Source organism: Bacillus rossius, chromosome 1 (genome assembly GCF_032445375.1).
Source record: "Bacillus rossius redtenbacheri isolate Brsri chromosome 1, Brsri_v3, whole genome shotgun sequence".
Classification (NCBI taxonomy): Eukaryota; Metazoa; Arthropoda; class Insecta; order Phasmatodea; family Bacillidae; genus Bacillus; species Bacillus rossius.
In genome coordinates this window covers 56167241-56239329 of record NC_086330.1, presented here as the reverse complement: position 1 = coordinate 56239329, position 72089 = coordinate 56167241, and the positions used below count along the sequence as shown (strand labels likewise).

Sequence of the window (72089 nt, the reverse complement as noted above, 5' to 3'; positions counted from 1 at the left end):
CAGTTCCAGCAAAATAGTTAGGATGGTCTATGAGCAGCGCTCAATGTACCAAACTTTGCGAGATGTTTTCACGTCAGCGTATACATTATGGTGTCGCCAGACTGCTATGCTTACCCCTGCAGCGCCTAGAAATCTCTACCCGGCACCCCCTCCCCTAATCATTATCCCTCGCTCTGTTAGTCGATGCGTTTTTATTTTCTCTTACTCAGTCTGTTTTCGGCTACCGTGAAACATTACCGAAGATTGTGGGAACTGGGCAGTGTTCTTCATCTAGAGTTTTAGAACTGATGTTGATAGTGAGTGCTGTATCAGAATGTCTAAACGTAAGCATGGTTTTAATTTACTGAACTACTTCTCCAAACGACCAAAGCCAGGAATTAGTTATGATGCTGAACATGAAGGTAAGTGGCTTGCAGGGAATTGATAGATTTCTCATTTGTGTGTCAGCTACTTTACTGTATTTCAAGTAATTGTCCATTTTTTTATGTTGCTCTTCCGAGAAAAGTGCCTGTAAACACAAACAGGAGAGCATATACCCTGTTTTTTTTCTCAAGAAGCCGGGAAGTATTAGGATTAAGCACCCCTACCACTACAATGGAGAGGGCGGACGTCTTTCTCGGAAGAGAATGGTCAAAACACGGACAACTTACATGAAACACAGTAAACCTGCAGTTCATTATGATGGGTAGATCCGTGGCAGGAATGCAGGTTGGGCAGAGGCACTTGTGATATCATGTGGCTCTAGTCGCCAGAGAGCATACATTACTGTGCAATACAAAAACATTAATTCTCATTTCTAGACGAATAATTCCTACCACAGTGCAGGCACGACCCAATGATTGCGTGCATGTCTTCACAAGTATCTCGCGATGATTAAACAACTGTTGCCTTGCGCACATTTTCCAGGAAATGGTCTGTCAGTACAGAACCCAGTCCCCAACTCACCCGTGCCCAAGAGCGTCGCCAGCCGATAACCTTGGGGGGGGGGGAGGGGGGGGGCAAGTTGATATATGGAGCCATGCTTTATCAGTAGATTATAGCAGCGCAGACGGAATACTTGGAATGGAATAAGTGAAATCTTTCAAGTTTCGACGTACGAGACTTGCTTGATCGTTCAAACCAATAATATTGCCTTGTCGTGAATAATAGTTTTTTAGTAGCTAGTGTTTTTTAATAATGTACCACGAACATTTCCTTTAGCATGTCTGCAATATGTATCATCAACTGTATTTGACAGAACTGATGCAGCATTGTTAAATACGAGGCTTTCGTTTCCTGGAAGGACAGACGGAACATTAGAACAAGTCTATTTTCATAATTCCTTCAAATGCAGTGACACAGTTTTTTTTACTGATGCTGTGTATTAATTATTTACTTTGCTATGTATTATACTAGATTAGATTTAGACCAAAAAAGAGTATTCCTGAAAATTAGAGACTTCCAAAATTACTATAACCAGTAAAAGATTTATAATATATTACCTTTAAAGTGCGTAATGTGCGAACTTTAACACATAGTGTAAAAAATTGTAGTTACTTCATTTCGATAAATATTTTTCCTTTCCTTTGGCATCGGGCCTTCAGTAGTAAAGATTGGTGATCGCTGATCAGTGTTATTGTAGTATTACATTCATTTGTAGTCTGCTACCGTGAATTACTTTTTTTTTACTAATTAGTTTGTGTTATATAAAAACTAATAATTGTTTGTGCGCTACGTTTATCTCAATTATTGCATAATTTTTGACTGTATTTATGCAGTTTTAACTAGACATATGTGTGAATTTTATACCCTTTGTTTTTACTCGTAGAGTGAACTTAATTTGTGTGTGTGAATGCAGTAAAAAGCAAACCATCATTGTCAGTGATTTAAGTTGCACAGAATGTATATTTTAATACATGCTATGATTCTCATGGTATTAAAATAATACTGATTTTGAGCGGACGAGACCCTGGGTTTGATAAAGGTATCTTTGTTTGATTCTTGTCTAAAACAAAATTTAGTACCGTACTAAAAATCTTTTTTCTACCAGCAGTATATTCAATAATAAGATACAAAAACTTCTTAAATAGCACAAATTTTCACCTATAAATCCAAATTTTCCCAGTGTTCCTTCATAAAAAAAAAACTTAAAACACCCCCCGAAAAAAATTCCTGGGTGCGCCTCTGCTTAGGGCTCAACCACACTATGACGCGTGGCGTCGTTCGTCTTATTCTTTTAGACTTTTCCGTTCGGCTCGTTCAGTTCGCAGTTACGTCCAAACAGCTTTGTGGCGTGGACGAGCCGAGAGGTTGAAAGAGATTTCCTTCAAGAAATAGCTCTGTAAAATTGAAAAGAATTTTTTTGGAGGGGGGGGGAGGGGGGCATTTGACGACACCTGTCGGTGCTCCCTGGGCTCCCACAGACAGTTACGCCTCGTCGCGGCTTCTCCCGGAGTGTGTGCGGGTCTGCGCGGCGCGTGTGCAGTGCAACGTCTGCTTCCTCCTTATCGATTACAAATTAAACTGCAATTTCCGTTAACATGCCATGATCTATATTTACCTTGTTCTTATAAGCAGTGTCCCTTGAACCCCACAACGATATCCGGGCGCGGTACATTCCAAAGAACTTCAAAATCGTTACTCCACCCCATTATTAAATACAAAAAAAAAATCACTTGAAACGGAGCACTAAGCGATGTTCACGCAAGGACTGAGAGAATAAAACTGAGGATGTTGCCGCAACAAAACTCTACAGGATTCAACACGTCCAAAGGAAACAGCCCCATTCGATATCGACTTTCCACTCCGACCCCTCTCCAATTCATTCGGGTTGGATTCGTCTCTCGATTCGGCTTTCAACTTACAAGCGAATCTCGTACTTCACGTCCGGACTGAGGCGACTTTCTTTTCGACTCAAGTCGAACGGCTCGATTCTCTTTCGTTTCGTCTTAGCGTGGATGCGCCTTGAGGTTTTACGTGCGGTCCGCTCAGCCTAGGCACACTCGCCCACTGATGACGTCACAGAGTGAACTAGCTGTCCACCTGTCCCGGCTCGAAGGGGGGAAGGCGAAATGTATCGTGGAAGAAAGTGTTCACTCGTTGCAGTCCCTCCAATTCTTTCAGGAAGCCATTTTGATTTTGAAGTGTCAACAATATTCTGAGTTTGTAACTAGATCTATTTTGCTGTACAGAAGTAAATATTATTTAATAAATTATTAAAGAACTCTATTAAATTTTTATTTAATGACATGAATGAACTGTCTTCAAGGGCTTTAAGTTATAAAATTCCGATATTGATTTAGTACTTACTCTGCATTAAAGTTTTATATGAACGATTGACAAGGAAATGCATAGTGTTAATATATTTTAGAGAACTGAGAAACATTTAAATACTGGTCAAGTATCAGATAATAGCAAAAATATTTCATTTGCACATGTTGTACGCAAGGCCACATTCAAGAGCGAATGTCTCTTTTCAGACATAGATATTGTTACGAACGCGAGAGGCCAGACCGCGATTCCAGGTTCGGAGCTGGCTGGCGGCCCCGCACGGCCACTGACGTCATGCACCGGGTCACGTGCGATCCACTGACGTACGGCATGCCACGCACGCCTAGCCGGATTAAAAAGGTCGTCGCTACCCCCTTCCCCCCCCCCTCAGCTCTTCGTGCATGGTCCTCGGCGCTGTTATCTATCGCTGAGCGGCCTTGCGAATTCTTCGGGCCGCCGCGTGAAGTGACGTGAGCAAGCGACGCTATTCTTGATGCTTCGGGCGTCGGGTCGGCTCGGGATTAGGCGACTTGATACGGATGCTCTCGTTGGTTCGATAAGGGCACCACAGTACAGTACTTAAATAGCGACGCTTGTCTCCGCGAGAGACGATGAGTGCCACGTGAGTGCCGCGAGTGCGGCTAGAGTTCAGTGATGGGTGCCGCGTGAATTCCAAGAATTCTGAGAGTTCCGCGAGCGAAGGAAAGTGCGACATTGGCGAAGTGGCGCGACGCGGAGTTCGACTAGATCGCGAGAGTGCGGCGACTGAGTGGTGAAAGACTGTGTTTGTGTGCGGACAGGCACGAGGTAAGGTGCGAACCACTGTTGAGCCTAACTCCAGTGAGGAGTGCGAACTGCGGAACTTGACAGACATTGAGTAACTTGAGACTAAACATTTTTAAGTGCCAGTGATTTGTAATCGGAAAATTTTAAGTACAATTATTTATTATTAATGTAAATATTAGTAATAAATAATTGGGCTATCCCTTACGAACCCAATTCTTAATGATCGCAGGCTTTCACAGCCATTGACAGAAGTATCTTGGCCTCAAGGTTGTAGCTGCGTTCTTGGCGAATAATTCACCGAGGACGCTGCTACAACCCAGAAGCCAAGCTACTTCGAACCCAGTTCGTTCCACATTATAAATCGTAACAATATATATGAATATATACATATATGTATAGGGTCTTCATTCATTGAAAGCGAGGTTACGAAAGCCTAAGATGTATATGGTTTTGTTTAGAAAGCCATGGCCTAATTTGTTTTGTTATATTTTTCAAATATATATTTTTTCAATGAACTGCAAACCTTGAGAGAAATTTTGACTTTTAAATGTTTTAGAAAAAATTATTTAGTTTAAATAGAATGAAAATAATCCTAGTTAAAATGATACCAATGTTCACTTTTGAGAAAAATAAAGTTCCCCATTATAACCCTACAATAATACTAAAAATTTTTAGTGAAAAAAAGACCGTATGGGGTTTTTCCTACTCGAGATTGGACCATAGCTATAACACTCTCAACGGACACAGTGTGTGGTGCATCATTAATAGTTCCGATCATTTCTGTCTGGGCTGATCGCATCGTGGATGAGCGGACATGGCTTATGAGGGAGGAGCCTAGCGAAATTTTGAACCAGCAAAATTGTTTACCCAATCAACCTATGTAATCCTTCGCTATTTTTCACCACAAATTTTACGAGGGGTGGGTCTGCTAGTTACAAATTATCATGAGATCTTCGATCTTCGTACATTTTACGTATACCAACTTTACTTACTTTGATCAATATCTTACGAGAATAATATTGACACAGCAGTTTACGTCTCAAAAACCTTATTAAGTATTCCACAAAAAAAAAATTTCTTTTATCCTGTTTGCGATAGAACACAGGACTTGTTAGTTGAATACTGACATAGTTTGTACGAAGATCCCGTTAGCAGGAACGAAGAACCCTTTTTTACGTGCGGTGATTTATTCTTTGAAAAGTATGATAATTTGCACATAAATGTCAGTATCCCAAAATTAAATTTCCTTCTAGTGATGCACACATAAAAGTGTAAGAAAACAGTCTGCACTGCGTGCACTATGCCTTAGGCCATGGGCTTATACACCCGTGAGCAGGAGTGACTTCCCCACCTCCCCCCCCGGTAACACAATGCCCCTCTCTGAGGAGGCAGCTCGTGCTTGAAACATCGTAACTGTGAAATAAGAAACGTTATCCCGCAGGCCCCACGAGGGAATGCTACAGATTTTCACCCATGCAAGGTTTATCATTGCATTTGAAACTTCTACATGCAATACGCGTGTCTTAGGCATTTGCAACGGGAAATAACTTTGGTTCTTTAGGCTTTAAATCTCAATAAAACAACATTAAGTCGCAATACGTAATTTTGGAAGGCATGAATTTTGTACGCAAAAAGAGTGTGACACCTGGAATTATTTAGTTGAAGCAGAGGAGATATTAAAAGATTAGGTTGAATAACTTTGTAACACCACACATTATACTTGGAATTAGAGTAGGTATAGTACGAAAAGTTTTTGTTGTTTCTCAAAATATCATTCCCAAAACTATCTTATGTGTAGTTTTTATATATTCCCTACCTCATTTGACATTTTGGCCAATTTTATTAACAAACCATTTTTTGATTCTAAGCAGACGATTTATGGTATTAGAACCCATTTATACGAGCGAGATAGTTGTTGTGGCAAAAAATATTCGGTATTAATCGTCAGAGGTAAGTTTGCTGCTGTTCCGGCAGAGGAGATCTCTCAAAGTAAATGAGACATTCTTCGGAATGTCAGTTATTTCCATTTTTTTTTTCTTTACCACTTTGAAATACAGGACAACCACGCAACCAAATTTCACTCTATCTTCTCACAATTCGTAAGAGCTCGCCCCGTCACTTGGTATTGACCAGAGTTAGTAATACACTGCAATTTCAACCCGTAGGTGTCGAGTAAAATTGTTTCAAAAAATGCGTAGGTTAACCACTATAAACAGTTAATTTTTCCTTTATAAATTATTGTATCTCAATTCTTTGCATTTTGAGGATAGGAATATTTTAAATAATAATATTATAAAGAGAGAGTTTGTTTGCTTGTTTGATCGCAGTAAACTCTAAAACCACTGGACCAATTTCAAGAATTCCTTCACTTTTATAAAGCTACATATTCCAGATGGACATAGGCTTGATTTTATTTTTAAAAATTTTTTTTAAAAATCAAAATCAAAATATTTAAAAATAAAAGTAAAAAATACACCATATACCTATATATGTATATATTGAAATAAATAAAGTTACACCAAATAGATATGGAAATGCGGATATTAATTGAGTGTGTATTAAACTAATTTTCATTACCTTTTTTATTTGTACTATCTTTTCATGGAGGTAATTATGGTTTCGTACGATAAAACAATGTTTGCTACATAAACCAGAGCTCTGAAAGCTTACGCTGAGTACAACTTGTATTAATTTACAAGTTTAGATCAAATGTCTTCAGAACAATATGTTTTTTTTTTTAAGATTTATATTGTAAAATACTCTAATAATAAACTAAATTTAAAAATTAAAATTATTGACAGCAACTAAACATTTGTTTGTAAATATATATCTCTATATGGTATTGACGTTAATGCTGGATTTTTTTTATACAGATTCTGGAAAAAAAATTGCACAAACACCAGAATGTGACTCGCCTTGTAAAGTGAACTCGTTCAGGCGCTCGTCGCTCGTTCCCGTTGCCGCGCGCTGCTGCCGGGCTACTCGCTCCGCATGCCACTCGGCCCTGTCGTCGGCCCGGGAGCAGACGTCTCCAAGTCGCACCTCAAGGGCGTAACGGACCTCGCAGCGAGTCCACAGCTCCCAGATGACGGCGACTTCTCGGTCATCGCCCTCCTTCTCGTCCTGAGCTTCTAGAAAGAAGTGTTTCACTCCCGGAAGCAAGATGGAGCGGCAAACAGTCGCTCTTCGAACTCGTTGGTCTCGCTTAAACCAATCACGTGCGAATGTACCTGGTTGCCTCACTTGCTCCTCCGGCGAGCAACACGTGCTGTTGATGTGCAGTCGAGTCTTGTCATGTCAGAGAGATGTTCCATAAAGTTGGCATGGCCGCCGACAACGTCCTCGCCCCAACCTCCGCCTCGTCACCCCAGCCCGTATAGCAACGTACTCAGAAATCGCCTCACCTCCACTCGCCGACTCGTTCAGCGATTAAACATCGCCGGCACTCGTCATACGAGTGTTCCTTCCGAGAGCGTCTCGCTAACTGAGGAGCGAAGCGTCCCACCAATGCAGCACGACCAGAGTCCGGTTCCGGGCTTCCGCGGGCTGGGTGGCGATGGCGTGACGTCACCGCAGCAGCTTCTCTGGGGGTCGGGCCGGTTCCCCGCTTCTTCGGGGCGAGGGGTTCGTGCACCCTTCCTCGTGAACGACCGTGGGCTTCCAGACTATCCTCGCACGAGCTGCTCGACTTCCTGGCAACATGGCGGTCAAATGGTCTCGAGTCGGTGGAGCTGCGATGGAGGTAGGTATGCTTCCCAGGGATGATCCAAGCACCGTGGTGTATGCCTGGTGGCGGACCCCCCAGGGATACAGACATGATAAAGTTCAGAAATAGTAGGTACAAAAATATATAAGACTAGCTGACTCGGCGAACTTCGAACCGCCTTAGCGTAGCAATGATGCACTACTTTATTTTGTATAGCTGACCTATCTTAGGTATGAGTACCTATTCAATTTGAACTGGAATCTATAATATCCTCCATATAAAAATGAATCCATAATTCCCTGGTATCACTATAACTGAAAAGGACCTTACTAATCACTTTGATTTGCTCGTATATTTCTTTGACTTGCCGTATTTCGAGTTCTGCGGCCTAAGCTTGTACGTCTGGTTGGTGGCATTGTTAAAAACGAAAATCCAACTGAAAATAAAAAGCTCTCATACATTTTCTGTATAACCATGTATACCAAATTATAGTATTGTGTAGTCACCAAAAAGTTCTAAAAATCAATATGAAGCTGTGAACTTACCATGATTAACAAACACTTATTAGCAAACAAAAATCTTCTTAGTCTTTAAAACAATTATATGTCAAACGACATAAAGTTACATTAAAAAAGTTCCAAATGAAAATTCAACTGTAAATTAAAGAAAACGGTTGTATTCTTCTTTATAAGCAAGTATATCACACAAAAACAAAAATAGAAAATGTTTACATAATGTATTGATTTGTTTTTTCTATTTTTAAACTGCAACACAGTAATAACGAATTATGGCATGACAATGGCCTAGGCAGAATGTACACAGCCAGAATAGCCTGCGCCAGCAGCTCTGTACCGAATGTACCGGTACAATATGTAGTAAAACGTTAATGTTGATAAATATTTCCTAAACGATACAGTTTCTTTACATCCTCTTTGAAGATATTTGCAGCAAACATTCTGTCAATTCTATGTCAAACGTCATAAGGTTACTTTAAAAATATTTATATTGTACAAAGTGTTGGGTTAGTTTGGAAATAATTTTATATATGGTGGTTCAGTATTCTTAAATTTTCTAATTTTCCGTGAAATTTTTTCTTTCATAAGAACCTTCTCGTGACAATAACAAACACAACAAAAAAAGAATTAGTGAAATCGGTTCAGTCATTTACGCGTGATGGCGTGACCAAGGGAAATAGGAATTCATTATTCTTAAATTTTCTAATTTTCCGCACAATTTTCTTAATTTTTTCTTTCATAAGAACCTTCTCCTGACCATAGCAAACACAACAAAAAAAAAATTAGTGAAATCGGTCCAGCCGTTCACGCGTGATGCCGTGACCAAGGAAAACGGGTTTCATTTTTATATATATAGACTAGAAATTATTGAAATAAATTAGTCTCAGTAAAATTGAACATGTCATTTATTTATCTCATCTTGTACACCTCGAGAAGCTATCCGTACTCTTTTCTGTAATTTATGTTGTACTTGTTTGGAAATTAGCAATAAATTTAATATCGGCTTTTTATTACGTATGATTCTTCAAAAAGAGTTGTTTCTGTGGTGAACATATTTATTTATCCAAGCGTGTTGCCAGTATATTGTAAAAGGGGCAGCGAAAATTATCGTGTTAGGAAAGTTCAAAGGACTTGCAGCTATTTCTCGCTAATAATATAACATTTCCGAGTGTTTCGTGTTGAAGAGCACGTTGATACCGTGACTCGGCCGAGAGCAAATGAAGGACTAATTGCCTCGACTTCTCCGTGATTCTCTGTCCCCCCCCCCCCCAATCCAGTCCGCCTCTCCCTCCGGTAAATAAATAAGAGGGAGGGCGGGGTAATTTGGCCCGGGCTGAGTAAGGGTTGCCGCGCGCCCTTTGCTCTGGGCCGGTGTGTATTACAAGGGCCGCGACGCTTCTGCGGCCGGAACCTCCCACTCCACGCCTTTGAGTTAGCGCCAATTTTCCTCAGCGTACCATCCCGTGAAACATTTCCAAACCCCTCCCCCCCTTCTCTAGGCAACCCCCTCTCCAACCTCACAAACCAATCCACCACAGCGCTGTTTATAACTCGCTAAACCTCCACCCCTTCCCTCCAACACTGCCCCCCTCCACCCGCAGGCGAGTACCAAATTACCTTTTGATTCACGTCGGGGCTAAGGCACACCCTCCCCTCTCTCGAAACACAACCACCCCTCTGCCCCCTGCACACTACCCCCTCGGCAGATCACCATAATGTCCAATTGACTTCCATCTCGGTTTCAATCCCGCGCGAACCACCCCTCCTCCCCTAACCGCAGAAACCGCTCCGTCGTCGGTTTTCAATTTAAACCCCGGGTAAACGCGAGCGGCGCAAGGGATGACGTGTTTCCCTTCCCCCAGAGGGCTTGCTTAATTCAGGGAACCGGAGCGCGAGGGGCCGCTAGTCGCCAACAGCTTCGGGCACAAGCTGGAAGTTAGGACCCGCGTTCGCGACGCGCGAGGATTCGCTCGCGGGGACGAAAGCACGGATGAGTATTCTCACACATCCACAGAGAGAGCGAGACCACGGAAGTGTTGCACACATAGCACTTCACCAGAAACAAAACAAAAAAAACACATCTCACCGGGATCTGAACATTTTTGTTAGCAAAAACCCGGCAATCGTAAAAATAAAACTAGTCAGTTTTGGTAATTACGTAACAAAATAATCTAATATCATTTTGCAGGTGTGACAATTTTCAAACAGAAGTGAAGTTTTTTTTTTCTATGAACCATAAACAAATTGGAACTAACTTATAGTTGTTTAATATGTATACGAATTTTTACCGCTTTGTTCATTCTTATACTCCTTATGCGGACTTGTCATGGAATGAAAGAAACATTAAGGTAAGGAAAAGAAACGAGTTTTGCAGTTACATGATGAACAAAAATCGAAATCGCAAAAATAGAAAAATTAAAGACAGAATGGGAAGAATAATCATTTGCGTAGAAGATAACATAGAATAATTTAAATTATTTTAATGTTGCAGGCTCCTTCGTTCTTCAATATTCATTGCCCAATACTACCTGCAAAAATTAATGAAAATCTTTCAGTATGTATAATAACCAGCAATCTGCAGATTTCGTAGCCATATAACCTGAGGTCATAAAGATTCAAATCGTTAGAGCATTATTTATAAAACAATTATCACGTTCTCTTGGTATAAACATTTAAAACTATATTCACACAAAATGTTAATCTATTATTTAATAAGATTTGAAGCATTAACCGCAGAGCTAAATTGGTAAATGTGGTAATCATGACAGTGATTTATAATATAAGTTTTAAGAGGCCTTTTTATATAGTAAAATTATTTCCACGGGTAACCATACTAGCAAAAGAAAAAGTAATTTTTTCTTAGCAAAAAATATGAATTAATTTTAATTTTGAGTATTTTTAAGCGCATTTGTAAGTATTTTAGCGTGGCGACTTAAATATGACGCATTAAATTCCCTACTTGTACTCACTTATCTAATCATCGGAGTGTTATAACAGACATCTATAATTATATCAATCTTATTTCATTCAATCTGTCAATAATTTTATCTAAAAGTGCCTGTTTTCAACCACTTTCAGCTTTTATTGCCTCATGAACCTCTAAATTGTTTATGTGAGTATGGCGTGGTATAATTCGTATTTATTTAAATTAAAAAATATGTATGTGTCTATATGGTAATAATACAGAACAAAAATCTACTAAATTTAAATTTATCATTAAGTTAATACCTGTACCTCAACCGGTGCTACCCACTGCACCGTTTGGAGGGTCCTTCAAACATAACTGACAAACACATTACGAAGCTACAATGGCAAATTTATAATATTTTGACTGACTCATATTTGTTTGATAGGATTTTAAGTTGCAAAGTGCGCATCGCAAAGCACAACTTACACAGAAAACAGCCTTCAGACACTCTACTTTTATAAATATGAAATAATAGCATGTAGTGAAAGAGTTGCCTAACTGCTGAAGATTCCTACAGGTTGTGCTTGCCTGTTCTTGCTGCCGACATATTTGCAGCGACAACTTGTTACTTCTTTCTTGTTTGTATGTATCGTGTCCACCGCTAAAGCCCTTGGCTTTTTCTGGGAATTTTATAAATATACTAGCGACCCGCCCCGACTTCGCACAGGTGCAATGCTGACATATAAAGACAGAATGTCTTTATATACCGGCCCCCCGGCCGGTACCACCGCAACCGCTGTGTCCCTGCATTTTAAATCTGTAATATCTTCGAAAATATTCATTTACATGCTGTAAAGGGCCAAATTGATCTATATTAAATACATAATGTATTTAAGGTACTTAATTGGATAATGATTAAGGCTGTATTGTTTAAAATAGCTTCGTAAATAAGTCATTATTTCTCGTAAAAAGTAAAGGATAAAAAATGGCAATTGTGGGTTATCCCTAAGATATAGACATATACCAACGCGGACATTTTTGTAGACCTTTTTAAGGTTTACAATACTGTAGTATGTAGTGATATGTGAGCAAAAATAAATAACTCTATTATGGAATGTTGAAAGAAGCGGATGGACGTTAATCACTATTAGGTACCTTTATTTTCACGCCATAAATAATGGGGTCTCATTAAGGTGTCAGCTGACAGCTGAAATACTGCACACAATATTTTTTTTACTTGCGCTAAGAGACGATGTGTCATTCGACACACATAATGTGTCGCCCTTATAGCACTGCAACGACACATAAACTGCAGGTACGCATGTTAGCTTTCCCCAGACTGCACTCTTAACGATCGTTTTAACAGAAGAAGATAATGTTTATTTTAATTATCACTTGTCACGACCTTGATCTACTTCCACGGTCAAGTCCGACAAAAATTCCCCACACGCACGCTAACAAGAGGGTCAATCACACAGCTGCCCGAAACAAGCTGTCTACACTCGCTTCCTTGAAGCCTGAGTCCCCACCCCCTTGAGCATGGAATGTGAGATTACAGACATTTATCCAACATGTTATCTTCATCAAATCGTATAGAAAAGTATCTAATGGGTAGTGATTATCAAAAGAAAACAAACCAGTTAAACTTTAAGCTAACTTTCCGCAGTTTATTACATTTAATTACAATTGTGAAACCGATCATGGCTGTTGAGAGATACTTTAACATGACTTATAATTTACATGTTAGACCTATTCTAAAGTCCGTATGCTTCATAAAAATCATTTTAAAACTATATTTTTTTCTACCTACAAATATTGATAAAAAGTTTGTGACTAAAATACATGCCTCATAATAGCACAATAAAGTTATGCAAATATGAAGTTAAGAGATGTAAAAACTTCTTATTTCATTTCCATATTAAAAAATAGTAATCTAACACACTATCTAAAATACTACAATTTTAATGGAGCGCTCCTACATCAAAGTTAACAAGGCCTTTTCTGTTTTCTTAATGAATTTCAAGTTTAATTATAATCACGCTTGCCCAACTATCGTTTTCAAGCACCTTCCTAGACTCTAATTTCGCATAATTCGAAATAGTTACGTTAATTCGTAGATTTGAAATTTACCGTTTGTGCACTGACTTCTCATTTAACTGTTTACAATTTGTTACAGATTGTAAAGGCGGGAAACATAAACGTCCGTAGTAAAGTTTCGGTAACCAATCTACACTTGTTAAAACTCGTAGCTGTCCTATTCAAAGCAACGGCATGCTTCGTCACGCTAAAATCCGCCCTTCCGAATTTGCGTATTTTCCATGTCCAACGACTTGAATCTATTTGTGAGTCGTCAACCTTACTTGACTCCACGGCGCAGGCGTCCAGAGGCGTCCCTCGTGACTCCTGGTGTGAGTGCCTCGCCGTCGTCGTCCGTCCCAGGCAGCTCGGACCTGCGCTCTCCCAGCCGGCCACATTACAAGTCCCTGGGCTGCCGATAGTTCGCACCGCGGCACTCTCTGCCGCTGCTCGTTTACGTCTTCGGGTGCACTCGGCTCGTTCCAAAAACATCCGAAGCAGGAATATTTAGCAAGCGTCCCTCGGGCAAGCGCAAATTTCAAGAAAAATCACATAAACTTACTTAAAAATTGCCAAAAAATAATAATTTAAACAGACTAGCTAACAGAAATAAACATTAACGTTACTAAAGTTATTAAATAGTAATTAAAAAACAACTACTAAAACGTATTTAAATTCTGATTTCCAACCTAGGGGAAATTTACCAGGAAACTGGTGACACACTCAAAGGTGTGTATATGTATATGTTTATACTTATATATATATATATAATAACATAATTTGATTATTTAAACCCTGGTTTAAGTGATTATTATTTTTATTTTAATGAATATGGATTCTAAGCCTCGTTTGCAGAGACATTTTTTGACGCAGAGGATATACCCTCACTGCCCCTTAAGTTGGAGAAAGAATGTGCAAAATGTGAGTGATTCTGTAGATATATTACGTCGCGGTTTTTCCGCAAATTAAAAATAAAGTTACTAAAACACCATATTCCAACACTAGAGATGTTCCTGTATTTGCCCTGAAAACAGCGTTAGTAATACGTAATAATTTATGAGAAATCACACTACCTTTGCATGGGCGGTGCTGCCGCCATACGCGTTTATGTGTTTATTTTGGAAATATTTAGTCACCAAAGGTATTTTTATAATAAAAGTAGTTAATATGGTGGCGCATTGCAGTTGTAGGGAAATATTAATGTTTATATATTGTTGTTCGTTTGTTGTTTGTCCAAATTTAATTGAAATAAGAATTTTATTTGAGATTTCATAAAGGAGTGTTTTAAATTACGTAGTAACGAAAAATTCATAGGTTACGTTAGAGATATAAAAATTACTTTAAAATATTGTGAACGGTTGGTTAGGCCAGGATAGCCTCATCTAAAATTGGTATTTCCTAAGAAACCATAATAAATATTTTAAAGTTTTATTTTTAATGTAGCTATACACACCCAATCAACCGTCCTCAATGTTTGAAAGTATTTTTAAAGTTCTTACCTTACCTTATCGACCATTTTCAATAATTGAATAAAGTTCATCAAAACGAACACACAAAACGACACGGGTAAACAATTAATGGCAGCGGCATCGACAGTGCACGGGTATTGAACTGTGAGATAAAAACTGCGATTTCTCAGAAACTAGTCGAAATTTATTAACGCTGTTTCCAATATAAATACAGGAACTTCTCTAGAGTTGCAAAATGATATTTTCGCAATTTTATATTTACTTTGCTGAAAATCTGTGACGTAAGATACTAACCAACGTACATTATTTATGTATTATGCAAACTGAGCTGTTACAAATGTGTAAGAAGCCGCGTCGCCTACAGCTGCTTCTGTAAGCCCATAGGTCAGTGTGTTAGTGCCGATTGTAATGTAAGTTTTTTTTTTGGATACACGTGTTCCAATTTTAATTTTATCTTCTGTTTTTGAAACCCCTTCATAGTATCCCAATGTGCAACGAGGTCGGGCAGTGCATGGAAATGCGGCAAGAAACTGTTCGTGGCATCGCCATCCCATAATTTTTCTGGAGTGATTTAGGGAAACCATGAAAAACGTATAATTGAGATAGTTGGGGTGGTATTCGAAGTCAATTAATCCACAACGCAGTCCAATGTTTTCAAAATTTTGCTGCCTCACTTGGTATTTTTTTTACCTGGCTTGATTGAAGCGTAAATTATATTTCTTTTAAAAATTAAATTAAATTAATGATTGAACTACGAGAGGATTTCGATTATGTAGCCTAGTAGAACAGGTAGGTAAGTAAATCTTTCTTTAAAAAAAAAACAGATTTGATCCTGTAATCATTAATATAACATAATCTTCCATGGTTGCATCCAGAGTGGCAAAGAGGTAGCTGTTCTGCTTCCGAAATGAAATAACACAAGGAGGAAAATTGAATAACACAAGGAGCAAGACCAAGTAGTTAGAAATAAATTTGTAACTCATCCACACAAACTATTGTTTTAATAATGTTTTAACAAGTTACGTTTTTCATTTTGTGATAGTTTTATTATTTTATAAACCCATGGACCCTCCTTACTCATGAAAAAAGACCGACATCCGAAAAATGTCTTTCTTTTTAGAGCTGGATAAGCCCTTGTAACATACCTCGCATTTCGTTTACAAATGGTTTTACGTGAAGTTCAATTAATACACTTTCATATTCGCGTGTTATCAAAGTGTGAAGTCTCTCTTACGTCAACGTTAGAAGGAGGCTTTCTTATCTTATCCTTGCTAGTGATTCTATGAACATAAGTCACATCCGTACAAAACCTGGACTTACTAGAAGTAAAGTAAAAATAACTTCCCCCCCCCCCCCCCAATAGTTTGCATAATGTAATGCATATGAATATTTTCGCAGAACTAAATACGTTGGACTTTCATGGATTGGCTCCGAGCTTGAGCTATATCTTAAACCAATTGACTCTTATCTTAAAAAAATTTCAATGAATTGAAATATCCGTAGAAGCGCACTGTGACCAAAGATAAACAATAATTTTAATTTATTCAAATGTTTACAAATGTATAACTTTAGGTTTTAAGTCCATCAATCCTATCTAGAGTAAAGTGTCTCTTCGCGTGTAGTAGGTATACAAGTAAAACGGTAATATTGTGAAGGCCAGAAGGCCGCATTTGCAAGACCACCGCCTGTGGGGACTTGAGGGCATGACGGCAATTTATAAGCACGGTCGTTGACCAAGTGGTTCGGTGCAGCCGTAATACCCTGTGCATAACTGTGTGACGTAAACCCTTGACAAACGAGTAAAGCCACAGCCAGTGCACTGACTCACTCTCTTGTATTCTCGCCTATCACAATTTCCTTGCTGGGCTGAAAAATCATTGTCACGACAGTCGACTTCAAGGTCAATGGAGACGACGAGTGGGTGAGATGAGAATGGTGCGTTGACGGAATGATATGGGCGGAGACGGTGGTAACGGGAGTGCCCCGAGAAAACTCACCGGCTAGCAGCAACGTCCGCCACGTTTTTCACTTGTGAAAAAATATTTGGGTTTGACCCCGCTGTGAATCAAACCTTGTTTTGAAGTCGAGTGATGTAAACACTTTCTTTTTTAATTTTTACTATAAAATTATTGGTACGTTAGTAATTATTTATTACAAACGAGCCAACCAGTGACTAATATGTTATATTCCTCATTTGTATTTTTACACTATCAGTGATGGTGACAAGTGTTGTGAATTATTCGGACATTTTACAAACAAATTCACAGCCACGCCTTACCCGGGACGTGAACCCAGAACCCCTCGCGACGTAAACCAACGTGCGTCTTGCTTCAACATACTCATACATCCTGTACGAAAAATAGCCTTCAGATACGTCATCATTACGTCAACGAACTTCCTTTGCGTCACCAGTCTTGCCATACGGGAAACGGTTAACGTACTCGCTTTCTTTTGAATTACCGTAGGCGTTTCTCAGAACACGCAAGACGGGCGTTGTTCCTGAAAAAGTTGTCGCTCGACCATGTGGGACGAGCGACGCTTTTTATCTCCGAGATAACGCTCCCCCTATTGACAAGATCGATAAAGAGCTCAGTACGACTGTCAGGTGAGCTCAGTGGTTTATCTGGACCCGACGCAGAAGAAACGTGAGTATTATTGTAATTATTTATTAATTCTTTTTGCCTGAAAAAACGTTTGAAGTAAGGTTTAATGAGGAGAATGCATTAAAAAAAATTCTCTTGTGCCCTTGTTCTGAACTTCATGAAAGCGCTACTGAAGTCTCGTCTTGCGTGAGACGAGTAATTTAAGATAAGCAAGTTAATAAACTTCTAATGGATAGTTTTATTAATTTGAAGTCTAGTAATGTCAAACAAGGAAGTTACTCTTCAGAACATTCATGACAATAACGTTGAAAAACTACAATTTCTCAGTTTTAAATTGCTCTACAGATACAAATTTAAATATTTTTGTGATAAATTTTTCAAAAATACTTTGACAACGAATGCACTTAGCAACGCGTAAAAAAGTCATTTGTTTAAAACTATGCTATAACTTTACGCTCAAGCATTTACGTTTTCTTTTTCACAGAAAACTGCCATTAAAATGTAATTGATGATGTAGACTTTTTCGAAATGCTCTTTGGTGCTGGGACATGTGGTTTCATTAACAAATAGTTTGAGTAAACAAGTGACAATATTGACTCAGGTGAATTGTGCAAAGTGAATTAATTTATACATTGCATTTTTATTTTTGTGGAAATAATAACTACCAAACTTATAACTACAAGGGTTAGAAACAATGCAAATTTTTTTTTATCGATAGTTTGGTAACTTTATATTAAAAAGCAAATTACTAGTAACGTTTTATGATAATGCTATATATCGTCATAGAGAAAGGTAACATAATGATGTTGGCTTGCATAACAGAGACTTGAGTTGAAGAAAACAATTACTTTTTTTTTTTTTAACTTGCAAAGTTATCGCATAGATTTGCTCTTCCCCTGATCTTACAATCTGGCTCTTATTGCTGACCGTTATTTCACAGATAGATAGACTGTTAATTATCTCAATGGAGACAACAAAACTTTAATTTTAATTCATATTTGCACCAAAAAAAAATTCAAAATTATAGATAGTATTTGTTAATTTATCTAAAAAAAAATTGTTAAGGATTTTAAAGAGACTGTTTTTCAATTAGTCCCACTTTTAAAAAGATTAAAACGTAGATTTAACCTTTAATAAATTGTCACTTTCACCAGAAATGTTTCAAAATTCAAAACCAAGGTGGCATAAAAATTTTAACCAGTAATATGAATCGGTCTTTAATTTTTTTAATACCAACATTTAGATTGGCTTAGTATGGTTCATACGCTGAAATGTTGTGTCATAGATACCATCGCACAAGGAACCACTTGTCGTCCATATTGTTTTCTGATGAAAGAACTGCCGCGCCCTGCTTATCTGGTGACGTAACTGCGAAATGTTATCATGTCCTTGATGAAAACTGCACTTAAAGTTAGTACTTAGTTACATAATTGTCACTACTAATAAGATTCAATAGTTACCTAAAATTTGTGTTATATATCTAAACTCAAGTTTATATTTAAAAAAGAAAGAGCGCTTGTAACTCAGAACATGTGATAGAAGTGAAACTTCTTTGGCAATTCAAACCTCGACTCGTAAGTATATCGTAAGGGGTGAATCTGCAGCGAGAGAAAAATAAACACGATTTAACAAAATGATTACTCATTTCACCTTGCATTTTTAAGTCAGCACAGATTTGGCAATGCTTACCAATCGGGTTTCGTAGAATAGTAAAAGGACCGGAAATAAAATTGAAATAACTACGCCCGTCTTCTGCATTTAGTAGGTGTTATTATTTAGCCTGAAAAAAAAAGTGCCAGATTAATTTCAAATGAATGAATATTCTTTCAAATGAATGTTAGTTGAAATGACAAACAAAAAAGACAACTTTTTATGATGATTTTAGTGTGCAAGGAAGGGAGATTAGGTGGAGGGCGGAAATATCCTAGATGTAGAGTATCAACCACCAAGTGGCAGACTCCATAACGTTCAATGGCATTAAAAAATCTTTATGAGTATAACTATTCTTTAATAATTTCTGTTATAATTTATAGTCATAAAAGGAAATAATCACAACTTCAAAATACGCATTGCAATTTTAACAACCCTTAGTTAACATTGAAATTTAGAGAAAGTGCAGCGTTCGTCATACTGTAGAGATACAATAAATTGTTAGCCTACATATATTCGACACCTTTTTGAATGATAGAATTATGTGATCAAATTTTTAGTGTTAAATTTTAAATGTTGAATTAGGAGAATATGTTCAAGGTTTTTAGGCAGTATTTACAGACTGTTTATGTCATTTAGGGAAAAAATATTACACATACATAAATTTAGTGTTATAGTATGTGTTTTAAAATGTTTCAGGTTAATTTTTTTCTAATTTATCAGTTGAACTGCAACTTTAAGTTAGAAAAATACTTTAAAAAATAACGCCGCGTTTCTTAATGCTTAAGAGAACAAATAAAATTTTAAATATTCTTCAAGCCATGTTTCTTCCAACACAATTTTCCTGGCTTATAAACTATAGTTTTTTTTATAATTGCGATATCTTTTTATGACTATTCAAGTCTACAAAATGTATTCTAGGGTAGTTTCACTACCATAAAGTTTACTTTGGCACACCAATACGCATAGCACATGCCCCCATGTTCGCGAAAGTTAATATATATGTGTGCATGTTGCCACGCGTGGGTCAGCCATCTTGACGACTGCAGCTCTCGTGGCTATAGCAGTTTCTGCATGCATGCGCATTGGACTTTCAACCTGTCAAATTTCTGTTGTGTAATGCGCGCTCATTTCTTTCCATTTCTGGCGCACACTTAAAATGTTCGCATACGTATCACGCTCGGCGTTATTTTAAAGAATTGTACTTTATATTTCGTGTTACAGTTTCGTATTACATGTTTATTTGCAACGTGAGAACACATGAATTTTCTCGTTACCAACGCTAGATATGTACACATCACTGGCGAGTGCTAAAAGATTCGCTCACACACACACACACACACACACACACACACACACACATATATATATATATATATATATATATATATACATATATTTCCGAGTAAGGATCCTCACGCCGATACAAACTTTCGTAAAAGAACAACTAGTTGCTCGCACCCTTACAAACATCCGTGTGGCGTTTGAAGTGTTTTTGTCACTATATTTTGGTAAAAACATTATGAAAATCCGCCAGTCAAATTATGTCTAGATTATTAAATGTGTATTTATTGTAAATTTGTGGCTTGAAGGCGTGAAAATTTCCACTTGCTTGAACATAGAGTGTAAAAAATTTTTAAAACTTTAACAATGCCTGTGGAAAAAAAAAATTCTTTATTTATACACCAGGTTGTGTTAGCTAGTTTCTCACTGAATACAGCCTTAAAATTAAAGGAACCTTTGGTAATGACTCCATCAGTAAAGGACACATTATTACTTCAGTGAAAATATTTTAATACGGCATATCGTTGTTCGGCACGTTCCGTGATTCAGCACCAGTCGAGCCGATCCTGTGTTCATATTTTTTCTCGAGTGTATTCCGGCTATTCGCCTAGGCTTCCCAGTCGCATTTTCTAGCGCAGTCCGAGATCGATTCACGGCGAGGTCAAACCTTAATTAATTAATTAATTTTTGACAGGCGGGAGGTGTGTCGAACGTTGCCGCTAGCCAGTGATTACTGAAATGTGCTTGTTCTATGTTCACCCCATTTTTACTTTATCAATCTTCACTTAATCAACCTTCATTTGTCTGCAAACCCTAAATTCCTACGAGATATTACAGCCTAACTAGTTCATTCACTCACTAGAAAATAATGTAAGTGCTGATAAGAATCAGACCGCCAACCTGGGGCCTTTACTTCTTGTCAACCGTGGGTATCATTTACAGGTTGTCCAAATTCTGGGAAGTCAGGGAAACGTCAGGGAAGTATAAATTGGTTAGGGGAAGTCAGGGAAGTTACTCGAAATCCAGAAAAAGTAATGGAAAAATCCCATTGATAGTATTTTGAGGGGGGCAATATCATACCCCCCCCCCCCCCCCGCTTCACACACCATATGGTGTTTCAGTGTATAGTCATTAATACTATAAAATGTAGTGAATGTTTGCAACCATGAATTTTATATTGTGCTTTGATAGGCGATCCAATAGCAGCAACCAGCCTTTGAGCCTATAAGTCGATTCCCTTTAATTATTTTGTGTTATTATTTCATTTGTTTACCAGTAATTAATTTGAATTGATTACTCTACAACTATGGAGTTGATATTCGTTAGTGATTTTTTGGATGGTGAATAAGAGTTTATTTAATGGTTTTATAACTTTAAAGATAAATTCGTTATTCAATTTTTAACATTAACACTAACTTACAACATCTAAATATGTTGTGTACAATTTAATAAAGACCATTTGTTTGTAACATGTGTAGTTAAACTGTTTACCTTTAGCATACTTTTATACAATACATATTTATTTTAAATCGTGGATACATAAGTTTGACAATGGTTTGGAGAAACCTAAATTTTTTTAGAATATTATGAGTATTATTCATAAATTGAAAAAAAAATGTATACAAAAAATGCTTCATATCAAAGCTTTTTTAAAACTGTAAATCCAATGATTACATTCTGTCAGTTCGTACTAGGGTTGAAATACAAATTGGAATAACAATTTTCAAAACCACGAAATAAAAATTCGGTGAATTTATTGAACTATTTTCAATTGTTGTTGTTTTATGAATCCAATCAAAACCACGCATATACTGAAGCTTAATTATTCACCATAAGTAAACATTTACACCGAATTTCCCCCGGAAATGACGTCACGAAGGCTGTCCGAACTTTAAATGAAGCTTGCAGGTATTCAAGTAAACGAATCGGTGTAGAAACTTACTTGAAAAGCGTTTTATGGGTAATATTTGACGTAATCTTTAAGAAACTCTAATATCCAAAAAAAACTCTATCCACTCTTTTAATTATCAGGGTTAACATGTTAAATAAGCATAAATATTTTAACAGATTTATACCTAAGGAAGTAAACAAATACATGCACACTTATCTGTTTTAATTATATATATAGGTGGAAACTTAAGAAAATTGCTTAAAATTATTTCGCATGGTTTTTAATCCAGGTAAACTTTTGTGCATGGCTTGGAATAATTTTAATGAAAAAAAAAATGAAATGTGACAACACGCTTAGCTAGCTGATGTAATTTTTAGAGACAAAAAGGTTACACACCACCGGCCAAGGCAACTGAAGTATGCGAGGTTGCCAGAGCGCGGACTGGCATCGCCGCAATGTCGCGTGCCGGCAGGTCGCCGCGCGAGGATGGGCCTGACGATCGGCAACTTCAAGTGCTGCTGCTGCTGCTGCTTCGACTGCTGCGACCCGCCGCCGCCGCCGCAGCACCACCACCACCACGGGCCGCCCCCGCCGCACTTCGGCGGACCGCCCCCGCCGCACCACGGGCCGCCTCCGCACCACCACGGGCCGCCCCCGCACCACCACGGTCAGCACCGCGCTCTAGACACGCAGCAGACGTAACCGTGCGGATCAGCTTGGCAATGCCCGGCTCTTACGTTTACGTTCCTGCGTTTACGTTTACGTTTACCAATAGAAGCCGAGGTTTCGGCTACGATGGTAGCTATGTTGGTTTGTGTTCTGAACGCGTTAAAAATTGTTTCCACTATGTACAAGAACATCTAGTGTTACATCGTTACTTCGTGGTTTTTTATATTTTCATTATATATGTAAATTCTGCCCTTGCGTAATCTGAGAAGCAGAATTATTATTATTTTATTAAATTAATACTTCGCAAACTTGAAATGCAATATCATTGGTTGTCATTAGTTAAGTTTCCGTGCATTTTGGAAGCAGCAGACGTGTAAGTGAAATGTTCCGGGAGACACGTCTCCGTTTGCACGCCGTTGTAGAACGGGCCTTACCGCTTCCATCTCTTCCCCTCCGAAACTAACGTGAAATGACTTCTATCAACCTAAATCAGACGAATATCCAGGACCACTGGTTATGATAGATGTCATCAACTAATCATAACTAAAAATAAATTAATTAAAGGTAGAAAATACTCAGTCTTAAAAAATATATGAAGGCTACCAGGGAAAAAGGGCGTCAGTCACAAAAGGGCCAAAGTTATATTAAGTAATCAGTTAGCTAACAGGAAAAGCCTTTTCGTAATGTATTAAAACAATTGTTTACAACATAAATTTAGTTATTTTATAAGAATAATCATAATTCTATAATTCCTATATATAAAAAAATTTGTACAAGTCAAAACATTATTTATAAATGTACTATTTTTTTCTAGCCGCCAAGAAATTATAACAATTTGGTCTTATTTTACTACCCACGTCTCAATACAGCACAACATATGAAGTATAATGAACTTAAAATAGTATTGATTTACATAATGATCGTTGTTTCTTATTTACCGTTACAAAAATTCATCGCCTTGTAAATCAAAATTCTTGAATTGACACTGGAGGCGCTGCTGTGCTGCTGGAACTATTCTGAGGAACTGAAATTGTATTCATATTTTAGAAGGCATTATCTCAAGCCGGGAATTTATCTAACACTTATATATATATATATATATATATATATATATATATATATATATATATATATAATTGTTGGATATAAATATCCTGTCAGACTTGAACTCACGATGACATAGTGGAAACTAGGAACGATGACCTCCGGCTCACCGGAGACGCCAGAAATACGTTAGTTTTACTTTTTATACAGTTGGTAAAACTTATTTCCTCTATCTCGTTTTTTTACTTACCTTTAGAAATAAAAAGTTTCAAGTCTTTAATATCTAGCAAAAATTTCATGGTTTATTTAAATATTTTTACAATCTGTATTTTCCTTACTGAAAAAAAATTGGTTAATTTTAGTTGTTGGTTAAAGATGCAAAAAATATACACCTTTAAAAAGCTGGTTATTAGATTAAAATGTCCGCGGTATTGCCTGTTCCAGCTATCACAAAATGAAAGCTGAAATGAAAGCCACGTGAGACGTATGAATATTAAAAACCATAAGGCCAGTTGTGAAATAATAAACTACTAGTAACTAAACAACATTATAAGAATTTAATATAAATAATAAAAATCCAACGGGACTTATCTGTAAGAAATGTTGAAGCTGACTTCTAAAAAAAAAACTTTCTGTCCTATGATGTCCTGGTACTTATAAATTATTATTTGAGTAATGTCTGATATTTTATGCTTGTCTTGAAATATTGAACGTTATTTAATTTCTGTGTGTTTTATATGTTACGTACAGTGATTGAAATCATTTTATTTTCAGGTCCTCCGCCTTACTGAAACCTCAAGAAGACACGCTCAGCTGTTATTTTCGAACAAAGAAGGACGAAGTAAAAAGTACTTTTCCAGTTTGGTGCTACCCTAAGTTTGAGTAACTCGAGTGATGAGATTGTGAAGAAAACCAACTGCCAGGAATTGCTCTGCCAACAACCTAATGTAGCCATATACTTACAGTATGATTGTGTTAACCAGAACAAGCTCAATAATTAATACTGTAGCAAAAATTCCAGTTTTATTTTGTGGTTTGTGAAAACGGTAAACTACTGCCAGGTTTTTAATCTGCATTTGCACCAAAGAAGAAACTTAAAATCAAAATGTGGAATTGGTAGCGTGCATTGTGCTTCAGAAAATTTAATTTTATGCTTCAATTTTTTACATATCTCAAATAGTTTTAAGTATTCATTAATAAATAAAGCCTTGTATAACCATTGAGTATAAATTCTGGAAACTGTTGAAATGTGTATATATATATATTCAGGAATAATATAAGTAGATAATAACTATGAATTGATTTTTGTCTAGTTTCCTTAGCATTAAAGCAATTTTTTGAAAGCATCCTTAGATCCTTTGAAAATTCGAGTACTGCAATATCCTGTTATTTACTAGGCCTATTTTAAAGGCGATTTTTCTGACACCTGCCTAATCCATCAGCTTTCAAAGGGTTAATGACTTATTGACCATTAACTAATTAATTGTTTAAAAATTTAAAAAAAAAGATATCCATCTGATATCGCACTTAATTTTATCACACATACCACTTACTATGCAATGAAACGTATCTGCAGTACTTTTGTCTTTTATATTCAACGTTTATGGGAAGTTTAATTCATAATGAGAAACAAAACTCGTCAGGCCACATTTTTACCACTTGATTAGCTTTACTTAATAATTAATATCTCTCTAATAAACTGAAAAGCAAAGAACGATCTTAGCTGAAAGTGTATTATTGAAAAACTCCTGTCTTTTTGAATAAAATAATGTAACTTTTATCCAGTCTGCAACATTATTTGTAACAAAATATCAAGCATTTGCATAGTTATAGAACATCTCTGGTATGAGAAAAATTCGGGGAACAGTATAGGTATCATCGATACTCTCAACATTTCAAAGAATTATATACATTCCGAGGGTCACAGAAAGATAACTGGCCACGACTGACATGACATCCACTTACTTGATACTAAATCATTTTAGTAAGCATATCAGTTGCTGTAAATATATATTTTTAAACGACTATGTGCGAAAATCCCTAGAACAGAGTTGTTCCGACATAATAAGCGCAATATCTCATGGCAATTTCATATAAACAGTCCGCATAAGGTATCAGAAAACTACGCGAAGAATTTTTGAACGTGTCCTTGAACGCTCACGAGTTTTATTTTTTTTCTGTGAACATTAATTTTACTGAAACATTTTGAACTTTTTATCTGTTGCTCCCTTCATTAAAGATAATATCCCATTATCGCAAAGCGACAAGCTATCCTGCTTAGAGTGTAAGTCATAATGGATTCTTTTTTCAAATTTCGCATCACTTTTTTATTTAAGCAAAACTATACAACCAATCATTGAGCTTAGATTCTTATCATCACTCTTAATTTTGTTAAAAAAAAAATTTATGCTAATCCTCTTAAACAGTTATTTACTGTTGTATGGGTACAAAATGTCTATTGAAAAACCCTTGGACTTATAATTAAACATATTTTCTGATTAGAATAGTCATCATGCTTTTGAGCCAAGTAAGATTTCAATTATAGCTTAGTTTTATATACGTTCTAAAATTATAACTTCACTATCAAACATATAAATAATATAAATAATATACTGCGGTTGGACAAATTATGGGTTTCTACAGGGCCTTACAGTAATTAGTTAAAATTGGTCACTAGTTAAAAAACGTATATAAAATTAACACCTTAATATACAACAAACAGAGGGTTAATTTTATTTACAAACTATTTATATCACTGAATAAAAATCTTTATCAGCGTATCGCACATTTTCCATGAGGAGTTTTATCACAAAGATAACACATAGTTTGGTAAGCCTTGTTTTGATAGCTTAGTACCATTTACCTGCTGGGACGTCCACACAAAAAGTAAGTAACATTAATTCACGACTGGCTCATATACCCGCGGCTTTGCTCGCGCAGTTTCCGGGTATTGCTGATATTTTACCATAGTGAGATAAGCATGTGTTTAGTTCTAAAAGTTTAACTTAAAAAATAGACACAATACAATGTCCGGTTCGTGTAGATTTAATTCATAACCAAATCGTATAAGACCGATATTTCTAAAGTGGTTGTGCATACAACTTATTTTTAGTATAGGTAAGTTTGCCTATTGTGTAACTTCCGTTTTAGTGCATTTAAGTATAGATTTTACCTTAGTTAAATCACAATTATCTTCTTTTTATTTCATGATGTAAATCAATTCCAAAAATTTTGAAACTTGCGCCTATTTCATTTTAATTAACATTATGCCATCGTTTACACATGAAATACATTTTTATTATAAATATATATAGCTATATATATAGCTATATGTATAAACGGTCCATCCCTTTAGAGGTAGGATTAGAGCTAGCTGTAAAAAAGAGCTGGTAGATTTTATAAGTTTATAGATCATCTTAGATAACTTTCACAGATTTGATTTTCTAATATAAACAAAGACCCCTTCCCCTTGCGGTAGAATATCGAAAAATGGTTTAAAAACAATTTTATGATATCATATAATGTAGGTTATCGTTACTCAGTTTATTACCTACCGCATAATTTACTTAATTGCTATAAAAAATAACTTAACCACGTTCCATTACCTCTGGGGTCGTACTTTAAAAAATGGTAATAACACCCTAAGTAACTTATTATTTAAGTTATTAATGCTTAGTTTCTTACCTCTTGCTTGATTTTAATAGACATATTAATTTTTACTCTAAAACATCCACTTGGCGTTTGAATATCAAAAAAATATAATAAAAATGAAAGCATACTCATCATATATGTTATTCGTGTTCAGCTATCACTTGATTTGCTGTGGAAAATTGATTATTTATATAAAACAAAACTTATCCCCTTTTCACTCCCTTAGATTTTGAATTAAGAAAAATAGAGATTTTACTAAGAAGCAACTCTAAATGCACGTTGTTCTTTATTAGTTTCTTACCCGTAGTTCGAATAGATTCATAAGTACGCATTTTTGGTTTTTAAAACTTCAGTTATCTCTTTTACACCTTTTAGGAGTTTAATTTCACCAAATGGTAATATCGTGGTTTGTAGCTTTAGTATATATGTTGACACCCAATATATTTCCTTATGCTTCTTTATCTTCGGAGATATAACTTATAAATTTAAAACCACGTTTACCTATTTTTCACTCGTCTAGTATTTAAGTTAACCAAAGACCTAACTAATGAAAAAGTTTCATCAAAATCCGTCATCTAGTACCTATTGATTAATGCCAGAACAGACAGGCAAACAAAAAACATTCGAAGATTAAAAAAAGGAAGAATTTATATGTATATTTTTTTAGTTCTCGATTATTTTAATATCCATTACAATATATATTTTCATAATTTCTTCCAGTGTACAGACTTTTAACATCGGAAAATTTTATTGTTAGTATAGATGTTTAAGCGATAGTGCCACTAATTAAAATTTATTATTTTACAGCCTTTGGTTAAACCATTTTAAATTTTCACTTAAATATTCTATAAATTAAACAAAGAAAAAATTAATGTCAAGAAAGAAGCAATATAAGTGTCGTTTCCAAAACTTAATCTTTTTTTGCGTGCTGCAAGGGATACGAATTTTCAACGTCAATGGTGTCTCAGGCGTGTTAAAAACAAACTTATTTTGAAAATAAATTCGGTTTAATTTGTTGTGTTCCTTCTGTGTTCCTTCACAGTGGGCTTCAAACCACTAGTTAGCCGTCTGGTATCGTACAATTGACATTTACCATTTTGATACTGCATTGGATTTATGCAGTCATCCCCAGCTGACGAGCGCCTCTGAGTGGTGCAACCATGCATAACCTGTTTTTGGGCTAGTACGAGAGATTGGGGGTAACTAATTAATGAAGTTGCGTTCTTTCTCTTTGTCCTTCAGTTTTAAGATGCTGGGACATAACTAAACTAGCTTCCACCCGGGGCAAGAACTCACTTTGGCACTCCTTTATTTTTTTTTAAACCAATCAAACCAAAACGTTTCCCGACGAACACCTCATATTGTCACCACATATTAATTCCATTACGCTATTCCAAATCATATTTATTCAACTTGGATTGATAAATAAATATATTTATTGGCAGTAATTTCATTTATAATACATCACAAGTAGGATAGTTCACGAAGAATGCAGGTTTTTTTTAAAAAATATTTGATGATATACATGTATGCATCCAGGCATTCCAAATATAATTCATTTCAATTTCATCTGCCCTCCAACATTGTGTCCTAACAGTACGATATTCAAGTAAATATCCATAGTAGATTTGCTCTGCCAGTTTAACCCCCCTCCCCAAATGCGAAGTCTGGGCACAAGCTCCTTTTGCCCCCCCCCCCCCCCCCCCACACACACACACATTTACGTAGCTGCTCGAGGGACACATGCTGGGCCGCGCGTCTCTGGGGGTTGCGCGTAGCTGAAGGCGCGTTCGTGATTCAGCAAGGACGTACACGCTCCAAAACTAAAAATCGTAGGGGGATGGAGTGGAATGGAGGCATTTTTAAAAATTCCATCTCTTTCATGGGCAGGCCGCGTTGGTCAGTTGGTCAACTCGGGGTGCTTCCGTATTTTGCCACCGCGCTTTTCACGTCTCTTAATTCACCCTTCATCGCCTCAAATAACCTCAACGTCCAGCGCACGTCAAAACTCAGCTCATTTATTCTACCGTTCGTTAATTAATTCATTAATTTTAGATGCAAAATATCCCAGAAATTAAGGCTCATGCTTGCATTGACGTCAGAGCTTCACACGTTTGGAACCTTGAATATGTTTTCTCTCTGGGCTGCTTCTACATCTATCGAAATGATAGTCCGCACTTATGACTTAAGAAGCCTAATATTACCACTTACGGTGGCCTCCTGGCTGGTCGCACGAGCTCTTAAGGCCGGGGGCATTAAGGGCGACGCTGGCGCACTACACGCCTCTTCGCCTCTACGCGCCAGGCACAAAACTGGCGTGCAGGATTCGCGTCGGTAAAGCGCCTCTATGAGACTTGTAGCGGTGGTCCTATCATTTTATGCTCGAATATTACAGATTAAGACTCCCTGCACGTCCCTATACCACTTACAATACTGTGTGTAGAATTATTCATACCTAAAAATGTTCGGGAAAACACCCGTACAGCCTTTTTTCAGTGTCCAAAAAATACTCGTTATGGACGAAACCATGAAACGAAACTTGTATAGCAACATGAAATGGCTCCTAAATGCTATTCGTAATCAAACACTTTTAATAAATCTCGAGCGGTTTTGTAAATGACGCGTTAACACCTGGATTTCTGCACGCCGTGTGGCGATCTGGCCAAGTGACCGCCTTGGTTAGTGAGTGTTACCTTTTGACAGTATGTACTGCCCTTCAGATCAAATCACTTGCCACATTGGCTACCTAATTGAAACGGTCTTTTTCTTAAGAGAACGATGTCCAAAGTCTCGTCGACATGGAGGATGGAGGGCGACTAGCTGAAACAGAAGCATGGACGGAATGAATGGGTGGAGGATACGGGAGTGCCCCGAGAAAACTATCGGCTCACGGCAACGTCCACCACGTTTTCCACTTCAGTAAAATTAATGTTTGAACTTGCTACTAAACTAAAACAGGTCATCATGATGCAAGGCGAGTGGTCTGACCACAGCATTAACGTGGATCTTGTCAAAGAGTGTGTTGAATCAAAAGTCGGTTAGTAATGTTCGTATAGTCATTGGAATGTAAAAAATAATAAAGCAATTGTAAGTCCAGCATTAATTAATATTTCCAATACGTTGACAATCAGGATACATTTTAATTTTTTTTAATTATCATAAACCTTCGTTATGTAATTGTTTCGATGTTATCATTCGACACCTAGCAGATTTTCGACAACATATGTTAATCATTGTTTCAAGTAACTTATTTAGAGGCAAAGAGTGAGCTCAAATAGCTCCTATTGTCCTAACGAAGCACGTGTCTAGCCAGTCAGGGAGGTATTGAGGTTTATAAAATACAAACTGTAGGAGGTTAGGGATAACGCGCTAATCCAAAATATCTCCCCATCGAGGAGGTGCGGAGATTTCTCTTTCAGGAAGAAATAAAAATTGTATGTGTTATAACTTTTAAGTGTAAAACTCACGCTCTTATTTAAATTTTAGGATTGGGACAATTCGTGGGTTTTGTGACTTTAAGGTGGAGTATCTCATTGGCTGCTGAGATAATTAACTGGTTTCCCCGCGCATCGTTACTTTTTTTTTGGGCAGGTTTATTTTTGGCGCATATTACTTCACAAATGTACTGAGTTTGGATTTTAACCTGTCACGAAATTAATCTGCGTGAATTATTCCGGTTTGTACACGGTGATTTATCACGTAATGGGAAAACCAAAGGAGCTGATGACTGACGTTATTTGAAATAAAAGATTTTGCGACAAAATTGAGTGTTATTCGCCACAGAGCACACGATGGAGTGACACAAAGGCGCAGTTCACATGGTAGGCATTGCCGCATAAGTTGGTATATTTGAACATTTATTGTACAGTTTGGTGAACATTAGAATAGCGTCAGTTATCAACTTCTTCATTTATTTACACTCAGTCCTCAATCAATGTGTACCTAAAAGTTAGTCACAGGATACCTTCGTATGAATAAGTAACTATTATGCATTCTACATAATCGGAACACTTTAAAATTGTTTATAAGTACTTTTTTTAGTCAAGAGGGCACTAACAAAAAAAATGTTTGAATATACGGTTAGCTGTAACAGGTGTGCGATAGGCTATAGGTATGTCTGTTGAATTTTATGAATTTATTAACAGAAATGATTTTTGGATGTTATTATATTTATTCCATTTAAAATAGCAGTATTTGGAACACTCCACTAATTTTTTGATGTGTTTTATCTTAGCTCTCGGTATACGGCACTTGTTTGCAGTAATTTCGTGAATGCGAAGACAGTAAATGAACGTAAATGTGTAACAGACGGTGCTGCTATCTATGGCTGATGGTGTAAATCGAAGTTCACAAAGCCAGAGGGAAACTTTATAATATTAACTGTTTAATGAATGTATTAAGATGGGCAGTATTTTAATGAAATTACTTGTCGAAAATCAGGTTCAAAGCTGGGGTTTAGTATAGTTTCAAGTATTGTTCACTTTTAGTCAAGCCGTTTATAATGGTTTAAAATTTCTATCTTTGAAGCGATTGTTTATTATAGTAGATGTAGCGAACGTGCTGTTATCTACGCGTAATGGTGGCAAGTCACGTTTACGATACAGGCAGCGGATTCTAGCGGCGGGTGCGGAAAGTACGCATGTGATTCGCGTCCAGAACTGTATGTACTTTAAAACATATTTTGCGAATATTTATCATGTTTGGCATTGAACAGCACGACGCATTGCCATGTGACATTTCTAAGGCCGGGCCTATAAACTACGCAAGAAACGCAATAAAGCAAGAAGCAAAAGGTTCAGCAGCTTAATTTTAGAGCACCGGTTTATATACTACGCAAGGTGCAATAAAGCAATGGAGTATTGTTTAACTTTCAACGTTTTTTCGTTTTTGGCTTGCGTTTTCTAGGGCCATGTTGGAAGTGAAGTGTTCCAAAACTTAAGCGCAGATATTATGTGCATAGAAGGCTACGATATTTTTTTTATTATAAACATGGTGTTTTTCTTTGTTAAACTTTTGCACAGTGAAAGAAAATAACTTTTTTATAACATCATGTACATTTAATATGTTTTCATGATAAACATGACTTAATGAAAGAAGCCTGAGGAAGAAATTAGTTTTCAACTGTTTTTCAATTTCGTGTTGTCGGTTTGGTGCTTTTAAGCGCCGTGTTTTTCTTGGATTTATGGCGTGTTGCGTTATTGCGTCGTTGTTAATTGCATATTTTATCAAACGCACCTAATACGTTATAAATACATAGTTATGATACGAATTTATTCCTGGAAGTTATTTGTATAAAGTGAGTATTAATAAATAAGTTATTTATTTAAAATTTGTGGTTCCTTCCTTCTGATGCCACGTTAATTAATCATTTTTAAATTGGTACATGATAAATTAAAGAATTAGGTATTTATAAAACAAACACATACAAATTTTTTATAATAATAACTTCCTGAATCTATAATATTTTGTTCTTTTTTTTAATTTAGAGGGATGGTTAAATCAAGAGCAGAGTGCATGTGAGAATACAGGCAGAGAAATCGTGAGAAAAAATTGCAAACTCGAGGATTAGAGCAAAAAAAAACGGTCGCTCTTAACTCTACTCAACGTAACGGGTTTTTTGCTTGCTACCGAGATTATGTTACATATCACTGGCGAGTGTTAAAAGACTCGTTCTTACTCTCTCTCTTTGTCTTATCCCTCCCCCTTATTTGTGAGCTTATAAACACCTCTTGGTTCACGTGTACCGCCTAACTGCGTAGTGCTGCATATGTTAATCAAACATAACTTATTTCATTTAAATTATTTTTATGCTTTTTAAGTGATCATTTTGTTGGAGCGCTTATAAAGCGACAGATAACAAAAAATATACTGAACTAATAAAGTTGCATCCTGTTGTGTTTTTTTGGTAACACTGTAAACCATAAGGTAAAAGAGAGTGAGTAAGCGCACATTTTGTTTGAACTGCGAATGCAAATCTTTTTTTAATGTTGAATCATTATACGTGAAACGTTCGTTTTACTACGCTTAAAATGTTTGAAAAATGCCTTAAATCTTAAATAGATCTAATGAAATAATAAGTTATACATTATTTTAAAATCAGTGCTTTGCGTCATGTCTCCTTGTGGTTTGAGTAAAATGGAGCAGTAAATGTGACAGACTGTGAAAACTTTAATCATTTATTAAAACAATAGTTGATATTTGTGTGTGAAATAAAATTGTTTTCAAATGTCAACAACAAACATAAAAATAACTTAATGATGTTATGTGATAACTAAGACCTTCATGATTCGTGTTACATTTTGACGACAGAATAGAATTCAAATGATTGTATACTGAACCTCCACGCACATAAAAATAATTTCTGTACTTTAAAAAAATTATTATTTAGAAACCATTTGCCAAGAAATAGTTTGTAATTCTACAAGAAAGATATTGTAACTTTGTACAACGCATGTCTATGGTTATTTTTGCATGTATGAAAATAGTTTTACGTCGTAAAACTGAGTACTGCTTATGAAAAGCGCATGTAATTTAAATTTTTATTGATGTTTAATTCAAGCCCTTTTAACAATGGAAAAATGGAAAATATAATCAAATATTCTATAGTTGTTCTTGATTTTCTTTATCAAACTTATTTATATGCACAGTTAATACTGAAAAGCTATTCAGGTAACGGTTTAAAAATATCTTTAACTATTGGAGGAACTGGGACTACACAAGACATAAATTCCCGGGTAAGAACCGATCCCAGTATAACTGCGAAAACTATTCTGTAGAGATACAGTTGTTTTTCGTGTGAATGTAAACATTTTACAATTATATGTTTATTAAAAAATTACAGTGTAGTATTGTAACACGTGTTGTTTGATACATTATAATGGATTAGAAGCCAATTAAAAGCAGATAGTAAAACGTCTTTGGGATTCATGTTTGATCCGGCGAGAAATGTGGCAGCGACCAATAAACACATGATATCAACTTGATCGCGCACATGTACTGGTGGACATGACTAAATAGTTCCGTGAGAAGAAAACGTGTTTGATTTTTCCTGTGGCCACCGAGTTTTTTCACGTTAATAACTTTCCCACTGCTATAGAGATTTTTCAAGTCCCCATTGCATGGTGCCATTCCCTGTAACCCTTCTTGGGATGGGGGAAGGACACCTGTTCAGAAATACAATGTGTCCATAAAAGAGTATCCAAGTTTCAATGGTATCTTATAACAGTTTAATTTTAACAATTTACAACAAATCATACATCAGTGGGAAGGTAAACTTACCTAGTTTTTCTTACTTTTATGATCAATATGTGCACCTTTAGTTACACGGCACACATCCAACCTACAGTCCAATTCGTACCACACTTTGGTTAACTAGTCCGGAGCAATGGAAGCAATGGCCTTTTCAACTCTGGGAAATTTTCGAGGAATTTCTTTGGTGTTCTACAAGTTTATGAGCACGTTGATACCCCGGATACGAACATTATGGGTATTTACCTTCCCACTTAGATCAAAAATGTTGACCTATCGCTGAACACCACGCGATCAAAGAGGTCATCCTTCCGCTCAAACACTTGAAATGCAATGTTTCAACGTACACTATAGTCAACTGGCTTTAAACCATGTAGCAACTGTAACCGGCATGAACGCATGTGTAAACGTGTTCTTAAAACCTTCCACGCGGTCCTCTTTGGGAACTGAAATTCAAGACTTGTTTTCCGAAAAAATTTTTCAGCACTACGCAGGTAAGAAGCTCTCACAAGGTTCCATACTTTTCCCTTTACAACACATCCGGTCGTTTAGAACTGCCTATACCATCGGTGGATGTTTGTTATCACATGGGAGATCACAATTAAACTTTAAACGAAACGCACGTTTAACTGAAATTATTGATTCACTGTTAGAAACTGGCAGAACACAAAATTCTTTGCGCTCAGGAGTCGCCATTTTGCATAAGTGTGGTCCTGCAAGTAAGAAAACAACAAAGCAGTTCTCGCGCATGCACTTATGTAGAACTGTTTTGAATGTCTCTTTGATTGTGACCTTGAACCAACACTCTACAACGCTTTCAGATTATACTTTTAAATTTTTTATCTGGGACAATATTTTATGGAAACACTGCATAATCCATTAAATGGGTGGCAACTGCACTCATATTATAGTCTTCATTTTCCTTAATTTTCTCGTGACTGTAACTTCCTAGAGTCTTTGACGACGTAAACTTGGTCACTTAACCACGAGCAACCAATCCTACAGAAAAAAGAGTAAAATTTATGGCTCGGTCTCACGCGCAATGTTGGGTATTAATTTTTCATGCCATTAGTAATTGCACTGAAGGAACTTTCCCGTAAATTCATCGCCATAATAATTATCACTTACGAGACCTTTTACAACTAGAAAATAAAGTAAGAAAATATCTAGGGACAGAATCTGTGACCCAATGACAAATTGAAGACATCTGTCGTGATAAATTTATAGCACAGTAAGTTTTGTAAATGTAACATAAATTATTATGTATAATTACAAATATTTGTGAATTTGTACACTTACAAGGAAGCAACTGTATCACTAAAAAAAAATATGTTCGCATTACTACTGGGTTAGAATTTTTGCCTGGACATTTATGCTTTGTGTTATCTCAGTTTTGTCATTAGTTTAAGTTGTTTGTAAACCGTTCCCTAAATAACTTTCCAGTATTAACTGCGCGCATTAATAAGCATGATAAAAGAATAAAGGCCAATAGTTGAATATTCGATTATATTTTCCAAGGTATAAAAAATTAGGATTGTACTAAACACCAACCAAGATTTAACAGTTTTTATAAGCCAAGTAACATTTTTTTTAATTTAAGTAGTTTTTTGTAGTATCACAAATTATTTTTGACAACTGGTTACCAAAGAATATTTTGTAAAAGTACAAAAATTATTTTTTGTGAGGGACGTCTCTTTATTAATATTAATGAAAATAAAATTAAGTAACCAAATCAGCGTTTGAGACCGAGTTCTAAGTCTTGAGCACCGAGGCTGTCGTCTAGAGGAAGCATATGTGTGTATTCGGGGAATAGTAATTTGGGAGCGCGAAGGGTGATACTGCCTCGCGTAACACGTGCTGCATCGCCTCTAAGCTTGAGATGTTGAATTGGCGTGCATTCTTTCCGTTTGTGGATCGTAGGGATATTATCATTTTATAGCACGAGAACGAGTTTACAGCCACTATCCTGTCCTTATTCTGATTTTATGATTCTGGCCTAAAGTTAATTTTTAGTTAAAAATACTGTAAAAACACTATCAGTTATATTTACACACCAAAATATAAACTGCAGGCAAAATGCAAGAAAATTTCTAACATTACGGCATGTATTTCCTACGTATGTCCCTGTAGCCTGTCGAGTTGTTAGTAACTTTCATTCATGCCATTTAGTACCCATACGCAATGCCTAGAATTTCCTTATTTACTGTAGCAATATTTGTAATTGTAAAGAAGATAAATTAATAATGTAAGAATGCCTGTAAATTTCTTTGCAGCAAATATTTATTAGTCAAAGTACAGAAAATCTTCAATTTTTTTTCAGCATATTTGTGTTTAATCGTATAGCGTCATCAGTAGAATGTATTTCCATTTGCTTTGCAATTTTTGCACACATTTCTTGGCACAGAACATACAATTGCCCATTTTTGGTACAAGTAGTGATTGTTGCAGGTAGCATGCCAGCATGGGGCAAGTGATCTGCTTGTTGAGGTGCTGCTGTGACGCCTGCGATTCGTCTCCGACCTCATACAGCGGACCACCACCTGCACCACATTTCCAAATCCCTGTTCTGCAAGTTGAGCCACCTACACCACATTCAGAGCATACTCCGGCCGATTTCAGAACACCTCCGCATTTCAATACACTTCCGCTTCATTTAGATCCGCCTCCTCCACAATTAGATCCACCTCCTCTATATTTGGCGCCAACTCCTCCTCATTTAGATTCGCCTCCACATTTAAATCCATTACCTTCACCTTTTAACCCACCTTCCCCACATTTATATTCTTCTTCTCATTTTAATCCCCTTCCTCCCCATTTTAGTCTACTTCCTTCAAAGTTAGATCCATCTCCTGCAGATTTCAGTCCACCTCCATCTAATTTCAGTCCACCTGATCCAGATTCCAGTCTACCTTCTCCAGATTTCAGTTTACCTCCTTCAGATTCCAATCCACAACCTCTAAATTTCATTCCACCTTCTACAGATTTCAGTCCACCTCTTCCCGATTTCAGTCCACCTTCTCCACACTTTGGTACATCTACAGGCTTTGAACACAGTCATCATGCACACCACCAAGATCACCATTATCACCACCATCACCACCACCACCACTACGATGATTAATGTTGCATAACCACAAACCATTTAAAGGACTCTTCTTTCTTCAAAAAAATCAGTTAATACAGACTACTGTTTGAAGCTGTAAGAGATACTTTTATGATAAAATAACTCTGCTACTCTGGCATAGATGTTTAAGCTTTCTCTGAAAACAAGAACACTGTCAAGAATATGAAGAATATGGATTGACATAACAAAGCACACTAGCGCTAGAGTTGTTTATGATGTGGCATAAAGAAAGAAAACCTACTTAGATTTTATCAAGTAATATATTTTTAAAGAATAAATAGCATTATTTTTCAACAAGTGGTTTTTATATCAGTATGTGTAACAAAAAAAATGATATTTTGTTACAGATAAAATTATATAATGATCATGTGGCACAAGACGTGAATAATTATGAGGTAAAATATGGACGGAGTAGTAGCGAACATGGAAATAAATGCATATGTATATTTACTTTGCAGAGGAATCTTAAACTTAAATAAAGGATACCGTGTGTATAAATTGATGAGCGATTATAATGAAGATTCCTATTAAATGGTTCTACAAATGGTCGTGGCACAATTATGACAGACAATATGGTATATGGTAAAGGGTATATACCACAAAGAGATATCCTTCAAGATATTTACATTAACCCTAATAGGAGAACAGTGTAAATCAAACTGTTTTATACTCAAGATCACATATTTCTCATCTTACAAAGATAGAACAAAATCAAGAGAAATTATTTAAGAGAAATCGAAGAAGCCAAAATTTAACTAAAAGGGAACGATCGACATTAATGTACTTCAGATATAAATCACAAGATACCTAATGCAAATACGTTGATTAATTAAGTGTATCAGAAATTATAGGACAGTAAGGAAGAAACTGAAGTGTTGTCTACAATATAAACAGCGGAATTTTTGTTCAAAGATTAATTGTAAATCCATTAGTAAAGTTTATATTACTATGCAATTTAACTTCCAGTCATAATTATTGTGGCCACATATAATTAAAAACATTGTTTGGTAACTCATCTAAAATATTTCGGTAGAATCCTCATAGAAATCGAGATATATTTCATAGAAACCACTTAAATATATTTTTTTTTTCAAATCTTGAGAGGGATTTTCAAGCTTGACATTTTTATTTAAGAGTTTGTAACTGCGCAAAGAGTCAAAAATTAGTTGCAATTATAGTTAAATTCCGAAAAATTGTTTTTTTCTGGAAAGATTTTTACCACATTAACGTAATTTTAATAGTACCACCTTTCCTTCCTTTAGCCAGGGGTCTCCAAATTAGGGCCCGCAAGCACCAACCGACCGGAAATGCCGGTATCCGGCACGCCACAGTGTTACAGCATGTTGTTATACAGCGCCAGTTAGGCCTCGGCCCTTGAGACTTGTTGGAGGAGTCGGTGTGGCCCTTAGGCTAACAAATTTGAAGACATCTGCTTTAAATTATATAAGTAGCACCCTCTTATTAAATACAACATTTTTGCTTTCTTATGTTATTGATACTTGCTTTTTTTTTTTTAAATGAATTATGGCCAAATGAACCCATCACGGTTTGTGGTTAACCTACAAACGAAGTACTATTATTTTTTAGATACAATCATACAACATTTTTAGTGGTATCATACAACGGCTTAGATGTAAGCTGTAAATTATGCACGTAAAGGTAGAATAACTATAAATCATTAAGTATTAAACAATAGTTGTACCATTATAAGTTTTATTTATTATTACCTATGCGAATTCATGGACATTGATTTCCTAACAAAGTATTTAATTTAGTATTACTTAAGTAAAATATAGATTATCAATAGGTCTAGCTAGTATGAAATAATCAGTTCAATGGACTGGGCTAAGTATTTAATAATATTATAGCAATACTATAAACCAATAAAAACAAATAAAATTATACATATATATGATTGAAGCACAAGTTGTATATTCCAGTAATATTTAATTAAAAAATAAAAAAAACTATTATTTTACGAGGCCGTTTAGTTTAATAACCACGCACTATAGCGACTGCGCTACGATGTGTAACAGAAGATTGTAAGGGAATTTGTATTATATTTGTTGTAATACCAGAACCCTTAGATTAATAAAACTTGAAATTATTCTTTACTACTACTATTTTACTATACCAAATATATTCAAGGGTAGCTTCACCGTCATAATGTTTCATTTGGCACACCAATACGTTTTACATGTCCCCTAAGTATTATGAAAGTGACTGTATATGGGTTTATGGTCATACACGTGGTTCCGCCTTATTCCTGTGAAAATATCGTTGCATGGTGCGCGCGCATCGTAAAAATTCACTCTCATTTTATTTGATGTATATATACCGAGGTGGCGCAATGGTAACTCACTGGACTGGTACTCAGTACGGATCTAGTTTGAATCATGGACAGGTCGTCCTGATTGCAGATTTTCCCCAGAGATTTCCTGAAAAGACTCCAGGCTTCTGTGTACGTGTTCTACGCCGAAACAGGTTTCTTATTATTAGGCCATACTTTTAAATAAAATCGCATGATATATAAATAACATGAGAAGTCTTTTATTGTTTTCCAATTATATGGTGCCACTCTTTATTATTTAATAAAGAAGATGATGTATTGTTATATTTTTTAACAAGATGAATAACAACGTAGAATTAAAAACTTCCCCAAGGATTGTGTTTTAACTTTAATTTTTTTGTTATTTTGTATGAATGCCACATTTTAATATGATTTTCAAAATCAATTGTCACCCTGAGAAAATGGCGTTAGCTGTTAAATTTACCCCATAAAATATTTCGGGTGAGTTTCCGAACAACCTATACAATTACAGGTAATATTTAACAACATTATTTAAATACATACTGTTACGATCGCGCTTGGCTGCAGTGCTGGCGTCGCCGCGCTCGTTCGGCCTGTCTGCGCCCCCTTCCACCCGCATCCTCTCCCTGGTATCTCGTTTCATACTATCTCGCTACATCCTGACCGTCGCAGCGCGCACCTGCCTCAGATCGGGTTACTTAAAAGAGGCCGCACTGCGGAATAAAAGGACTCAGACGCCTTTATCGGCGTTCTTAGAGCAGCCACCGCGTCCTTCGAGGACTCACGACGCGTTTCTGGGCATTTCGACGGTGAAGGTCGCGAGATATCTCGGAGACATGCCCGATTGTTCTGGACGGGAACCCAAGGGCTATATAAGGAGAGTCAGTCTGAGTCTGAGTCAGTGAGTTGGGAGTTCAGTGGGGAGTTCTCCCGCAGCGGAGTTTCCGGGCGATAGTGCCGCGGGTGCGGCAGAGTGGCGAAGTCCTTGGACGAAGGTTCCAGGGCAGGGAGTGAGAGAGTTCAGTGGAGTCGGGAGTTTTCCCGCGGTGGAGTTTCCGGGCGATAGAGTCGCGGGCGTGGCGGAGTCCCGAGTGAAGTTGCGAGCAAGGCGTCGAGTAGGATCGTCGACGAAGGGGAAGTGCGTCGGGCAGCGGCGGAGTGTGGCGACGGAGTCCCGCGGCGGAGACCCACGAGGGGTGCTGCGACGAGAGTTGCGCCAGAGGTGCGGCCCAGAGAGGTGTGCGGAACGAGTAACTGGGGAATTGACATTTATTTTAGTGTAATTAATTATTTGCCAATTTAGATGTTTATTTGTAAGTGACAAGTAGTGGTAATAAATAAAACTGTGTGTGTGAAATAAAATCTATTAATTGGGCTATCCTTTACGAACCCGCGGTAAATCGTAACATTTTGGTGTCAGAAGTGGGATAGCCCTAATTAATAGATTTAGGATTCAGTTAAGAAATAGGATTTAGTTTTTCGAGAGTAAAGTTAGCATTTAGAAATTTAGTTAATTTGTAATTCTCTAGAGATAGTTTGAGTTTACTGTAGTCAATGATAGTTTTGAATGTAATAGAGTTATGTTATTTTAATTAGAAGGTTCGTCTAGGTCATTTAAAATTAAGAACAGTATTTAAAAAAATAATTATTATTTAGGTTGTTTAATTATTAGTAAATGCTTTAGAGAGATATGGCTACTGAAGGGCTTACTGACGAGCAATACAAGGAGATAAGGGTTGCTCTAGAAGAAATAAGAGCCACTTGGGAGAACTATAACAAAGAAATGGTAACCAAAATCGAGAACTTTACGGAATAAATGAAGAGTGGAAGGAAGGAGAGTAAGAACCACCATGAAGAAAAGAAGAGCGGGTCAAATAATAGCCTAGAGGAAATGAAGAAGGGTCAGGATGAACTGAAGCATAGCCAAGAAGAAATGAGGAATGAAATGAAGGCCGAAGTGAAGATAAGCATAGAAGAGAAGAACAGCCAAGAGAAAAACAGCGAAGAGAAGAACTGCGAACAGAAGACCAGTCAGGAGAAGAACAGTGAAGAGAAGAACAGAGAAATGAAGACCAGCCAAGAGGAGACCAGCCAAGAAGAGACCAGCCAAGAAGAGACCAGCCAAGAAGAGACCAGCCAAGAAGAGACCAGCCAAGAAGAGACCAGCCAAGAAGAGACCAGCCGAGAAGAGAACAGCGAAGAGAATAACAACAAAGAGAAGACTAGCGAAGAGAAGACTAGCGAAGAGAAGACTAGCGAAGAGAAGACTAGCAAAGAGAAGACTAGCAAAGAGAAGACTAGCAAAGAGAAGACCAGCAAAGAGAAGACCAGTGAAGAGGAGACCTGCCGAGAGGAGACCAGTGAAGAGAACAGTGAAGAGAACAGTTAAGAGAACAGCGAAGAGAACAGCGAAGAACACTGCGAAGAGGACATTAGCCAAGGAGAGGAGAACAGCTAGGACATGAAGATGAAAGAAGAGCTGAAGAAAAGCATAGAAGTAGTGAAGATGAGTTACAAAGTAAGGAATATTGAACAAGAAGAAATGAAGATAAACCAAAGAGAGAGGGCTAAATGCACAGAAGAGCTGAAGAAAAGCCGAGAAGAGATGTACATGAGTCAAGAAGAGATAGAGAAGTGCAAAGAAGAAACGAAGGAAGACCAAGAAGAGACACAGGAAGACCAAGAAGAGGTGAAGAAGGACCAAGAACAGGGGAAGAAAGACCGAGAAGTGAAAATGAGAACACAAAGAGTGAAGAAGATGGTGCAAGGAGTAACTGAGTGCAGTCCAGACGATATTCATAAGAACAAAGAGGGAATGAGGAACCAAGAAGAGACGAAGAAGAGCTGGGAAGAAATGCTTTGTGAACGAGTAGCTACGAGAGAACAAACAGAGAGAAAAAGGGAAGAAACAAGCGAACCATTGGGAGGCAACGAGCAATGCTCTCAAGAGTATCGGGTCCGTCCAAGGCAACGGTCGGTCTGTCTCGGGCAGCTGACTGAACGACATTGGGCATTAGCAACGCAGAAGTGTCACTGGGTGACGAGGGAAGCAACATCTACTGCGAGAGAGGGTTACCTGGTGAGACTGTACAGCCCGCGATGGAGAAAAGGCAGGAGGCCTAAACTTCGAGTAGCATGGGGACCTCCAGGAGGAGATGCATTACCTGTTCGGGACGAACAGGTTTAAGGAGGGGGCAATGTTACGATCGCGCTTGGCTGCAGTGCTGGCGTCGCCGCGCTCGTTCGGCCTGTCTGCGCCCCCTTCCACCCGCATCCTCTCCCTGGTATCTCGTGTCATACTATCTCGCTACATCCTGACCGTCGCAGCGCGCACCTGCCTCAGATCGGGTTACTTAAAAGAGGCCGCACTGCGGAATAAAAGGACTCAGACGCCTTTATCGGCGTTCTTAGAGCAGCCACCGCGTCCTTCGAGGACTCACGACGCGTTTCTGGGCATTTCGACGGTGAAGGTCGCGAGATATCTCGGAGACATGCCCGATTGTTCTGGACGGGAACCCAAGGGCTATATAAGGAGAGTCAGTCTGAGTCTGAGTCAGTGAGTTGGGAGTTCAGTGGGGAGTTCTCCCGCAGCGGAGTTTCCGGGCGATAGTGCCGCGGGTGCGGCAGAGTGGCGAAGTCCTTGGACGAAGGTTCCAGGGCAGGGAGTGAGAGAGTTCAGTGGAGTCGGGAGTTTTCCCGCGGTGGAGTTTCCGGGCGATAGAGTCGCGGGCGTGGCGGAGTCCCGAGTGAAGTTGCGAGCAAGGCGTCGAGTAGGATCGTCGACGAAGGGGAAGTGCGTCGGGCAGCGGCGGAGTGTGGCGACGGAGTCCCGCGGCGGAGACCCACGAGGGGTGCTGCGACGAGAGTTGCGCCAGAGGTGCGGCCCAGAGAGGTGTGCGGAACGAGTAACTGGGGAATTGACATTTATTTTAGTGTAATTAATTATTTGCCAATTTAGATGTTTATTTGTAAGTGACAAGTAGTGGTAATAAATAAAACTGTGTGTGTGAAATAAAATCTATTAATTGGGCTATCCTTTACGAACCCGCGGTAAATCGTAACAATACATTAATACATACACAATCATTAAAAGAGTTTTCACGACGAGAAAATGGGATTTCCAAATAAAAAGATTAACATAAGAAGTTTTCTAACAACTTTCTGAAAGTTATTATTTTTTTTAGCGCGTTATGTATGTGTAAGACTACTAATAAAATTCTCCCAATTCTTCATTAAAATTCATGTAGATTGTTGTAAATAAATTTTATTTTTAATTTTGTAATGCATTAAACTGTAATTTATCTAGTGCTTGTCTGTTATAAGATAAACTTTTGTACGTTGTGTGTCATTATCAATTAAAAAAAATACAGTGAATGAAGCCATGAAAAATATTGTGATGTTGTTATTATAGAACTAAACCTTTCACACTGAATTTTAAAAATAAATTTAAACTTCATTACCAGTTTTATGGGCATACCTTTTTGATGTATAACGTTTTCTGCTCCATGCCCTTTTTTCAACGTAATACTCTAAATGTTATGAGAATGAATTATCTTCTGATGTTATATCTATATAAATTTACATTAATATTTTGTAACCAATTTTGATGCTTAGATATTCTTGTGATTCAGCTCTATAAAGATTTTCATTTAATTAAGGGCATTATTTTACACATGTTGCATGCAGGAAATATAATTTCGTATTCTGAAGATATATTACAAAGCCAAAAGTCTGGAGAACGTAGTTTTGAACTTAGTGTTAAATGATAAAACCATATCAATTAAATGCATATCATTGGTTTGTTATTATTTAAAGTTTAATTTCAATCAGCTCAAACATAAAAGCTACAATCGTTATGTACCACCACGTAGGCCAATATTCCTAATTGACTTATAAAAGAGAAAGAAATTTCAGAAATGTGAATGAAATATTGTTTCGGTGTTAACATCAATATCACTGATCAAGCGGTAAAAGTATATAAATAAACTGATTGCGTGTGGCTGCGTATTAGTTTAAAAAAATTATTGGTTGGTGAATCAATGTATTATTAAATGAATATACTAGTGAATACTTACAACTTGATGTAAGTTTTTGGACATACACCATTGCTAAGAACTTTTTCTGTTGAAGAAAAACTAATAAATAAAATAAATAAAAATACACAAGAAAGACAAAAAACACACAAAATTAAGCAAACAATTGCTGTTAACAAGAATATAAACACCACAAAATATTCCGAAACGGAAATATGGTCAACAAACAAAGAAAAAACAAAGAAAAAAGTACTAAGTGAACAAAAAAACACACAAATGATGACAACACAAAAATATTGAAACCAAAATAATTCAGCACAACAGTTGAAACGAGACAAAAACACGACAAAACGAAAAGACAAAAAAATACAATAGTTTTACCAAAACAGAAACAAGCACAGCAATTGTTTGCTTAATTTTGTGTGATTTTTGTCTTTCTTGTGTATTTTTATTTATTTTATTTATTAGTTTTTCTTCAACAGAAAAAGTTCTTAGCAATGGCATATGTCCAAAAACTTACATCAAGTCATGCGCTCCCATTGCACAAATCTTTTAAAGATAACATGAATACTTACAGCCACAACTTTGTCGAACATAAATGTCTGAGCAAAGAATTATTTTTTTTCGAGAGAGACAGTCATTGTCGTGGGCTGGAATTACAATAGCTCTTCGCCTTCGTCCATCCTTCATCCACCCGTCTATCACGTGACCTGCAGCCAGTAAGATAGCCAGAAAAATTCCATCCGTCAGTCCGTTTAAATTTTAGTAACTTCATACTTTTGAAGGACGAACGTGTGAAATTATAACCTCTAAATGTCAGCATGGATTTTGTGGTATAGGCTAAGGTATTAAAGTATTAAGGTATTAAAGTTTGTTTCATTGTTTAACTATTTCCACAATTATTTTTTAACTTACGTTTGAACACATTTCAAAACGTGTAGTTTTTTTTTAACGAAAATGGCCCGAGTCACATAAGTGAATTAATTACGCATAGAAACTCTGGGAAAGTGAAAATAAATACCAGAGTAAAAAATTTAATTGTTATAAGTGCTTATTTTACTTGAATGTTTAACTTATATATTAACACAAGATTTTTTTTCCTATGTGCGTTTTCTCATTAGTTATCAGCATTGAAATATAAAAATACAGTAAGTTCTTAAAATAATGTCACAGTTATAAAATTTAATAGTATCAACTGTAAGCGTTGTAGAGTGTTGGTTCAAGTTAAAAATTAAATAATAAGTCAAACAGTTTTATATAAGTGCATACGCGACTACTGCTTTGTTGTATGAGAAATAATGACTCTTTCCCGAAATAGTAGAGGATGAACCTGTAAACTTTATTTGAGAACAAGATGGAGCCCCTCCCTATGGGAATCTCTATGTACGAGAGTGGTTGAACGTCGAAGTTCCTGACCGTTGTATTGGTCGTTATGGTCGAGATGACAGAGCTCTTTATCGCTGGCCTCCCAGTTCACCTGACATAACGCCGCGCGATTTTTTTTTCTTAGGGGCTTTATAAAAGATCTTGCCTACGTTCAACGCTACCTAACGATTTGCCAAAGTTGAGACATAGAATTTAAGAGGCTATTGCTTCCATTACACCGGACTAGTTAACCAAAGCGTGGGAAAATTTGGAATTTAGGTTGGATGTGTGCCGTATAACTGAAGGTGAACATATAGATTTGTAAAAAAAAACTCTGATAGTTTACCTTCAATTTGATGTATGATTAGTGCTAAATAGTCTAAATTAAACCGTTATATTATACCATTGAAACTGGGACATTCTTTTATGGATAACCTGTAATGCGACGGACGAGCGGAGTGATGTAAATCGCTCGGCGTCTGACGGATCGACGGACGGATGACGGATGAACGCGATGGGCTAAAGTGATTCAGGCTTAAAGGAGCGTCGAGGCGCAGTGGTAAGACACCGAACTGGCACTGCTGAGAACCCTGCTTCGAATACCGGTCCGATCATTCTGTTTTTATTTTCCGGTTTTCCCGAAAACACTCTAGTGCAACTGCAGGTCTATATCCCTACTACAGGCCACGAGAATGGCGGATTCCGTCTGTGATATCTGTGTTCTGTGTAGTTGTGGGTAAGCAGACAGTTCACCGGGATGAGAGGCACACCCGAACACTTCCGAAGTTCTCTAAAGTTTGCTGATCGCTCGTAAAAAAACACCATCTGATTTTAACCGAAGTCTCGTGGTGTGGCGAAATCTGCATGATTAAATGGTAACTCGGGTGAAGCCGATTTTTTTTACCTCATGGTCTGCGCCATGTTGGTTAGACAACCAAAACATAGGCTGAAGTGTGCTGTTTGCATCGTGGAAACAGTTTTAAATGACTGTATTTAATGGAATTGACTGTGGCCTAAAGACGGAATTTGTATTTCATACTTACTAACCAATATTAGGTGTGGTCAAGCACCATTTCCGCAATGTTTTGGTGGTGACAATTTGGTGATGTCAAGGTAAAAACAAAATCTCTTCAACTACGTCACAGCATGGGATTTCCTGACAGTTCTGAACTCCGAGCAAACACAGTACTGCTGTATTTTTTTTTTCTGTAACTTCATAACAAAGGTCCACTTTTTGGGCTAATACTTGCACGGAGGAATGGACATTTCGATGTAAAACTGCTAGTTTGGGTGTTGGTGCGAAAGGAAGATAAGCACGAGGGGTTACCGCGAAGTGAAGAGTGACGGAGCGTCTTCTCGCTAAGAGCCGTGTCTTCGGAGCGGGCCCGACAGGTGACGTTCCCCGGTATCCGTGGAAGTGCATCAGCCCGCCCGGCACGTGACTCGCGCCTTATCGCCGCGATAACGCGTCGTCCGGCCGCCCGGACGTGTGATACCCATAGTCTCTCGCCGGGACCTCGCCAGCAACGTGAGTACCTCCAGTGCCGAAACTGAGACCTTGATTTTTGAAGTAGTTTTGGGCCCGTCCGCTAGATAGCATCATTCACAATGTATTGCTGACATAGCTACATTGATCGTGAGAAGTAATGCTTAAGTTATTATCAGGTAAACAAAACAGTGAAAATCAATTCACTATATTTAGGTAGCTACATATTTTGTGGTGTGACAAACCAGAAATATTTGCATCTCCTGCATATTTATACATAACATGATTACATTATTACAAAACAGCATTAAGTGTTCTTCGCACAGTTGAAATCACATTTACTAAGTAATTTGTCGTCAAATAGATAAATTAGTATTACTAACTTAAAACTTTGTACTAGAAACATCTTTCACGATTATTTTTTGTTAGTAGTTATGGGCCAACCAAACAGATAGCGTCACATGTCGCGTGAAACATGGTTTCAGTTTGCACTGTAAGAGTCACAATTCTATATGTCCCTCCTTGTTTTGCGAAAGCCTCTCGCCAGGCGCTCGTGAGGGTCAGTGACGAAGGTTGCAATCATGAGCTGAAATTTGCACACTTACTGCAGCCCGACTTCTTTACGACCGGTGGAGCGAGTCGAGACGATGACGTCATCAGAACGTAACAGAAAAGTGCAACGATCAGGAGTGGAGTACTATGTGGCAGAAAGGGATAAGGGTGTTAAGGATTTTTGTTTTGCATTTTTGCATAATTGCTCACTATCATAATTATAGATATCTACACATTCCTTGAAGTTTCACTTTAAACGCGCGTGGCGGCCACGCACCCACGTTTTTTTAGATCCGGTATTTGTTTATATACGATCTCATTATCACGTTAAAATAGTGAACCTTTGCGTAATGTAAGTTTTGAGCCAGCCTAGAAAATGTATACACACTTACACACACACACACTTTACTATACATTTATCTATTACATTCTGGCATTATTACTTTTGCTAACGTTAGTAAAAACTTGCAAAATACGTAAAAATTCTTGAAACCCTTTCACCTTACACGATCTTGTAATGAACACATTCTGCTGCTTTTGTTGTTGGTAATATGTACCTTCAGATTATTGTACGTTCACAAAATTAAATTTGGATGTAAGTTGGTTTCAGAAATACACATATTCAAAACATCTCATCTACAAAACATATTAGAAAAAGTATAGTAAAAATTATAAAAACATATGTGCATGAAAATATTAAAATTGTGCGCAGTTGTTAAAGATATTGTCAGCAGATTGTAACATTAAGTTCAAACGGCTCTTCTCGGAACTGCCTCTCGCGTAAAGCGCACTTCAAACTACAGACTTGATGACCCAAATCTGATTCGCGACGTGAATGGCTCTCGTATTTGGTTCAGCTCTAAAGTAGCGACGCTGAAATGGTCTCGATGTTCTAGGATCGATCTGTTTTCTTTGTGTATCGATTTGTTGGAACCCCTTACTGGAACTCTGGACGGAATGGGATCGTGGGGCAGAACGGGATCTTGCACTCACTCGGCTGTAGTGTGCTGTAACCTATCGGGAGTTTTCGAGACTACAAATAATCTTCCTGCATCACTGAACGCCATTTTCTTGTTCAACACGGTGCGTTCTTTACAGCTTTTTAGTTTTCTATGTTTAGTTGCAATATCCAAGGTAATCAACCGTATGGTAATTGGTAGGTCTCAAACTTCAGAAGTATTTATCTAATTGATAGAAAACTCGAATAAACATATCTTAGGCAATATTTTCACCAATCAAGTTAGGATAGAATTTTTTATAATGACAGTACTATCTGCTTGTAACCTCTCCCATGAATCTGGGGAACAATTCGGGTGTGGGGGTGCGGAACGGAATAGTAAACCATTCTGCCTCGAGTGAAATTTATTCGTAAGATTTTGAACATTGTAAAAATATGATTATTTTTTTAACTTTGCAGATGTTTTGAAAATATGTAACGAAGACAATCAGATAAATTTTGGTCATCAACATCAATTAATAATGCTGTTACAATTGTAATTACAAAAAAATGGGCTATGAAAATGCTGCAGTACAGTTTTATGTACCTCAGTTAAATTTGGAAAAGTATGTGCCAGCTTTTTTTTAACGAACAATAATTATATATGGTGAATGATCTTTATGACATGGCAAAAAGCACTTTTTGGCTAAACCATAAAAGAACTGCGCATACTAGCATACCAGCCAGCGGAAAGTAATGGATGCAGCAATTGTTTTAATTGCTTAGACGGAATATCAGTCTGTAGGGTGCTGGGTTCGAATCCGTCGTAGGAATAAACCCACCTACCTCCAAGGTGCGCTCGACGACATTGGCACAAGATAGAATTATAAATAAAGGTCTGTGCTAGAACAATAAATAGAAGCCGGGGTGTATTTGGGATTATTAATCCCTACCAATAACTAATGCTTAATCATGCTAGCATAATCAACGCGAAAATAATTAGCAGCTCTCTGTTTCAGATCCGTAATATCAATCTTGCCGCCTTTCTCATTAGTTTTTTTTTTTCAAGTATAATAAGTGATGAGCAAACATATAACAGTAACAATAATAGCCGCCGCCGACCCATCATTTGCCAACCGGGGCATTTAGCGTGAGCGAAACCAGACACCTAGGCTTCCATAACTCGCTTGAGCGTTTTATTTCAGATGCACCTCACACATTAGTTCAAATCATTTGGGTCAACGGGCTGGGTGCGAGACTTGTGGGATGATTTTGGCACACGGGCCTATGCATGCGCTCAATTGTGGGGTAGTGCTAAACGTTCTCGTGTCTTCGGCGAGGGAGGGAAACTCCCCACCATATAGTTCGGCTGACTGGCGTGATGTAATGTCGTGATGGTGAGCATTAGAGGCTTGTGTGTGCGTGCTGAAATTTCTAGCGTCCCAGTTAAACTCGTGTGGGGTGATTGTGAAGCCGTGCGAGACGCTCCAGCGAAACCCTTAGGACACATATGTGGGGTAGCTAGCCCATATGTGCATGTCACAGGTGAATCAGGCCGACACCCGCTCAGGCATGTTGTTTTGTATCCGTGTTGGTGTCGAAAGAAATTTACATGGGATAGTATAAATTGGCTGCACTAGGTACCAAAACTGCCGCGTTCCCAAGCAGTCGGTAAAAGACAGGGCGAGCCAATATGATATATAAAGTGTCTCCCTCAAGAAGAATCCAGCAGTAGACCTGGAACAGAATATATTTACCAGCGAACGTTATTAGGAACAGACTGGTTCTGTTAAGTTCGTAAAGTTTGGTTGTGGACGGTATAGAAAATTGTTTCCAACCTGCATGGTTGTTTAAGTAGTTGGGAACATTGGGGTAATATATTACAGTGTAGGAATGGCTGTTTGTGTTATTTCGGCGGGTTAGAGAGTCCTTGCCGATATAATTTTATTTTTATTATTTTTTAAATTTATTTATTTTTTAAATATTTATATACATTGTTATATACATGGCCCCTGGGCTCTGCCTCTCGGCCTGGATCATCAGTGGGAGCAGGGCAGAGTTCCCAACTGACTCTCCTGCATATTCCTGCACTGACAAAACGAACTTATGGCAGTGAACCTCGGAGTCAGATTATTTTTGTTAAACTTGGGACGGAGATTTAGCGGACGGTTCAGAAAACATGTCGGCCGCGCGATGCTTCGCACATGACTGGAAAAAATTGAACAACTTTTTTACTTGAATACGGATTTTGATCTGGTTGTGGAAGGTTGTCGTGGACTGTTTAGAGCTCCTAAAACCATGAGCCGTTGACCTCCCCCCATTTACCGGGGCAAAGGCTAGGCTGTAAGGAGGGAACGACTTCCCCCGACCCTGGCTGGCAATGTACCTACCTGGCTGGGGAAAAACATTTACACAAATAATTCTGGCTTGTGCTAGAACTCTATCCTTTCTGTACAAAGGAGACGTTCACAAGCTGACAGAAGTTATTTTGTATAATGTTTAATATAATTTATGTACTTAGTTCACTGATCTTGATTTAGCAAACTATGCGTTGGTTTTTTTCGTGTGCTCCTGATTATTCCTATCAATATTTTGTGGTTTTCTTTTTGGCAACCGTTGAGGTAATTCGAGGCGATGAATCATCAGAGAGTAACTAATGAAGTGCAACGTTTTGGAATGGGGCAGTCGATAGTAGAGAGGGGGCGACGGAATAATGAATCAATTAGAGAGTCATAAAACCTATCTTTGAAGATTTTCGTCGCCATGTTTGTTACAATTGTAACCCTCCATTGTGTTTATTGTTTAAGTGGCTTATTAAACATGTTTTATTGAAGCGTGAAGTTTCACTACTAACGCGCGTTGGGGCCACGCACTTCGGCCTCGCTGTGGATGAACTACCGAACTGTTCACTTCAAGCTGCAAGTGCGTCACTGATGAAATGCGTGTTGTTTGTTGCAGGTTAGCCTACGAAGATGGGCCTGACCTCGTGCAGGATTTGCTGCTGCTCCTGCGACTGCTACGAACCACCTCCTCCCCCTCCTCCACACTTCGCCGCGCCTCCACCACACTTCGGCCCGCCTCCTCCACACTTTGGACCTCCTCCTCCGCACGGACCCCCGCCCCCGCATTTCGGACCGCCTCACCACGGTAAAGAATTTTCTTTTGAGGGGAGAGATAGCAACCGAAAGACACCATTTTGGTTTCAACAGTTCCTAAGCCAAAACAATCTTTTGTCTTTTAATTTTTTTAAAAAATTGGCTTCATTAAAGTATAGTAAACCATTTAGTGGGATTCTGAACTTAATAGTGACTGACTTCTACAAATAGTTTCTCCCATGAAATTACTGGTGTTGAAAACTGAATTAGTTTTCTGGAAGGTTTTCAAATTTAATAATACTGTCCATGGACACCATATTATGGTCTATGAAAATATCTTAGTGTGTGGTCTCTACCTTAAGGGCACACGTTTTCAAAACTAAGAGTTAATGAGTTGTTAAAACTAAAAAAAAAAAAAAAAAAAAAAAAACTTGATACCAATATAGCGTCTTTCAGTTCAAATGTTTCTCCTTTACGGGTGATTATGTCCCACCATCTTGGTTTATTAACTACTAACTGTGCCCACAACTTCGTCCCCGTTGTATTTAGTGTAATCTTGCACCACTTAAAAATCTAAATATAGTAAGCTAACAGTAGAGACAGTTGTATTATTTTTCTTATGTTCACAAATGATAAATTGCCCACCTCTTTTTCAATATTTTCCATAATAATAGGTTACTACTTAACATCTGGACGAATAAGCTTATACTTTCAACCATAATAAACAACGAAAACACTTCAAAAACCATAAAACATTTATTTCAAAGAAACTCTTTATATACTACATTGGCTTTTTTCTGTTTTTAGCTAGTATAAACAGGTTGTCTGCATTACTGACCCGCGAGCATGCCACACATAGTTGGCCGTGGGAAAACAAACAGACCTTAAGTCGATGCAGCAGCCTTAAGGGTCTGACTTTGAGACTTGTTAATAGTCATTGGGAAGCAAGCGGCTAATATAAATTTTGTGAGCTTGAACTGGAATGGGAAGTTATTGGGGATGAGTGGCATATGCGGTATAAAAACAGTTTCACCTGAGCCACATCCAGTGAGAAACTTTGCTTCGATTATATTTTTTTTTGTAGAGCAGTTACTTTAAGTCGGGTTCCATTGCACAATTTTGGAGATGTAAAGTTCCTCAGAAGCATTATTGGAACGCCGACTTTAAGAAAAATGGTATGCTCAGGAAGACCACTTGCAGTAAGTGAATTCGAAAACTAATCTGGATAGTTAATAGCGTCGTCCTGATTAAGGACGCTGTTATAAGATGTATAAACCACTTCATTCCCAATAACTTCGGTTGAAATTTCTTCATTGATTGTAGCGGCTTAGTCATTTCTTGGAGTAAGTATGGTGCGTTCACATAACCAAGAATTTTCTTGATATGGTATGTTTGAATGGTCTCCGAATACCGAACTTATGATTTGTCTTTCGAGGAAGCGACTCTGCTAAGTATTTCTGGTAGCATCACCTGACCGTGTTGCTCAGGGAGAGTGCCCTCTCCAACTTTAAACAGAACATCGGAAAATATTTGTTAATTGTGGATTCACGCTTTTTTTTTATTAGAGCCAGAAGTAAAGCATTGATTTCATCGGCTCTAGTCTCTCGACTTATAACCGGCAGAGTTTGCCGAAAATCCCCAGAAAATAGTAGTGTGACGTTCCCCATTGGTCTTTCATTGCGCCGAATGTCCCGTAGTTTCCTGTCTACAACTTTGACGGCTTTTTTTTTTTTTTTTTTTTTTTTTTTGCCATCGTGCATCCATCCCAAACGATTAGACAGCAATTTTGTAACCTTTGGCCTTATCACAATCTCTTGTTATCGAACGTGTTGGTGATTCATCACGGTCTAAATCGATTGGGATTTTGAACATCGTGTGGGCCGTTCTCATTCTTTTCGCTGTTCTAGTATTAGAGGACAAATTAGACCTTTTTTGAGTAATTTTTTTTACAAATCTGAAAAGAAAACGTGTAAAAGTATAAATAGTAGTAATATAAGTAACATGACTAAATATCGATCAAAGAAAAAAAGGAACTTAAAAATAACGTGAGAATTTTATTTTCCAATGAAGATAATAAGCAATTTCCTGAAGACTTACTTCAAGTAGGAAATAGTGGATTTCAAACCCTTAACATTAAGGTTAATTTCAATAATCCATTTATTTTGGTGCAAACTGTGGAGGAATTAATTGAAAAAATATATCCCGATATTAGTAACATAACCACTAACACTAAATTGGTTTCAAGAAATAGCTATACTATCAAATGCATACAACAATATAGCCAACAGCAAACATTAAAATGTACGTGTAATACTCAAAGATAGACAACGCGCAATGAGTCCACTCGCTTTGAAAGTCAGTTTACTGTAAGGAAACTCAGCTAAAAATTAAACTAATGGTCCCATTTGATATATACAACAATCATCGTCATAGATGATAGTAATCCGCTTAGTGGGTTCTTTTTTTCTTTTTGTATTTGTGATAACCGCCGTTGAAGGGTTAGTGATAGGGAAAAAAAGGAATGGTTTGGTAACCGTAGAGAAATTACACTCGCAGGTTGTATGCATGCCAGACGACTATTTTTGTCTTCAATAATCAAAAAAACATATAAAAAAGTGAAAAAGTAGAATTAGTGGTAAGATAAGTAACATGACAAACTATCGCTCAAAGAAAAAAAGAAACAATAAAAACTGAAAAAAAAAGTAATAAAATTACAATATTATTAAGTTAGAAACAAACAGAGGCAAATAAAAGGTAACAAATCAAGGTTTTTAAGGAATGACCTGAATAACAGGTCCCCTTTTTCTTTACTCCAGGCATCATGTCAGGAAGCCGAGTTGTTCGTGGCCATAGAAAATGACACTCAGGTTGTATGTCTAAAAGACGGCAATCTTGCACTAAAAACATTTTCTACAATCACAGCTATTTACTAAAAACCTTAATGAATTATACACCTAAACCTTCCTCATGAATCATACTGTCCATTGGTGAAAACTGTATGAAAATTCGGTCGGTAGTTTTTGAGTTTATTGTATTCAGACAGACAGACGCAGCGGGAGGACTTTATTTTATTCCTGTTACCCGATTTTAATGAAACAAAGCCTATATTATTCTACCAATTATACTCTTCCAACCCGTGAAAATTACATAAAATCCGTTCAATAGTTTCGGAGACGTTTGCTAACAGACAGACAGAAAAAAATAGTAAAAATCGCTGATTTATGTTCTAATACTCTTCTTTAGTCACCCTCTTTCTTTTTTTATTACTTTTATTTCAATGTACAGACATACCAGGTTCTGCTGTTGTATTATGTATATGTATAGATTAAACCCGAGCTTGCATTTCATATACATTGCTTGTAATGGCACATGGCGCAGTTTTTGACACTTACTAATGTCAACATTCGTGGCCTGGAGTAGTAATTACGATAGCTGTTGTTACGATGGAAAAATCAGTTATTTTCTACAGGCGGTTATAGACTGTGGCCTGTTAGGCCGGAATTACAATATCCCGTCGCGTTCGTCCGACGCCCGTCCGCCGTCATCCGTTCATCAACCGCCGAACGATTTACAACACTCCGCTCGTCCACCATAATATTTTTACATTTTAATGTTGCCAACTTTTGAGAAAACGTAAATTTGAGTGTATATATATATATAATGTATCATTAGAATAGTTTGAAAATCATTTAAGTTAATCACTTAAAACTCATTAAACTCTAATTTTTTTTTCAAAATAGTTTTTATTTAAACTTTTCCAGAGTTACTATACGTAATAAATTACACCTCTGCGAATCGGCCGATTTTGTTTGGAAAAAAATATTATAATTTGGTCAAACGTAAGTAAAAAATTAATAATAGAAGCAACTTAAAAATTAAACAAACATCAAAACTTTCAAATATTATAATATTGGCATACAAAAACAGTGCAGACATTTTGAGGTTATGATTTCATTCATCCGTCCATCGAAAGAATGAAGTTCCTAAGACTTTGTGATGGAAGGATGAAATTTTTCGGGCCATCTCATTTGGCTGTAGGTCACGTGATTGACGGGTGAATGGAGGCGACTATTTATTGTAATTTGGGCTTTATTAAAAACCAGGAATATATTAATTATTAAAGCTTGGTAATGTATGTTCAATGCCCTGTCATTGCCAGAAAAACGACCAAATAACTCAAAGTTGAAATAAATTTAGCAAAAGATAGAAAAAATTCTGATAGCGTGACCTATCGTACTTAATGGCAACATCCAATAGAAAAAAAACAGCACACACTGTTTTGTAAGTGCAGTACAAAAAGGCCTGCTCAGTTATTTATCTATTTCGTTTAACTTTAAGTACATATCTAACAAAAGTTCAGACTGCTTAATGTGTAGCAAAAATTTACAGGGGCGACCTGTGCAGTGGTGATATTTGAAAGTTACTTGTAATTCTGTAAAACGAGTTCTGAGATATTAATTTACTGCCTCACAAACGCTATCTTATTTAAACATGTTATAAACGATTGTGTTCCTTTTTGGAATTAATATTTTGCAGACTAAATACGATTATCACATTCATGAAATTAAAAACCGCCTTCAGCTAACACCTTTGAGTTGACTCTTATATGTTTTATTTAAAAATGGCAATGCCATTTTTAATACGATGATGTTTAAAAATTTATCCGGTATTATAATTTATTAATATTACTAAACATACTCTAGTATGGACTATTATTGGGTGTTTAATAATATTAATAGGACAGTAACAAATCATATTATTAAATCAATTCATTGATAGGTATATAAAAAATTCTGTAAATAATTTTTGTCACCAAGCTAAAATATTCACTAACACATTGATATATATTTTTTATAATTTTAAAAATGGATAAAATGTTTTGGGGAAAATTAAACCGATTGCCTGTCTATTTGCAATACCTGATTATTTACTCATAACTGTAGAAGTATCTTAGTAATTTTAACAATTTGTTTAATACTAAGCGTATCTAACATCACGCGGAACGGTCCTGACACATCATTAAATTTGGTAATTTCGCAGATTGTATACAAATTGTATACATCACCATAGTCATTACAATGTATTTCAACAGTTTACTTTTTCCATTATTTTTTTTTACAGCATGTCATTCTGTTGCTTGTAGTTAAATATACGCCCAGGTATTTTTCAATTTAATATACAGCAATTATGTAGTTAAAAACATATTACTGCACCTGGCTAAGAGTATTGGAACAATTTGTTAAGATTAAAAATTTTTATTTCATTAATGACGCAAAACCAATGAAAATAAAATAAAAAACATATTTTTAAATAAGTTATAATTGTTTTATGATTTCAAAATGCTTTTCAACATTCGATCAAAGCCTAAAGCTTGAAAAAATGTAGCCTCAAACAAAACCTAAAGATCTCATTCAAAAATGTTTAAAGCCTATATTTATATTAGGCTTAGAATATTTATGTGCATGACTATAATCATCAACCATTGTTATCTGACAGATTAGTTACTCTTGTCCACAAGTTAAATTCTAAAGTTTTTTTTATTCAGATATTCAGTGCTTAAGTCATTATTTCATAAAATATTAAAAAACTTGAATCTTAATCATTTTCCTAGACATCAGTGGAACATAAATTATATATATTACAAAAAATACTACACTACCTACATATATTTACGAATAAAACGAAGCAGTAAAATTTATGTTGAATTCTCTTTTTTCAGGTCCTCCGCCTCCTTACTGAGAGACCAATGAAGAAGCCAATGTTCATCGTTCTTTCTTCGTGACAACATATGTTCCTAAAACTTTAATGGATTCTATTAATGCTGTTAAATAGACACATTATCTAGCTGTAAGTCTAAGATCCACTACAGAGATAGGCTATAATTTTGGTGGCTTGTATATTATTACAATAATTTAGAGAAAAAAAATTTTTTTTCAATCGTTTATGTATTTTTTTTTGTGAAACATTATGTCTATTGATGAAAGAGAAATAATGTGATCGGCCGACATACGTTATGATTCAAATGCGGTCGTGATTGCCAACTATTACATCCTGCTCACTCGGAAACTGTTTACACGCAGTCTGACGAGTTACAGTCTTTTAAAAAACAATAATTATCGAAAATGGTTTACATTAAAATTTGTCTCAATTTGTTTGCAAGCGAGCATACTACACGACCGCCAACAGTGATGTTTGAGCTTGGAAGTAGTTTTGATCAAAAATTTATGAGTGCGTGTGTTTTTGTGAGCGTGCATGTTTTATTTGTTTTCAGTTAAACAATTGATATCAAAGCCTTTACTCTAACAGCCTTTAATGCGCCACGCAAAATATGTTAAGAATATACTATTTAAATTTTATAAAGTTTAAATCATGTGTTTTTTAATTTGTTCTTGGTACACTGTAATACCTATTTCATGATACATCTTGAGAGTGCAAACTAATTAAAAACTTGCACGCCAAGCTATGCAAAAGGAGACACAACATGGCCACAAAAATTATGCGTGGCAATTCAAAGAAAGTTTTTCTTCGTGTAATGGAGCCGACCAATAGACATCGTAGTTTTCAGTTGTAATATATATATATATATATATAATTTTTTTTCAGTTTAATGATATTGAACGGGTTATTGTGAACTCTTAAAATACCATGTAGTTTTTTTCTTTTATTTTGTAGTTTAATAAACATTTATATTATTATTTATTTAATTCATTTGAATATTGTTTGTAAATTATATGACTTTAAACTAAAGATCTTGAATAAAAACAAATTTATATAAGTGGACTTGCTTTTATAAGGAAATATAAGATTAAACTTAGCTACGCCAGTATACGGCCATTTGGCACTGTACACGAAACATTAAGGTAGGAACACTGGTGCTGAGGAAGTTGTGCTTCTCTACGTCACTCACAGCAGCAGCACCAGAGCTTGTCCGGGGTTCGACGCCCGGCAGTGGCCGCGGTGACCGCCCAGACACCGACCCTCCGCGCCCCGCTCATGTAACACCTCCGAGAGAGTCCACCGACTGCCGACCTGGCGAGACGCCCTGGATCGCGACGCAGCCCGCTGCATTGCGCTTCTTCACTGCAACACGACTTCCCGCAGGCAACATTTCGCCAAGTTCGGTGCTTTAGGGTTGCTTGGTTGAAAATTGACACACAGAATGAATGGAATTTTGAAGTAAAAAGCTACGTCAATGTGTACAATTTTTATACGACTTCGTTCTTGACACTTTCAATTTTGTTCCTTTTTTGTTTTACTTTGTTTTTAATTTACTAGTTCAATTTCAACAAATAGTCCTACGTTAAAATGTTTTCTGAAAATTATATTCTAGATCTAACACAAAAAAAAAATCCTATTCCCAACGTAACTTTTTGTTCAAATTTAAGCTTCCTCAAAATCAATGTTTCAATAATTACCTTACAATCATTTTATCATATTATGATAAATAATGATAGGAAATGTATCCTACTGAGGTATCATTGCATTTGTATGTTACACTAGCTGACCCGGCGAACTTCGTACCGCCTTAGCGTAGCAATGATGCACTACTTTATTTTGTATAGCTGACCTATCTTATATAGATGCAGCTCTGTGGGGATTAAACACAACATTCCTATCTTGATATCGATTCCGTTCAAGTTCATTTCACGCTTCGCGTTGCTCATCACTTTGATTTGCTCGTATATTTCTTTGACTTGCCGTATTTCGAGTTCTGCGGCCTAAGCTTGTACGTCTGGTTGGTGGCATTGTTAAAAACGAAAATCCAACTTAAAATAAAAAGCTCTCATACATTTTCTGTATAACCATGTATACCAAATTATAGTATTGTGTAGTCACCAAAAAGTTCTAAAAATCAATATGAAGCTGTGAACTTACCATGATTAACAAACACTTATTAGCAAACAAAAATCTTCTTAGTCTTTAAAACAATTATATGTCAAACGACATAAATTTACATTAAAAAAGTTCCAAATGAAAATTCAACTGTAAATTAAAGAAAACGGTTGTATTCTTCTTTATAAGTAAGTATATCACACAAAAACAAACATAGAAAATGTTTACATAATGTATTGATTTGTTTTTCTATTTTTAAACTGCAACACAGTAATAACGAATTATGGCATGACAATGGCCTAGGCAGAATGTACACAGCCAGAATAGCCTGCGCCAGCAGCTCTGTACCGAATGTACCGGTACAATATGTAGTAAAACGTTAATGTTGATAAATATTTCCTAAACGATACAGTTTCTTTACATCCTCTTTGAAGATATTTGCAGCAAACATTCTGTCAATTCTATGTCAAACGTCATAAGGTTACTTTAAAAATATTTATATTGTACAAAGTGTTGGGTTAGTTTGGAAATAATTTTATATATGGTGGTTCAGTATTCTTAAATTTTCTAATTTTCCGTTAAATTTTTTCTTTCATAAGAACTCTCCTGACCATAGCAAACACAACAAAAAAAAATTAGTGAAATCGGTCCAGCCGTTCACGCGTGATGCCGTGACCAAGGAAAACGGGTTTCATTTTTATATATATAGATTAGCTATGCTGACATCTTCAAGGTAAAGAAATAAATTTTATAACAAACTTGCTGTGCAAGAAACCACACGAAACAAAATTAGCCATATATGCTGTAAGGATACTCGTTCATATACTTTAAACTAGACTAGCATTCAATAATACCTTATACTTTTACAGGACAAACAATACAGGATGGAAAGATTCAGGCAGTAGAGCTACATGGAGAGAATTTAAAAGAGATTTATCATTCACACGAAGCAATATAATTACAAAATTGACTGAAACTGTTAAAATTAATCAACTTTATAGAAGTAAAAGAGATAGTGAAGCTAAAGACAGAATGAGCCACTTAACGAAGTGCTAACCTTTGTCTAGGTGCCGAGCCGATTGTAGCCAGCCACAAGTCTCGAATCCAGAGATCGTTTCGTTCCAGTCCCTATATAATTCCCCGTCGCCTGTAAAAGCTTTTGCCGACTATCCTGGATTTATGGTGTTCTATTGCACTTGCACGCACATCGAAGCAATGCCATCAGTCGTTCCTCCTTCTTCTGAATGTCTCGCACATTGCTCTGGTTTCCAAGCCACCTTAGAGGAAGTCCTCATGAGGCACAAAGCAGGATGCGTTATCTCTTTTTTTTTTTACGTGGTGAGTTGCCTATGGAAGCCTATTCATTCGTGTTCACAATAAATTAGACTTTATTAAAATAACTTTAACGAGACTTATTTCACGATACCTCATCAATATATTCTCCCAGCGACATAACGCACAGGTAATGCATATTCTCCAGCTTGTAGTTGTTCAGCTGGTCTCTCGTTGGCAAGGCGCCTCTCTTCAGCCTCTGCCGTCCTTCTTGCTGCTCTCGCTACGGCTTCTGGTGCAGTGACTGTAGTCGGTGCTGTGTCCGGTACGTCTGTCCGCTGTTTTCAACATGAACAGTCTAGTCTCCAAGTCCTTTTCCTAATCACTGGTTCGATGTTCCACAAAAGTAAAGTCTTATTAAACATAGACGCTTGTGTCTTAAGAAGTATTATAAATCAGATTCGATAACATTATCTAAGTATATAGTTAAACGGTAAAGTAAATTTTTTTTCTAACTGTACGTACCCATTTGTGGCACGGATTTTGGTCACTTAATCATTTTGTGCCCGATTTTAAACATCGTTGTGTGTAACACGCACACGATATGATGCCAGCTTTCTCTGTTGTTCAACTGACTGGAATAGGTATCTTAGCCTGGTTTCAACCTAGGTTTTAAAATTTTCTAAACAGAAACACGGTCTTATATCCAGATATACAGTAACAATGCAAGACTAGCGTCTCTTACGTGGCTAAGGGCTTCACAGTGTTAGCATTAATTATGTCACACACGATTCGACACTACCTACCAAACAGCATAAAAAAAAAATAGTTTTACTTTCCTAACGATATCAGGATCTAGGATAGTATTCACAATTCCACGGTTTCAGGATCTAGGTTAAATTTAATACATTTATACATTTTATTAAATATTATCTAATTTGTGTCTCCTTGCATGAAAAAATCTAACGATATTCATAAGATTTTATTAGAGACTAATTGTTATTTTCGTTTATCTTAAACAAGAATATCAGGTTAACCTAACTGTTTTACAATACATAACCCTATTTTGCTCCTAAATTCGCAATATTGATTTACAGACATGCCTGCCTATCAAATTCAATACACACAATTGTTTTTAACACGCTTTTATTATCTTCACTTGTAACTAACGAACTATTCAAACAAATCTACTTCTGACTGTCGTATTGATTTGAAACTTTGCAAGTATGTGTAATCCGGATGACAATACAATAATTTCGTACCATCGAACTGATCTGATGTAGAGCATAAAGAAGAACTTTTCATTGGCTACTAGTATAACCCTCGAGTTTGAACTCATATGGTTTGTTTTAACGAGTCAACATTAATTACACTTGGTGACCAGAGTCATCCGGATTAAATATACTTGCAAAGTTTCATATCGATACGACAAATAAAAGTAGGTTAAAATCGACTTAAAAGATGTGTTCACGTATTTAGTTACGTTGTTAGTCGGGCCTCTCTGGGCGAATGAGAAACAAAAGGTAGATAACAAGTGAGAATCGCTTGAATAAAAGATGGCTCAACTGCATTACCGCTCCCCCTGAGTACTTAGCATCGCGATACATAACTTTAAAACTATAATTTATGAACTGTTTAGTGTGAAACTTATAAAAACTGGTTTTTATATATTTTTTAATTTAATAACGTTACATAATTGCAGCTATAAACACCGCAAATATGAATGTACAATCTTTGATTTAGTGTCTTCAAATAATCAACTTTTTTATTCAAGTACACATAGGCACACAAAAATTAACATTAATGTTACTATTCAAACATAAACGTTTACCGAGGTCTATGTGCATATACCATTAAATTTAAGGCACTACCATTTATTTTATAGTTATGTATTATATTTATAATTTGAAATACATCACATAGGCATATGTAATAATCAACGATATTTTCACGAACGCAATAAAAAAATTCCTTTCGGTACATTCTACAGGCGTAGGTAGATATCGTAGTACCTATTTTTCTGGAAATATTTTGGAAATTTCTATAAACTTCTGTAAAATTTTAAGAACTTAATGTACATAACATATTTATGTTCTCCAATATTACAAAATGATCCATTGAATATTTGCTCATTTTTCCATGCAGCGAAAATGTTACTATTATTTTTAACTCAAAGTATCCACCATTGAATAACTTATAACGAATTTCATATTATATTAGAAATAAGATAACTATTTAATTTTTTAACCCCAAACACTATATTTCATCCCTTCTTAAATAACGTGATCGTATAAAAGTTTGCTTTGCACCAAGGTTTAAGATAAAATTAAGGTGGTTTAAAATAAATCCGAATAAATTTTATATTAAGCAATTGAGATTTTTTAAAATTTTAATCGCTGTTTTTACGATAACACTACGTTTCATCAAAATCTGTTTCAGCCAAAGTTTTAGATGAAGTATAGGATTAATTATATCAATTATAAAGCTTTAATAGTAAATCTATTTAAAAAGTAATGATAATTTTTTTTTACTTTAAAATGTTATTTCCACTTTCAGTAATGGTTGGTTAGATAAAAATTTATTTTGACGATAGTTTTTGTCAATATTTACAAAGCTAAAAAAATAATAATAATAATAATGGATACGGTAGTGCACATGATAAGGGAGTTTTGTTTATTTTCTTATTCCAACCCCAGGTTTTTTTCAACCCCTTGCAATAATGGTTTGTTTTATCAAAAATTTTTAAAGAAAAACGTTTTAACTTAGATAAAAAATTTAATCTATGTAAACAATTTGAACGGATTTTATAGTGTGCCCAAAAAGGGAGTTAGGATTTTTTTATTTATTCAACACCTGTTTATTCCACCCCTTGCAGTCACTGTAGGCCGTATAGAAAAAATATTTCAGACAAAAGTGTAGATAATAATTAAAGGTTTTACAATAAATTAGAACGTATTTGATAGTGTAGGCTACATGGTACAGAAATAAGAATTTTTCAAATTAAATTTTTGGGTTTTCAACCTTTCCAGCAATGGCTCATCTTTATCAAAAATTGTTTCAGACTAAAGTATTAGATAAAAATTGTAAGATTTACAAACAATTTGAACGTATTCGATTGTGTCCTTACTAAGGGAGTTATGAATATTTTTGTCTTCCAACCCTTGCTTTTTCCACCACTTGCAGTTATGGTTGGTCGTATAAAAAATTGTTTCAGACAAATGTTTTGGATAGTATTTATACGGTTTACAATCAGTTTGAATGGATTTAATAGTGTGTATATTAAGCGAGTTATAATCATTTCCCACAATTTGATTTTATGTATCAGTTTGGAAGAAATTTGTAAAAAATTGCTGCAGTTATCGTATCCACAAAATTGTGATATATATTAATATATGTATACATAAACTTTTGAGTTGACGATGGTTTTGGTGTATATGAACCATGAAACGAAAAACTATATAACATTTTTCCGGAAGTCGCACCATGGTAACGGCTCCAATGGGTAGTATTTCTTCGAAATCTACCAATATCTAGGACACCAACCTGAAGGTGCAACATTTGTTGATAAGTCATATTTATTTAAAAACATTTTTGTGAAACGATTTCCTCGACACTAAAATGTTGTACGAGTCAAAATACTCATAGTAAGACAGCGATTCCTCTTGTCGATTTGATCCGCCAACACCCCGTGATTTTAGCGCTGTCGTCGCTCGTGACGTCATGTATGCGCACAATCAGCGAGCATTCCAAACATCCTGTGGCCTCCGTACAGTTTTGGCAAAGCTTTATATCACCCGCAGCAAGTCTAGCTGATACACCAATTAACTATATTGCAACGTAAGAGTCCAGTAAATTTAAAGTACATAAAAATGTTCCAAAAATAAATCACAGAAAACCAGGGTTGCAAGTACACAAACTACCAAATTATAACCTCCCTAAGTTGCCTCGTTGCTACTGTCCGATAAAACGGCAGTCGTATGGATAGCACCCAGGTCAGAGCAGGCGCTGTCTGCGTGAGAGGTCTGAGGTCGGCAAAGATACAGCGCGCTTGAGTTACCAAGTAGAGTTTGGTAAGGTCCATATGTCGTGTTGATGTTATTGTGAAGGCTATGCCAGCTGTTTCCGAAAGCTCTCCAGGTAGTGGAGAATCGCAAGGCCGCCGCAGCCTTAGTTAGAGCTGACTGTATAAAAATTAAATTGTGATGTATTAGATACGTATATTATATATAGGATGTACGTGTAAATTTTATCCACTAAACATAAATCATTATAAATTATTATTCATTAAAAATTATTAATCAACTAAATTGGAGTATGAACCCAGGAAATGTGAACCAAATATTATTGTTTTTTTAATGTTTAGAACATCACTTTAAAATAAATTTGAAACACAAACAATGCTGTTGACAAATCATATATTAAATATTATTTGCATTTATTAGCGCAGGCTTTATATGCTAACACAAAAAACAAATTTCTAACACAAACATTTAAGCCTATTTTGTCACTTATCGGCACAAAATAAATAAAAAAATAATTATCAAATTGATAAACTATAAAAATTAAGTTTTGATGTATTAGGTACGTATATTATATATAGGATATACGTATAAATGTTATCCACTAAACATAAATCATTATAAATTATTATTCATTAAGAATTATTAATCAACTAAATTGCAGTATGAACCCAGGAAATGTGAACCAAAATAAAGCACTTATTTGTTATCATATCCCAATGGATAGCTATAATTTGATTTCATATAAGATGTTTCGTCCTTCAAATAATAAGAATAATATTTAAATAAACAAATTCACTATAAATACTATTATCCAAGTGAATAAATTATATCAGAAATACTAACATACCAATGAACAAATGAAATAGAAATGTTAGTTGTTGTGCGATGTCTTAATTCTCTGTTTCATTTGGTTTCAAGATTCCACCGCGATGAATCACTTTTCTTCTTTTTGTAGAAACCATTCTTCTTTGTGGCACTATATTTCGTTTGAGTTTTTCTCTTCCCGGCACGATCTGCTGACTATTTGAAAGACATCCATTCTGCGAATGAATTGCAGCTGAAGTCGCTTTCATGGCTGCAGTGTATCGCCTAATTACCTTAACCTCATTTTTAGTGTAAATGCCTTTAATTATTTCGTGAATATCTTCTTAATGTTTGAATTCTTCACCACTTATATTACAGAAAGTACTAGATTTTTTCGACATGAATTTCCGACAGGAATATGAATGTCTTTAATCTCGGCTGAGGATTTGACACCGTTTCGTAAAAAGCTACAGAGTTGCAGTAAATATATCTTAGTATAGTAAAGCATACTTTGCATGTGCTCGTTACATATGACTCACCCGGTTAACATTTGCAGTGATGACGTAATTAGCGTTGATGGGGAGCGTTGAATTGAAGTGAAAACAGGTTATGTTGGAGAAAATAAAGAAAAAAAAAGCGAAATCGCCTGAGCAGAAGCAATTAAAAATGCAGAGAAGTGTCATAGGTATCGAATGAGGCAGAACGTAACTGAGATAAACGAGCCAGTGGGGCAAAACGAGCCCCCGAACGGGGCGTAAAATTTGTGCTCAAGCGAGCCTCAGCCGTCTACCTCGCGAGAAGCGACGGGGAATGCAGAAAACTGTTTGGCAATGCATGTGGATATGCTATCTGATGATTCTTATATTCATCGAATTCACGTCAATAAACAAAGCAACGTCAATTTTGTTCAATTATTTTATTTATTTAATACAAAACATTCCCATTCAGCACGATGGGAATTTATTAAACAAACCCTTGTGGCTGTAGCTTAAACTACAGTTGACACAGAATTTTTATTTTATTTTATTTTTTCCTGAGTTCATCAACAATATCTTTCTTTTCAGTAAATTCGAGTTCATTTTATAAATGAATACATACATTGCCATCGCTAGTGGAACTCCGTCTTGAACATCTTTGGATGCCGTCGTTTCATGAGTTGTTTTCTGGTGAGATATCAGGTGGATATGCTTGCACATGTTCCATTTAATATGGAATCCACATATTTGCAAGTATATTTACGGGTGCATATGGCACATTCGGTACATAGCAATATAACCCGTATATAGTTAATTTTGGAAATATTACTGTACATACCACACGTATAGGTACTGGTGTGCCAAATGTAACTTTATGATATTGTGATAGTAAAACTACCATTGAATATATTGGGTAGAGTAAAATAGTCATAGTAAAAAGTAATTTCACGTTTTAAAATACGTAAGGAAACTGGCATTACATTGATTATAATAAGTACATATTATCATTGTGACTTCCCAATAGGCTGAGTAGCACAGCGGTAGAGCGTGCGCTCGGTAACTTCTAGAAACGTGGTTCAAATCTCACCATTAGAAAAAAATACATATTAGTTACTTTCTGTAACATTATCATAAAATAAAATAATATATAATTAATGTTCAATCTTTCAGTAAACTTAAGGTTTGTTTGTAAGTAGTATTTACAGACTGATTTCAGTCGTTTAAGCAAAACCAAATGTACACACATACACTTAGTGTTATAATTTGTTAATGTTTTAGTAATGGCATAGAAGTATAACTTCTAACTTGTGTCGAAACTTTATAGTATTAACACTTAAGTGAATTTATTGTAACAAAATATGCAGTATTTTAATAAAATTACTTGTCGAAAATCAGGTCCAATGCCAAGGTTCAGAATTTTTTCAAAAAATTTTTCGCTTTTATCGAAGCTGTTTCTAATAGTTTAAAATTTCCATCTGTTTCACGTGACTATGTGTACGTGATGTTGGCAAGCTACGTTCACGATTCATGCAACGAATTCTAGCGGCGCGGCGGGCGCAGACAGTGCGTGTGTGATTCGCGTACAGAAATGTTGGTACTTGAAAAGTGAATATTTTATTTATCTGCTTATTTAACATGCTAAGCATTATTTTAAAGAATTTACCGTTAAATTTCGTGTCTGATTCAATTTGCAAAATGAAATAAATGAAAACACATTAAATTTCTCGTTGCCTACATATGTTAGATGTTTACACGTCACTGGCGAATATTGAAAGACTCGATACTTTTTGTTTAATATTACCTCCATAGTAGCAGAAAGCTAAGTTATAATCACTTAAAAACTTACGTGTTCAGAATAATAAATAAACACTTATCGCGTTACATGTGTTACGGTTTATATTTGTGAGTTTCTGTCAGAATGTTTGTTAATAATATATTCGTATAAGACATACAAGTTTTTACAAATGTTTGATGTCTAAACATCTTAGTCTTGGTATACGGCATTTAGTAGGAGTAATTTTGTGAATGGAACAAGATTCGATTGGAATGGAAATGTGTCCCTAATTACAGCGCTGCCATCTGAGGAATTCTCAGAAATCTCAAAAAGAAGGCGGAACCGCGTGATTTATCCGTTTATATCAACTTTCGCGAACATCTGAGAATGTTTAAGTGTATTGTTGTACTAAACTAAATAATATATTTATATACTAAATAATATATTTATAATAGTAACAACGCTTAGTTAACATTGAAATGTAGAGATAGCGCAGCTTTCTTCATACTGTAGAGAAACAAGAAACTGTTAGCCTACATATATATTGGACGCAATGTTGAATAAAAGTTCTACGAAATATTATAATTATTGTAGCAAGATTGAATGTCATCAAGGTCATGCTGAATAATTCGCCCTTCCACAGTCAGGCTGTTAATTTGAGTGGAAGTGAAGAAGTTTATGAAAGTTTTTATTTTATTTTGGACTCGTTTGATGAATTGAATTCTACTAATCTTGTGACTACGAAAGTGGCAATTTAGCGAAGTTAATCAAGAGAAGGTAACTGGGACGTTGATTCAAGCTTCTGAATTTGTGGCAGTATATATTCGTCGAGTTGCGAACTCCTTGGATGTTGTTTCTACGAGATCTTCCCGTGAATATATCGGAGAACTTCAATCTGTTACAACCATCGACTATTCACCGAAATATCTGATTAAATATATCATAATAACGGGTACTTGAGACCCCAAGTCTTTTAAAGACATATGGTGTCTAAATTAACTACGAAAGTAAATGTAAAATCAGCCATTCTGAGAGTATCAAATTGGTTAACATTTGCTGTAGTATTTTTTGAAATATATTTAATATTTTAATTTACTTATAAATAGTAACTTTTTTTTAAATTTGGAGACATTTATGGTACATTGAATGGTAATATGTGTTTGTGTAACTATTCCAGAGGTTTATCTAAGTGAAGAGCTTTTAAACCAGGTCTTACATAGAGCAGTCTTAATTCTTCATGAAGTAAGTTTTCACCTCTGAATTAGAGTTAATTTCAGAGTTGAGTGTTTCATCGTTTAACTGTCGTTTTGAAAACTTCAAAATCTGTGCAAATTACAGATTTATTATATTATAACTTTTACCTTTGTAAGTTCGATAGAGAAATGTTAATAATGGTATAATTAATTGTAAACTACAAAATTATATAAATTTGTGTTTAATTTTGTAAACTATTTATTGTGTTTTTCTGAATTGTCATTAACATGTAAACCTTTTGTGGTTTTCTTGTGCACATCACGGATAGGTGTCATTAAAAAAACTCTTACACGCGAATACCTTTACGTGTAGTTTATTACGAGTATGTTTTGTTTATTAGAATATTATTTCATTTTAATATTGAGTTTGTGATGATAATTGGTGATCATTCCAGCTAGTAATATTAGTATCTGATACTTACTTCAGAATCAGTATTATAGATAGTTCGAAATTAAATTAAATTTAACAAGATTCAAAAATTTTCCTGTAAGAAATTACATGACAACGATCGTGTAACTGAACCACTAAAATAAAATCTAGTCTTAGAAAACCGTTATCGTAGGCGTGATATATTACTTATAGTGTAATGGGCGTTCAGATTTATTCACGGCAAATGTCTGACCCTATATATATATATATATATATATATATATATATATATATGAATATTGTATTAGTGAAGGAGTAAACCCTTTAGGTCTAGCTACGTTTCTGGAAATCCACCTGACTGCGCGCTCACCGTCTTGTCCGAATCACATCAAGTGCACGATGCGGTAAATGGCGAGTGTTACAGTTCGCCGCCGTGGGTGGAGGGGGGGGGGGTTACTGTGTGGGGGTGCACCCGGCGCTCTCTGCTGCCGGCGCACAGTGGAGTATTTGTACCAAAATCCTGGCCAAAAAAGAAAAAAAAAAATTTCGTTTAGTCACAGCAGAAATGGTATTTTCTTGTTGCCTAATCACATGCGCGTCGAGCAGGGTCTATTTTGGTACCATGAGTCATATCCGGTGACTGCTACGCTTAGTTGAAGAGTTGATGTCTATGTGTGCGGACGTGCTTGTGCTAGAGAGTTCACCGTTCGTGTTCTTCAACATACGTGTTTCTACTAGCTGTTAGGATTGACATATTGTCATGAAATTTCGTACAGCTGTTAAATAAGGTAACTGTTTCATTTCAATGTATATTTTATTGTGAAAAATTATTTAAGTGCCGTAATAAAAAATAACAATGTTAGGACAAAATGTGTGTTCGAAAGGTTAGAAAAAATTTATGATTTCAAGAGACTTTTTGAATGTGTGTCGGGCCTTGTCGGGCTGTCGTTTAAACATATTCTTAATACGTTGCCCACTAAGTTTCAATACCAGAAGAGAAATTTCCCGCATGTAGTTGCCATTTTTATTTAACACTAATTTTAAACATTGGTGTGGATTTTTACAATAGTTTTCAGATTAACAAATTTGACTGTTGCCTATCAAAGGATACCGGAAAAACTAATTTTACTTTGGTTTATTATAGCTCTTGTATTTGTAATACATTGCCAGCATTATTAAATAAGAAATAATAACATTACAGTCCCTACCAAACGTTTTCCACCGCTAGTAAATTCTAATAAAACTATTACAGAACTAGGTACAAGTTGCTATTCAATATTTGTGCTTAAATTAATATTATGAGCCAGTTGATTCATCAGTGCTGAGATATGCACGTGTTGGAGACTGGGAATTAGAAAATAAATTGAGGAAAATACCCTATGTGATGCTCCTCTCTTAATTTCGGAGTGGACATATTCCCATCAACATTCACTTTCAAAGTTCTGTGCGTTTACTATTTTCTTTGTCCCAATCATGTTTCTTATCCAGATATTAATGTGATAGGAAATGTGGTTTTGTTAACACAGATTTATTAAAAATCTTATACATTTATATTTATCGTGATATAGATAAGATTTAAGATATCGGTTTTTAAGTGATTGCCTACGTTATACTAATATAAACCGTAAATAAG

General features: G+C 36.3%; 2 long non-coding RNA genes across 3 annotated transcripts; both read left to right on the top strand.

Annotated features, from left to right (window-relative positions):
* Positions 1-17294: 17294 nt before the first annotated feature.
* On the top strand, positions 17295-25584 carry LOC134529086 (uncharacterized). Its single transcript, XR_010074458.1, has 3 exons — positions 17295-17354; positions 22610-22804; positions 24625-25584. It is a non-coding gene; the product is annotated as an uncharacterized LOC134529086 (long non-coding RNA).
* Positions 25585-26697: 1113 nt separating this feature from the next.
* On the top strand, positions 26698-59265 carry LOC134529078 (uncharacterized). 2 transcript variants are annotated; one of them, XR_010074457.1, is made up of 3 exons: positions 26698-26736; positions 52516-52704; positions 58372-59265. It is a non-coding gene; the product is annotated as an uncharacterized LOC134529078 (long non-coding RNA). The 2 variants fall into 2 exon arrangements; XR_010074456.1 differs by lacking the exon at positions 26698-26736 and adding an exon at positions 48021-48110.
* Positions 59266-72089: the final 12824 nt, after the last annotated feature.